This window comes from Lycium ferocissimum, chromosome 4 (genome assembly GCF_029784015.1).
Source record: "Lycium ferocissimum isolate CSIRO_LF1 chromosome 4, AGI_CSIRO_Lferr_CH_V1, whole genome shotgun sequence".
NCBI classification, from domain to species: Eukaryota; Viridiplantae; Streptophyta; class Magnoliopsida; order Solanales; family Solanaceae; genus Lycium; species Lycium ferocissimum.
In genome coordinates, this window is record NC_081345.1 from 43,588,896 (window position 1) to 43,650,630 (window position 61,735).

Sequence of the window (61,735 nt, forward strand, 5' to 3'; positions counted from 1 at the left end):
ATGAACAAAGTTACCTTATACATGTGTTGAGTGGCAGGTAGCATATACACAATAAAGTAATTAAGTAGCGTAGGTGGAGCTATGGTCACAAGGAGGTTCAACAAAATTTATTTCTTAAAGTTACACTGTATATACAAGATTAAAATTATTATATATAATAGATGTTAAGTTCGTTTAACTTATTCGTGCGTCTAATATTTATATTTTGAACACCTTGATAAAACGTTTGTCTCCATCACTATACGTTAAGTTGACTGGACTTCACCTTTATAAAAGTACATTAAATTATTTTGGATCTTCGAGGATTGAGGAAATGATCTCTTATGGTCACTTATAAATTAAATACAAGAAAATGGTCTCTTATGTGTAAAAGTGAAGATCTTTTATGTGTAAACAATGAAAATCTCTTTGAAAAGGACGTAGAACTAAAAACAAATTTATAAAGATTACAAACTCACTTCTCTAAGGACTAAGGTATCAATTTTACATTTTACAAAGGAATGAGTTGTCAAGATAAGTTGGGAGGGGAGTGACAGAGACACTTGAATGTACCAAATGAATGCGGTGAGCCTTAAATTTAGATTCACCCTCACCTATTATAGTAACAGTTTGCTGGTAATAGTGACGTTTCAACAAGTTCTTTCTGTCCTCCCTTCCCTTATTATGGCGAATATAGTGCCCATGACTTGAACATGACATGACACTACCAAGATATAGGAGCCCCCCATTCCCCACAACTTAATGCACCCAAATTTTGTCCTTACTATTGTCTCTTTTTGCTTGCCTGATTATTGGGTAATTTACACGAATGGTCTTGAAAATGGCTGGTATTAAACTTTTGACCTCATTTGCCACAAGACTTGATCAATAAGTTTTGACTTGTTTGACCTTGAAGGTTTGCCTATTGGTCTAGTAGGAGCCAAAAGTTCAAGAACACTCATTTCCAAGGTCATTGGGTGTAATTCCTGCCGATTTTCCTTAACACCTACCAGGACCAATAATGGACATACTCATGAACAAGTAAAAATTTTACGGAATACTTTATTTGAACACCGTTATTTAATTTGCATCCATTTCTTAATTTTCTTCTACACATTATAATTACCTACTTTGGAATAACATCATAGTGTGAGAGGTTGGCTATGGACGGTTTCAGGAGAGGTATAGGTAGGCCAAAGAAGTATTGGGGAGAGGTGGTTAGACGGAGATGACACAGACATTTCACCATGCAGGACATGACCTTAGATAGGATGTTGTGAAGGACTCAAATTAGGATAGAAGGATAGGAGGTAGTCTCGCTTACTTCTTTCGTCCTAGTAGTTGTAGTTTGCTCATTCATTTATCGCCATCTGATTATATTGTTGGTGCTTCGTACTTGAAAGTATCTTATTTATTTAGTAACTCGTTTATCATGACTCTCTCGCTTTTTGTTGCTTCTCGTTTTCATATTGTTTTGTTACGCTTGTCCTTATCCGACCTTGTCTTGTTCTCTCGAGCCGAGGGTCTTTTGGAAATAGCCTCCTCACTCGAAAGGTCTCGTACACTCTACCTCCTTCCGCACCCCACATTATGTGAATTTACTGGGTATGTTGTTGTTGTTGGAATAACATCATACATGCAATGCGGGTCATTTGCACGATTAACCTTCAAAGACACTGGTCTTTAAGTTTTTCCCCTCAAATTGTTGGTCTTTAATTTTTGTCCTTCGCGTAATATCATGAGGTTTGGGGTTCCAATCCCGACTTAGTAAAAAAAAAAAATGCAAGAAAGAGTTATGTAGCAAAGTTAGGCCTATTCGGGCCTAAGTTAGGCCTCAGGCGGAATTTTGAATGCAAAACTCTGCTTGCCGGCAGAGTTTTGCATGTAAGATAGAGTTTTGCATGCCTTGCGAATTCAAACCTCTGCCTAACGAAATTCCTTTTTTTTTTTTTTTTTTTTTACTGAGCTGGGGTTCGAACCCAGAACCTTGGGGTATTAGGCGAAGGACAAAAATTAAAGACCACCAATTTGAGGGCCAAAAATTAAAGACCATTGCTATTGAACGGCAATCCGCACAAAAAAATGTAACGGAAATGATGGCCTCAAAATCGAATATCATTGCACTTCGGCCCATCAACAGACAACAACATTCGGCCCGGGCAATCGAATGGGCTTAATTCTACTTTCTATGCCGCTTTAGGAACAAAATGGCCCATATTTGCGATTGGGCCACAGCCCACGTGACCCAATGGATGCGTTTGGAGCGCTCTTAAAGTGGTGATGTGAAAATGGCATTAATAATCTCACACCATTAGCTTCATACCCAGTGTTAATACTAAATTACATCGATTTCTTGTTATAGTTAAGTAATTAAAAAAAAAAAAAAGTTTTGCATAGCATATTCTTAACTATGTAAACATTGAATGTTACTTTACTTGTTTGAGCTTGCTCACATTGTTTGTATCCAACTCGAATAAACAAAATATGACTGCAAGCGCAATAAGTTGACAGTGAATTAAAACTAACCAATTCATGATGAATCCTCATATTACGAATATCGACCTGAAATGAATTTTATTGGAAAAATATAGTTATCGAGAATTTGTATAATTAACTCAAACTTGTTTGGAATTGAGACACAATTATAAGTGAACATGGAATGCTTATAATTCTCCACCCCCACCCCCACAAACAATGCATACTTTAGAAATTTACATTGCTATCATCATTTTACACACGTTTTTCATGTAACAAAAATTGTGTATATCCACAAAGTTGTCCACCTAACTATGTTAGTGGAACTCCATATCGATGGACCCAATAAAATGATATACTAATCAAGTTCCTTTAAGCTTATCTTCAACATAATTATTGGCATCAGATTTTAATAAGAGAAATGAACTTTATAAATGACAAAGAAACCATGATTTATAATTATGTCAAAATAGGAGGAGCCACTTTAATTAGCACTATCTTCATTTAATAGAAGCAAAAAATAGGTATATCTAGCTTAGAATTAAGAACATGGTAGCTTACTACTAGAGTTATTGTTTTGCATAATATAAAAATATGAAACATAATTAGAGTATTTGACTTTTTGTCATCAACAAATGCACTTTAATTATAACGATAAAGTGGAGGTGTTGACCAAATACATAACATATGATCGATATGTGAATATTACCTCAATATGGAACATTTTAAGTATCTAGATTCTAGAACATGATTGATAATAACATGAAAATTCGTTATTGAATAATCAAGAATAATAATGGTACTAAAGTCAAAAAAATCAAGATCATATAAGAACATGACAAATTGACAATAGCTTATTCAATTAAGGCAAGATATTCTAGTAAGAGACAATTATCAAATTTGCCACGTACTATTCAAAATTGAATAATTTTGAATTGACAATAGCTTATTCAATTAAGGCAAGATACTCTAGTACGAGAAACTTATCAAATTTGCCACGTACTATTCAAAATTGAATAATTTTCTCATCTATTTAACTTTTAGTATAATATTCGCTCCGTCATCAAGAGATAATTTCGATTTTTGATTTCTCGCGAAGCTCCAATTTAATGATAATTATAAATTATATTAAGAAATCGAGAGATAAGTTTTAACTTTTATATTGAAAAAATTGAAAACGTAAAGATAATTTGTTTCACGCTGGAGGGCAAATATAAACCTATTTGCTATCAACCACAAATGTATAGTGTAATCAAAGTTCACTAATTTGGCCAGTGACGGAACCGGAAATTTCACTAAGGAGTTTCAAAATATGATGCAATAAATACATGAAGAAGCGAAAAATATTCAACATCCACAATATATACATAAAGAATAATTTTAATGATATGTATATATAGAGTAATTTTTTGCCGAAAGAGATTCGGATAGTTCCAGCTAGCTCCGCCCCGAGTTCGGCAAACTTAAATTTGCACAATTTAAGACTCACTTAAGAGAAAAACACTCCAAAATTTATACTTCTTCATTTTCAGAACTCGAACACAAAATGCGAATACGTGGTGGGTGATGCGCAAATCTTGAAAATTATGGATCTTCCACTCAAATCCCACCCACATAACACCTACAAATTTTGTACTTTAAAAAAAAAAACAGCTGAAAAAATTCTAACTGTACCCCACGTGTACCCTCACCCCCAAACCACCCTCCAAATAAAAGTTCCTTTCTGTCCCTCCACTTCCATTAATTTTCATATTTTTCCTCAAAGATCAGTTTTTTTTTTGTTGATCTTAAAAAAAGTTTCCATTTTTGTATTATAATCAGCACAAATATTTTGTGCTTTGTCCCTTTTGATTTGTTTGTCTTGTTTCAGCTTAAGAAGAAGAGAGAAACTTTTGTCTTTTTGGTTAGCAGAATCTAAGGTTAGTATCTCTTACTTTCCTTTTTTGGTTTTCTTGGTATTTACATCATGTCTTATTTGCAAAGATTGAATCTTTTTGAGATTTTGGATATTTATAGGTATGACTAGATGTTCATTTTTAGCTTTTTTTCATTGTTAGTGTTGATGAAACATAGGAAAAAAGATAGAGAATTTGGAATCTGTCAACTTTTACCCTCAAAGAAATAGAAAAAAAGATGAAAATAGAAATAGGAGTGTTTTTTTTTTTTTTTTTTTTTTTTTTTTTTGCTTTTGCATCAATGATTAACTAATGAAAGAGAAATCTTGATATGGGGTTGTTTCAAGATTCAATTTTTATTCAGCTTCATCAGATGAAAAAGGAATATATAATATGAACTGAACCTTGGAACTTATACATTACAACATAGCTTAGTTACCTTTTTTTTCATGTCATTAACCATCAATGTTTCACTATTTTGCATTTGTCATGATGCTTATGGACAGCTTATCTCTAATTTGATTTTTTATTTTTTATTTAGCGAGATTTTATTCCAAAGATATGATCTTGGAGCTCGCTTACACTAAATATATCATCAGTGGGAATCAGTGGCGTAGCCACAACAATCGAAAAATTATGTTGTGTATGTAGAGAAGTATACTATGTATATATATAGGTCGAAAATTACTTTATATATAAATCTTGAACATCCTACGCAATTCTGGTGGGAGTTTGATTGTTTTGTATGAATTGAGAAAGTAATATGCAATTCCCTGGTTTAACTTATCAAGATTTCTGCATAAAACGGTTTTGGTTATTTGTATCGGTTGCTCAACAGTTACGTGTTGGCATACCATCTTTGCTGAAATGTATATATCGATTGATCAATCATTCATGTCTCAACCCAAAGTAATTTGGATTAGCTATATAAGTAAAGTGTTTATATGATTTTCTGCTTGTAGGCTTAATGCTACTCGTATCTTTTTTCCTTATTTCTTTGATTCTTACATGTAGTAAAACATCTTTAAACCTTAATTGCTTTATAGATTGGAGCAAATTGGAGTAGAAGTTCAGCTCTCCCACTTTTCTACTTATAATGGGAGGTGTATTGGGTAAGAATGAATCTCCCCCGAGTCCGAGGGTTTCTGTCCCAGAGACAAAGCTCGAGGCCAAAATATCCGAAGCGATGAAACGGAGAGAAACTGAAGGAAGTTCCATAAAATCATTTGATAGCATAGTCCTAAAATTTCCCAAAATTGACGAGAACCTGCGAAAATGCAAGGTTATATTCCATGAATTTGGTAGGTTGGCTCTGCATATCCTTTGTCCAATTTTTATTCATATCATTTTGGTACTTCCTCTGTCCCGATTTATGTGATGGTATTTGACTGGCCACAGAGCTTAAGAATGAAACGAAGACTTTTGAAATTGGTGGTTTAAAACAAGCCATATATATTTGTGTGAATTTTTAGCTAAAATTGTCCCTTTTTTATGGGAGTAGGTCTATTTTGGTCCTTCAAATAGAACCGTCAACATCTTTAGTCCCTTAAGTTTGCTAGAGTGGAGAACGTTTGTCCAACTAATAGCATGGACTTAAAAATTAATGGTGATTACCAAAAAGAACTACTAAAAGTCGGTTTGTTTCTTTCAGTCGATTTTTGCCGTGTTTTTTGGTATTCACCATTAGTTTTTAAGTCCATTCTGTTAGTTGGACCAAAGGTGCTCCACTTATCTTGATAAAAAAATAAGGGACAATTTTAGCTAAACTGGGAAGTTTAGAGTTAAATTGTTACTAAATATAGAAAGTTATCATTCTTTTGGGACTGACTAAACATGAAAGAGTGTAGATAAATTGGGACGGAGGGAGTAGCATTTATTGTAAAAGCATATTCAAGGCTGAAGTCTGGTTTCTTCATAAAAGGGCGTTTATATTTACAATTTTCTTTCTTGTCTAAAGGAAAAAGAATGAATAACCTTAAGAACCTGAGAAAAATTCTGTTTTTGTTTGTAGATGAAGACAGTAATGGAGCAATAGACCCACAGGAGTTGAAACACGCCTTCAATAAGCTTGAGATTAATTTTACTGATGAAGAAATCAGTGATCTATTTGAAGCGTGTGATATTAATGAAGATATGGGAATAGAGTTCAGCGAATTCGTCGTCCTTCTTTGTCTTGTCTATCTTTTGAAGGACGATCCTTCTGCTCTGCATGCCGTATCCAGCTCAAACTTTTTCTTGTTAATTTATTTTATTCTCCCTTATCAACTATCCCTTGATAATATGAATTTATTATCAATGTTATGATGTTTGCAAAATTTGAAGTGTTTGGTAGTTCACCTTGCTTTGAAAAGATTATATATGTCTCTTACTTTTATATAGTTGCATGAAAGTTCATAATTTAATTAATGCTTTTCAAGAAAGGTCAGGAAAAATTCAATATTTTTTATCCAGATGGATGATTACTTTCAAGTGACAAGGTGCTTTTCAAAGATTAAGGGCCCGTGGACATTATTTTTTCTCCTTTTTAAAAAAAAAAAAAAAAATCAAACCTTGTTTCCCTATGCATTTGAATGATTTTTTGGTTGGACTTCTTTTCATGTAAAATGCTTGTCCAAACACAAGTTCAACTTTCAGATACCATTTCTCAATTTCAACTCCAGATGCTACTTTTGTTTGTTCAAATATCGATCGATTTATGTCCAAACGTCTACTCATTATCCGCTTACATGTTCTCCTGGGGATGCATACCATGTTCTTAGCATTCTGTAGCCCTTCACGAGGAACTACGTTTTTGTATCGGTCAGACCCCACCCCCACCACTGCACCCGCAAAGTTGTTTATTCCTTGACCAGATACAGAAATCACGTATGGGACTACCGAATCTGGAGTTAACATTTGAAACACTTGTTGATGCTTTTGTGTTTTTGGACAAGAACAAGGACGGTTATGTAAGCCGGAATGAGATGGTTCAAGCAATTAATGAAACTACATCAGGAGAAAGGTCTTCTGGTCGAATAGCAATGAGAAGATTTGGTAAGTTCTCTCTCTCTCTCTCTCTCTCTATATATATATATATTGTTGAAGTGTGTGACCATCTCATCTAAAAGTTGAAGCTGTTAGAGAGAGCGCACTGTAATTTACTTAATTATATTTCAAACACGCCCCCCATGTACAGGCTTGATTCTTTTTTATGAGCCAAGTATCTAGAAATTCTTTTTTAAATTAGGTGGCGATGAGATTGAACGCAGGACCTCTGTCTATCCTGGTACCATATTGAAGTGTGAGCTTTTAGATGAAATGGTCACACACTTCAACATATGTGAGTGTATTTCTCTCATATACATTGGTAGAAACTCGCATTTTTAAATAAGTGGTGGTCTCATGTATAAATTTGATCACAAGTGACATGAAAGTAAAGCTTGAGAATGCAGTTTCGAAGAAACTACAGTCATTGATGCATGCTGAACTAATGTTTTTTCTTTTCTCTAAATACTTTTTCTGCCGAGGACTTGGTTTTCAAAGAGTTCTTGCTGCTATGTACTACTTGTTTAATTACTAGAAAATGCAGTCTCTGCTTTATCTTCTGTACAATATGTCATAATAGGAAGATGTACTGAGTGCTCTGAAATTATAAGTGAGGTAGTCTTTATGGTAGGAAAGACAAGTCACTTTTGCTTGTTGTAGCAAGTTATTTGTCTTATTTTCAAGATTACAAATCCCACATTTTAAGGAGGCTTACCTGTAGATATACTTTGGGTGACCCGATAGTATAAATAATTTCTTAAACTAACGGTGTATATAACTTAAACTCCTTAATTTCTAGTGGGCTGATTACTAAGCTTGTGATCAAACACTATTTGTCACAATGAAATGCTCGGAATGTAGAACCAAACCATATTTTCTTGTGCCTTGCTTGCAATGTGATTAGTCAATCTATGAACGTAGAAATACGATATTTGAGCTTCGAGGAACTTGATGAGAAAAATACCAATCTATATAGTCTGTAAGACTCAATTACTTGTTTATCCGAGCTATACTAGGTAGTTACTAACAGACTTAAGTATTTGTTTGTCTGAATTTCTTGTGCCGTGCATGCAGTTTATTTAATCAATATATGGATATTGAAACACGATATTTGGCTCGGAGGAACTTGATGAGAAAACTACCAATCAATAGTCTACAAGACTCAATCACTTATTTGTTCTATGCATTTACTCACTTATTTATTTCTGTCTGTAAAGCTCCGTCTCTCTGTTTTGCAGAAGAAATGGACTGGGACAAAAATGGAATGGTGAACTTCAAAGAGTTTCTTTTTGCCTTTACTCATTGGGTGGGAATTGAGGATAACGAGGATGAAGAGGGAGAAGAGTAAGAATTTCCACAAAACTTATATATACGACGAGCAAGAATGAAGCTTCTCAATGACCACGAACCCAAAGTTCCCTTGCCTTTTTCCAATAAACAAGTTGTAGCAGCCGGGCGTGTTGATACTTCTTACGATGATCACTCGTGTAAATGAAGTCTCTACTACCTAGTTCTAGTTTGCGAATAGTGCTAGATATGTGTTGCAGTGAAGCAGCTTTAAATTCCATTTAACCTTTTTGTATCATTAAGTTTTTTGATTGAAGGTGACAGAATGCATGATATTGTAGAATTTTGAGTTATGCTTTCAGGCATTTGTGTACGTCATGCCTCGTTTGATCGTTTGTTTGTGATAAAACATTCCAATTTTGATGTCCATATATCTGATGAAGTCTAAGAAAAAAAATACCGTCGCCATCTGTTTCATTTTATGTGGCAGGTGTGTTTGACAAGAGACGCTAAAATATAAAAAAAGTCTCAAGAAAAAAAAGATTTGTTACGCACCGAAAGGTAGTACCCTTAGTGCTAAATATAAAAAATATGTCGATGTCATTCATTTCAAGACAGACTCAAGAGGAAGCGTGTCATATCAAATGCAACAACGCGTAATAGAGTAGTAAAATATTGGGTTGATCTTTGTTACAACCATTCAAGAATGACATTCATTTAAGATTCTCTCTTTATTACTTCATTTTTTTTTTATTCACTTGATGATAACAATGACATTCTTGCCTTCTAGCTAGCCTACTAACTCAACACACTATTACAATAACTTTTTTATAATAACGGTGGTGTCTAGGCCAGCTTGCGCGGACCTTGACTAATTCCACGGAACACCTGCTACCTCCAACTAGCACAAATATGAATAGCTTTGTCCACCCTATTACACTATTGATTCTTCAAACCATTGGATTCATCAGATCATCTGATGAAATGTCCCACAGAACACAATCAGAATTGAACATACTTGTTGTTGATCCATTTCTTGTTACTACTATTTCTTTTCCACTATCCTCACAATTCTCATTGCTAATTTTCTTGTTTATTTGTTGTAATTCTCCCCCTGCAGTGCATGTACTTCCACTACACAAACTCTGGTTCCATGGTGAACCTTCTTCATCATTAAGCAAATTAGCAAAATTATAGTTATTAAATCCTCCATTATCATGAAAATGACTTGAATTTGCTCCTCCATTAGTGTCCCACTTCTTATCACTTTCCTTAATAGCCCTTGATAATCCATACTTAATTTTCTCAATTGTGTCATCTTTGTAATGAATATTCTCCTCATGCTTCACATGACTTGTACTTGGTGCATTACTTGGAGTACTTTCCATATTTGCAAATTGTTGATGAAACTGAAAACCAATTCTTTTTTTGGTCAAAAGATGAAGCATTTCATCTTTGAAACAACCAAGTGCTGCTTCAGCTAAATGAGGGACTTGTGGTGGAGATAATGTTGTGGCTATTTCACTAATTAAGTGAGAAAAGGGCTTGTGAGTTACTGGATCAATTCCCATACCAGATAGTTTCTTTTTTAGCTTTGTGTTCCAATGGTTCTTGACATCATTGTCTGTTCTGCCAGGCAGTTGAGCAGCAATCACAGACCATCTGTTAAGAAATTTACACACACAACAATATTGAGTGACCAATTAATTTTAGGTTTTGACAAATATGTAGGATTCAGTTGTACTACTCATATTGGAAGGCACAAAGCTAAAATTAAAAGAAATTTGGAGACAATGGGTAATTGGAAATATAGGTCCTTGATGTATAATCAAGCAAATATCAATCAATATGATCAGTGGCGGAGGTAGAAATTCTGACAAGAAAATTCAAAATGATGTAACAGTGTTGCAACTAGTGAAGATGGGGCCTAAAGCAATTTGGAAGCTATATTTGCCACTACAATTCAAGACTTTTGTTGTCGGGGGACTCAAATTTTTTTATGTAAGACTGTTTTTTTTACTCAATTTGCACAGTCTGATCTTTAGACGGGGATCCAATTGGGGCCCCTCAATCAAACTTAGCTCCGGCATTGATTACACCTCACTATGATTGAAAGAAGGGTACTAATCTTGGAGCGACAATAGTTTCTCCGTGTGACCAGGAGGCCACAAGATCAAGTTGCGAAAACAATTTCTTACAGAAATGCGAGGCAAAGTTGTACACAATAGACCTAATATGGCTATGTCCTTCACAAAACACTGCACATAGCAAGAGCTTAATACACCATGCTGTAGAAAGAACTTGTTTTCTAATATGAGGCAAAAGTAATGGATTTTTAAGTTTTACCTATTGCCAAGAACAGAGTGAAGTGTGACAATGGTCTGCTCTTCTGCCTCTGAAAACTGGCCATGTTTGAGATCTGGCCTAAGGTAATTTGTCCATCTCAATCTGCAACTCTTTCCACATCTCTGTAGACCTGTAAATATAAGAGAAATAAAAATTTAAGCCTTATATATGTGTGTAATTTGCAGTATACATATATTCTTCTAAGAATTATGAGCCACCAACGATTAAGTAGTAAGTATTTTTTCAATCTTAATAAGAAAATTCCGTGTGCACAATAACGTAGCTACATATAGAGTGAAAGGTGATCGATTGACCACCCTTCATATCGATCGATTGACCACCCTTCATATCAAAATTGTATTGTGTATATAGAAAATCATACTGTGTATGTAGATCAAAAATCATTTTTGTATGGATATATTAAATCTTGGCGAATTCATGATTTCGTCACTAGGTGTGAGCCTTTGTAGGGAGCGTTTTAATCCCTAATTGGGACTTCTCCGCCGTATCTCAAAACAAATACCAAGCACTATGTGAGAAAACGAAAAAAGTATTAATGAGAAAAACATAAGTATAAACCATGTATATATATGCAATTGTACTATTAAAGGTTGTCACGAAAGATAGAGTGATAAGTACTCATACATCCTTCACTAGAGGTTGGGGTGTGAGCCCCTGGGAGTGCCATCGTTTTTGGAAAGGAACATTTTACTTCCCAAAGTGAATCTTCCTGACCCGAATCCGGATTAATCTAGTCCTAAACAGATACCGGACACCGGACGAAAAAAATTAAAAAAAAAAAAAAAGGATTAATGAGACAAACCAGCATGTTTAGGAATGAGACGCCAATTACGAGTTCCATGTTGAGCAATGTAAGATGAAAGCTTGTGATCTTCCTCTGGAGTCCATTGCCCCCTCTTCACATTATCCTTTTCACAACATGGAATTCTTCCCATCTCTCACAAAAAAAGTTGTAAAAATTTGCAAGTAAAAAATTTCTGTTAAAATGGTAAAAAGATGAATAGTTTGTTTTACTTTCTTTAGTGATTTTTATAAAAAATAGAAGAAATGTATATATAGAGTTTTAATGTTATGTCAATAAAGCATCAAAGGTGCATGACATGATTAAATAATTCAACGCTGTTGAGCGTGTGAGACATTGGCCGGTAGCTCACCCACAATACGCCCGGTCAACTCTCTCTCACTATGTCTTTGTGTGCATGCATGGGGTTGACTACTTGTAGTGACGGAATAAGAATTTTCAATATGAAAAATCAAAATATAAAAAAAGTAAATTATTAAAGAAGTCAGGGAGATTCAACATATAGTGTATATATGCATATTTTATGCTTTAGTTTTCTTGTTATCCAGCTGATTGTTCCCACTTCACTTGAGCCGAGGGTCTATCGGAAACAGCCCCTCTACCCTACTAAGGTAGAGGTAAGGTCTGTGTATTTACCCAGACCCTACTTGTGGGATTACACTGGATATGTTGTTGTTGTTATATACATATTGTCTTTTTACTTATCTATACAAGATAATTTCCTAGTTAAAGACAGTTAATTGGACAAGGGTGACCTCATCACTGATTGTTCGGGTCAATCAACAACGGAATCAGAAATTCTATTAATATTTTTTCTTTTTTCAAAATGTAAAAACACCATAAGTAAGATTCAAATATATATGATCTAAAGTAATTCTTGAACCATTTTTGTCACTGCACTTAACATGAGCAGAGCTAAGCAGAGAGAAGGGGTTCATCAATTGAATCCACTTTGTTGGAAAATTATATTCTCCAAATAGAATAAAAATGATTTTCTTTTGGTCATATATAAACTATGAAATGAAGACTCTTGTGTAGTGATAAAAGGGTAGAAAACTTTTTTGGGTCATGAGTTCAGATACCAAATGTAATATATGTTCCAGTAGTAGTATTTTTGAATTCCTTTATATAAATTTCTAGTTTTGACACTGACACTTAAAGCTTCCGCTATGTCGATATGGAAATTCAAAAGTTGATATATATATATATATATATATATATATATATATATATATATATATATATTTTTTTTTTTTTTTTTACACGTCCCTGAAAAAATATTAACTAAAAGGGTAATATGACTAAATTATCTTTATTTATTCTTTGATTTCAATTTAATATTATTCTATTTTCACCATATTAATCTCTCTCCGCATTTATTGAGTAAGGGTAAAGGTGGAAACTAATACTTAATTATATCTTAATTTTTAACATGGATCATCTATTTTAGTGAGAACTACAAGTAAAATGAATCGGAGGGAGTAATAATTTAGGTTATTAGAGTTGGGCTAGTGTTTCGGAAGTTATAAGGTTTTTGCACGAGTGGGTGCATGGTTTCTATCTCATGATGTTTTACATGCATTCTTTACTAAGAAGTGCATTTTTCATTTGCATTAGAATATTTCTCAAGAGTGTCTGGTTGATATTTTCTTTGTCACAAAGGGCCACTCTCTTTTGCAGGAACCGTACAATTAAAAATAAAAAATAAAATATATGTCTCTATACATTTAATTTGTTTGGAATAATTAACATAATAAAAACAAGTAGACTTTAGAATATAAAGCACCAAAATTGATCACACGCAGTAATATAGTTCGCTGATTAAGACATTACCAAAATGAACATCGACATAACTAACAACTCTTTTCCAATATTATTATATTCTTCTTAATGCATACAAAAGTTTACAATTTCAATTTTTTTATATCATTCTACGCTACCGTACATGTTTGGGGTACCTAGGGTAGGCTACGTGAGCCATGTCCGCGAGAAGTAGTTGGTACAAGGAATGTGGCGGACGATGTAGTATTACTAGGTCTTCTTGCTGCATTCTTCCCATTTTCGACAGGTGATCCGCGCAATTATTTCCCTGCCTCAGAGTGTGCATTATGGAGATCCCAAGCTTGGTTAGGAGACGTCGACACTCCTCTATGATGATGCGATCGGGGTGGTTGTCGACAACATCTCCCACAGTCAGCAATATCAAGGCATTGCTCGAGTCGGTCTCAATGATGACATTCTTCAAGTTGTAGTTTTTCGCCAGGGTCAAGCCGCCGTGTATGGCCCACAATTCTGCCGTAAGGCTTGACGTCGCTACCATACCAAGTCGACCGAAGAACCCACCTACCCACCTTCCCCTATCGTCCCGTGCTACACCCCCGAATCCTGCTAACCCTGAGTTCGGCATGAAACTCCCGTCTGTGTTTATCTTAATGAATCCTAAAGGGGGGAACGACCAACAGATATAGACAGGCGCATCACTTTGTCGGGATGCTGACTGAACATGACAAACCTTATCTGCGTTTTCAATAACCGGAAAATTACCAATAGTCTGAACATGACCAATAATCGGAAAATGACCATTCTGGCAATTAGCAAAAGGTACATAAAGTAGTGCCATGGATTTGACTAATACTTAAAACTGCAATGAGAATGCTAGAGAATGAAAACGAAAGATACTTAGAATAAGCTCGGGGAAGAACTTATTTATAGGTTATGTTTTGTAAGCATAATCCTATTCTAACTAGGATTAATTTCCTAATTGTAATAGGTTTCTAAAATGTGAAAAAAGAAGTTACTAATAAGTCATACTTTTTAAACCTAAACTTAGTTGGACTAGGATTTCATATTTCCTAAAAGTTATAATTATAGGTTTCTCAAATGTAAAAAAAAAAAAAAAAAAAAAAAAAAAAATGTTACTAATATAGCCATTGTATTTTTTAAACATAAACCTAGTTAGACATATCCTATTTCCTAAAATTAATAGGTTTCTAAATAATTCTAAAATGTAAAGAAAGAATAAAAGTTTCTATAATATAATAACAAATTCAAAATCCCACTAATTCAGTCTACCAGATCGGTACTTAAAAGGGTATGACAAGGAATGACAATTCACTACTTATTACGGATCGTTTGATTTCAAGGATAAAAGATAATAATTTTAGAATAAAATGAAGAGTTATTTTATCTTGTGTTTTATTGAATTTTCCAATTTCAATATAAGCAATCTCATGACTATTTATACCACGATTGTGGTAATTAAGTATTATTTTAAAATATCATATCTATATGGGATAACTATTTTGAGAATCTCTAATCTCGGGATAAAACAAAAAAAATGACATATTTGCCCCTTTCCAAACTATTCTACCAAAGTTCTTATAGAAGTCAATGTTAAAATTGAAAACAAAAATTTACGTAGTGCAAAACAAACATATGTTCTATACATTGGGCATAGCATAGCTAGAGTATAGTTTACGGGTTCGGCTGAATCCTGTAGTTTTGGAGCAAGTTTGTATTTGACTTAAATAATCTATTGAATATGTACAAATTAAATTATTAATTTAGAACTCATTAACTCAAACAAACTAGAATCCCCAACACATAAGTTTGAAATCCTTACTCTACCTCTAGTTCTATATCATACTCGATATGTCTCATTTTTAGTCCGATAAGTCAAACATCTATTAATAAAATTATATCCATTAAATAATCCATTATTATTTAATTTTCGTATTATAAACTTTGCATTGTGATTTCAGTTGAATTTGTTCATTAATCAGAATTATAAAAAAATATTGCAAATTGAAACATAGCGGGGATAGCTCAGTTGGGAGAGCGTCAGACTGAAGATCTGAAGGTCACGTGTTCGATCCACGTTCACCGCATTTATTTATTTATTTTATTTACTTTCTCTTCTGATGTAGCAAACATATACATTTGAGTTTATATATGATGTAAATTATCTTTAAATAATAAAGAGTACAGCAGTAATGACAGTCTTTTTTTTTTCTTTTCTTGAACGAAGCATTTTAGGTAATTATTAAGAGTATAAACCGCAAAGTTAAGCATAATGTAAGAAAGTGAAATGGCAGAGTGTTTTCCTCTGACAATAGTATTTTAATTGGGGAATTTGACACATAATTTGTGTAAGAACTCTTAGGTAAACCCCGAGCATGGACTTTAGACGTGTTTAGGACGTACAGTCGGGCACTTAGGGGGTAAGCCTCACAAGCGCCGAGGCGTTTTGCCTGTGCCCCACCCCGGGGCAGTCCCATAACTGCCTTTTAAAACACTTGGATCAATGAAACGTAGCTGTCTTTAAATAATTTTATATCTAATATAGCATATTCTTTAATACAATAATATCCATATATAAAATAATAAATACATATAGCCCTGCATAACTTAATTCAAATACTATTAATACGGTCAACAAAATGCGGCATAAAATTATGCATGAAATATATAAAAGAAACAAGAACACCAGAGACATCAGGAGTTGTAATTGAACCAAGATGTTAATCTGACAAGGCCATGAGAGAAACCTTTAACCTCCCACTTGAAATTGCAGCAAAAATAACAATGTACAAAGGACAAAAATTCGTATACACAATAGTTCCACCCCAAAAAAGACTAATACTCAACAAACTTGAAAATCCAACCGGCCAGACTACAATTTTTACCTTAATGAAACAAATAAGAGAAGAAAACAGCATAAAAAGGCAGGTGAAGGCTTCAGCTCTATAACACCTTTTGCATGGTGAAGGCTTCAACTCTATAGTACCTTTTGCCTATCCATGAATAATTTGTACAAACTTCAGTATTCCACCAGGTATAATCCTGTTATTCTTGAAAAATCATTTACAGGTCATTAGCATGGAATTGATAACATGCATAATCAGGCGAATGCTTGAAAGTTCAGCAGGGGTCGTGGTAGGAAGATTCCGATGATGGTTTAGTATCTGATATACTTGCTCAAAGATAGGCCCCACGTGCACCGCAATCATCGGGTCAGTTGGATTTATGGCCGACAGCACGTCCCTCATCCAGGATAATTTTCGGGCTGTCTCCTTGGTAACATCACAGGCCACCTGCTGAAGAAGTGAAAGAAGTACTCCTTGACTCAACGGGAGAGGACTCGTTGATAAGATACCCGGTAGATCAACCTGGTAGAAGGCACAGGGAAACCATTAAGATGCATTGACGACAAAAATATCTTCAAAAATGCACCCAAAAAAGGTGGTGGCTTAGTGGCCAATGAAGCGGGAAAAGACTTGGGAGACTTGGGTTTAAATCCTGGTAGTGACAAAAGTTATGTTGCTCGAACTCTTGAGCGTGTCGGATCCTCCAAAAGTAGTGCATTTTGGTAGGATCTGACACAGGTGCGGCAGCACTTTTGGAGAGTCCGAGCAACAGAGGACAAAACACACTAGATGATTTCTTCAAGGATGGCTTGGTAGCAGATACCAACTTGTATGTATAGCTAAGATGTCAAATGCAATAAACTAGGGAATCAAGACTGTCACCAAAATTTGAAATGATCCATTTCGATATAAGAACCTTTTAATTGAATAAGGTTAGTTACGAGTCAATTTCATTTTCCAACTTTATCATTTGGATGATCTGAAAATCCGTCACTCTACCAGCTTAAAGGATAAGAGGTGAAACATTTGCCCAGTACAAGGAATAGCATCCCATACAGCAGTCCTAAAGTACCCGATATTTTAACCCCGTCCATAAACAAGTGATGAGAGCAAACAGTATACCTGCAAACATAACCACGTTACAATAGATACATCGCTTCTTTGCAAGGCTGCAGTGAATGCCTCCTCGTACTTGCGCTCTGATAACAATCGAGATAACTCTTTGGTTGGGTCAACAGGAGCCTCAAGCTATTATAGAAGGTAAAAGTTAGAATCAGAATGATAAGAAAGGACACAATGAAAGCAGAATACGAGTAGCTAATAAATATTCTATATAGTAAAAAGTGATTTAAGGGAATAGAAAGAACCTTCTCATGCAGCAATGGTCCGTTACTCATGTGGCTAACCAGTGGATTCGACGACTTGGAATTTCCTCCAGAAACTGCAAGAGTAAGCAACTTCTTTTGACCATCAGCTAGCTCTCCACTCAATGTTTGAGTCATCGATGATGCGGAATTAATGGCATCCTGAAAATTAACTCAAGTATGAATATGCAATTACAAAGAGAGTATAAACCCAACCATTACTGCTGATAACAAGTATATCCAAGAAAATTTTAGCCTCTGACACTCGTTGCAACGACTCTTCATCTACACAACGAATTATCCATTTAGTTATATCACCAGCACTATGTTAAAGAGTTATCATTCACCCAGTAAAACCTCCATAAACATATAACAAAAGTGAAATCTCTAAATCTTGTCTATTAGCGAACAACAAAAGTAAAATCTCTTTTCCGAGTAACTACATCTTTTATTTCTAAAATTGGAAGTAACAACCAAAAGAACAACACCCCATACACAATCTCATGACATGTCTACTAAAAGAGTTTGTCACTCACTATTCTTGGTGGCTGCACCACTAAATCTCTTGACAAATGAGATCAACATGCATCACTCAATAACTGAGTAACCTTGAAAGCAAGAGCACAAATTCCAACCCAACACGTGCCTAAGTCCGTCTAATAAATAGTGAATTGATTGCCACCCACAAGTATGCCCTAGGAGACGGTGGGGAATGTTCATTGTGGTGCTAAGTTCAGGTATTCAATAGAGCATATGCAAACAGCCCCTTATATAGAGATTAGAGAATACAAATATTCACCTCTGCTTTCCAATTAAACATTTAATTACAAGGCTAAAGTATACATTGACGTTCACTATCTATTTAAATAGTGAAGTGGAAGCATGAATATCAACCTACTTAATCAAAAAAGCATGAAGAACCTGAAGCTTCAGGCAGATTCCATTTTTGACTTCTTTCATTAGAAAACTGTAACTCCCTCTATTCCACTTTGTTTGACGTCGTTTGATTCGGCACGAAGTTTAACAAAGAAAGGAAGACTTTTAAAAGTTGTGGTCTTGAACATGCCATAACATTTGTGTAGCTTTAAGACTTTTGTGGTCTCAAACATGCCATGACATTTGTGTGGCTATAAAAGTTTTTTTTTTTTTTTTTTTAAATAAAGTAATAAATTTCATTAAAGAAAGGGGCAAAAGTGTGCCCATATACAAGAACTACTGGATATATAAGCTTCGCATTAAGGAAATATAGAAATATGTCATTCTTTTTGGAACATACTATCAAGGAAAAAGTGCCAAACAAAATGGAACATAGGGAGTATAAAGGACGATCTGATAGAAAGGAATACAATCCGTAGGTTGAAAATACAACAAAATAATTGATAATAAGGGTAGAAAGAAAAAAGGGAAGGAACTGCCCAACTCGAAATTAGCAAGAAACAGAAGGGAAATCATATTAAAACCAATGCTCATAAGACATACCCTTAAAGCATGTACTAATGGCGAATGCATGGATTCAAATTGCTGTAGGGCAGAAGCAGTGTGTTCAGCAAATCCTTTCTGAAACGTTAAATCTACTTGCTCAAACATTGCCTTGCATGACATCTCAAAGGCAGGGATCACCGAAACTTCCAGTGTAGATTTCAAAGTTTCCTGCAGGACAGTTAGAATGTCATTGAGCATCCAACATTAATTTCAAAAACGAAGCATCCAGCAAAAGGAGCACAATGCAGACAGCGGGAAAGAAAAAGAGCAGGTTGAGATGTTCAGGAAGTAAATTCTAAGAGATACTATACTTGTGAAAAGGACATCTAGAAAATATCTTGTACCCAAATTGAGTGGCATTTTTTTTTTTTTGAGATGGGAAAATTGAGTGGCATTTACTAAATAAAGAATTGTATGCTCATGCTCACCTGAAGCGCTTGCTTGCCAGAGGTTTGGAATTGCGCTTGGATTTGCCTAGCAACGGAAGCTTCCAGTCTGGAGCTAACTGTTTTCTCCAGTTGGTTCACTGCCTTGTCACTAACTCCTTTCTGCACCATACACATTCCGTCTCTGAAAAACAAATTCAAGTTTTTTAAAAAATGGCCAGATTTTCATTATATTAACCTGGAAGGCTTCTGAAATAGCAGTTGATACAGATTTCTCAATGGTAGGGGCAATACTGCGTGTGACAGCTTGTCCAACAGCTGCCAGTTCTTTCTTCATTATCTTTTCAATTAGCCCTGGCATGTCCTTGTTAAAGCAGTTAGATATCAAATTGGTTATTTGTTGAGTACGATCACGAAGTAATTTCTCTTGTTTTGCACTCTCTTCTTGGAAACGAGCCAATAAAGCATCAGAATTGGCCTTGACAGCCTTCTCCATGCTCCGTCCCAAAGCAGCCTCAAGTCTTCTTCCTTCTTTGGTAACTGGAACAGCAACCATCATACTCATCTGCTTTTGCGTTTCTTTTTGCATATTAAGAACCTAAGAAGACACGGCATTGAGAAAAAAAAAATGGAAACAAGTCAGAATATCATATAAGCTAAACGAAAAGATAATGTAACTAAGATGATAAAACTACAGGAAGCGCTAAATTTCCAGCATGCTTTAATGTTTCATCAATACAAGACAAAAAACGGTTGGGAAAATAAACAGAGAGTCCTCCCATATAATAAATATATGTATTCTATCACTTAAGAAGTTTGAATGTTCCAAGCAGAGAATTCTCTGAAAGTAGTTTCATGAATGATTAGACATGAAAGAGACCGAGATGACGGAATTTGACTGAAAATAGTGCAATAAATTTCAGGAGGGATTTTTTTGATAACCGACAAATTACCAAGGGCCAATGGCGCACAGGTTGAAACTCGGTGAATAATGCACACCCCCCCCCCCCCCCCCCCCGCCCCCACACCCACCTTCTCCACTTAAATATCAGGGTTTGAAATTGTGACATGAAAAGCCCTAGGGGCAAATTTCAGGAGGGAAATTGATCAGGACAAGGACCAATTAACAGATCAAAAAATTCTCAATGGGCTGCAGGAAAAAGCAGCTGCAAGTGGCATGTCAAGGGAAAATAGATCACCATTTGTAATGAGAAAAGTAGTAGTGAAACTTCAAAGTAGAATGACTACAAACAACTTAAATTAAAATAAATAACAAGAATATTAACACCATTTACGTTTTACATATTTATGCACAGAGTCCCTGGAGTCAAAGCAGGCACCTGATTTAGAGCCTCATGCATGGACAAAATTTGTGAGAATGCAGCATCCACTGAAGCGTTACTTGACCTGACACCACCATCGTTGGATTCAGATGAGTTGAAAGCACCAGGCGAGGGTGAAGATGGTCCAAATCCTTGAGTGTTCTTTCCCTTTTGCTTTTTCCCTTTGGCACTAGGAGCTGGAGGTTGATGAGCAGAAACTTGCACATTAGAGTCTATATTATTTCCAGAGATCTCCTTTGCAGAGTCACAATCTTCTTCAGGGGCAGTTGACGTATGGGTCAGCTGCACAGTTCCAGAAGCCCCAGCAAACTGCCTAGATTCCTCGACAATATAGGTTTCAGGCGATAAGGCACGACATTCTCGAGCCATTTCTATTCCAAGATCAGATGCCTGAGAGCAAAAGAGTTTCTCCTTGTTTTCTGACACAAAAGTGTGTAGTTCTTCTTGAGAGCCAATGTCAGTTTTTGGACTGAATTTAGTTTCACCAACAACCTTAACCTCCACCTCCACATTGCGGGCTTCCTTGTTGATTACAACTTCCTGGATACTCGATTCTCCCTCACTTTTCTGCTCATTAACATGGTTTACCTCAGAGGATGAGTTAGCCATCAATATCTCTGAAGGAGTCACCAGATGAGTAGGGTGCTTGAACTTAATTGGATTACTAATAGCCGAAGAACCATCATCACGTGACACTTCATCTTCATTATTCATTGGGTCACCATCCGACGAAGCAATGCCAGTCAAGTTTGGATGAATGGCATCCATTTGCCTGTCACCTGAATAGTCAACGGCTTTAGGATCCCCAAAACGGTCATTGATAGAGGGACCAAGCTCAGAGCTATTTGAAGTGCTTCTGAAACCAGAAAGTTTTCTAGCCAACTCAGGACTCAAAGGAGGTGGTGGTGCAAAGGGAGCAGCATCAGTATCAGTAGTTATACTGGGCAAACTAGCTGATTTAGATTCCGGTATGGAAGAAGCAAATTCCACAGAGGTGGCCAACCCAGTTCGTGCATCAGTAATAGGAGGTCTAGCTGTAGCTACAATCTCTGCGACACTCTCATTCACTAATGATTTGGGTGCAGAACTAGTTAAAGGAAACTCCATTTGTTTACTACCAGGAGGATCAACAGGAGCATATCCTTCAATACTAGCAGCATCACGTGAACCACTAGATTCCGTCCTTTCGAAGCCCACGGCATTCTCCATGGGAGGTGGCAAGCATTGGGATGAGTCCAAAGCATACTGCTGAATAGCCTGCGTCTGTACACAGTACACCTGAACAATCTGTTCACCATGAGGCAGTAAATCACTTGTTCCAGTGAAACTCAAAATTGGCATTGTAACTGTAAATTCAGCTATGTAATCCATTTGTGTTGCCGTTGGGTTCAGGCCATACTCTAGATGAACAGCATATATGGCATTCTTTTTTGCATTCGCTAGTAAGAGCAGACCTGCTTGAGACAAGGCTACAGCTTGGTTAAAAAATGCCTCTTCAGCACGAGCTGCAGCAGAACTCTTCAACTCCAATGTTTGTGTACAGTGCCATGATTCAGCATCACTAGGAAGCAACCAGCCCTCTTCACTTGCTGATACCCATATCTTCATTTCCCGATTAAGTAAACCCTGTATACCTTTGACTGGTTACATGTGAAGAACTAAATGCTAGAAACAACCAAAATGTAAACTCATAGAAAAAAAAAAAAATCATGATCAACTTCTAAATGCGTATTCTCCTAAAGCATGATCCCTTTAGTAAAACACAGCTAATTCCTCAAAGCAGACATTTGATTCTATCAGAAGATGCTTGCTACAAACTATATTAGAACATACCCCAGTGATGAGTATGATGTGGTCTGGGCGGTCTGGAGCAGCCAGGAAGGTGACTGAATTAACAGGATTACCATCATGAGGCCTGAGAATTGCAATTGGTTGTGGCTTCCGGTCTTCCCAAATCTTTATCTGTAAAACAAGATACAAACCACATGCACTAGTCATGAGCAACCAACTTTAGTTATCAAAGTAGAAGATAAATCTATAGTTCCATCATCAGATCACTTTTTCCCTTTCACAGGATACAAACCACATCCTTTTACCCTTTTTGTTTTGTTTTTCTCCAGAACTTTACACATTAACAAAATTCAAGGGTGAAGAATGCATAAACGTAAAAATGTGCAAGTATTAAAGAAGAAACCATTGGTTACAGTATGACATTGCCCACTTCCTCATAACTAGCAAAGGACTGCACAGTTGCTGTTGATTCTTATTGTTTTTTTTTTTACAATAACATGTTCATTGCTAGCTCTATGTTTTACATGATATTCTTACCAAATGTTCCCGTGTCAATTGTTAGTTAATTGTTTTAAAATGTATGTGGTGCCATCTCATGAAAAGCAATGATTTGTAGCATGAAAAATCAGTGGATAAAAAGTTTTGGTTGGAGTTGGACTTGTTGCTGAATCATCATTTTACAACGAATTTTTTTTGAATGGTATGGCTGATATATAGAGCAAAGACAGCAAATATAAATGCAAACATTTTAATGGACAATAAGCAAAACTCTCACGAACCGTGCCATCCACTGACGCAGATACCAATCGAGTGGTCATCCACTGGCACATTGACAAATCAGTCACTTCTCCATCATGAGTACCAACAAGTTGTACCCCATCAACCAACCTGTCAACAGGACACCTGAGAGGTTCATCCGCTGAAAAAACTTCAGCTTTTCCAAGTTTTGTCGTATCAATTTTTAAAACATGTTTTCCGATCCCAACCACAAGAATTTCCTGTTGAAGAGGGGATAATAATAGTTAAGAAGAGATCTAGTAGAATTACTACGCTACAAAAGAGTTCCACAAAAGAAAAAGGAGAGAAGGATTTATGGTACTTGTTTGTGAGAGTGCCAACAAACTCGAGGATGAACAGATTCCCCTTCACCAACAATTTGAATAGCAGCGACAATCCTCCCTGTAATTTGGGGCTTATCTTCCTCATCTGGTCCTTCGGTAATTCTCCATATATAAACACGACCATCAACACTTGCACTGAAACATCAGAACAGTTAGATAGATAGAGCACTCACAGAATACCTGCTATGAATAGAAGAGAATAGCACTACCTAGCCAAAAGGTGCACATCCTCAGCAAAGAAAGCCATGTCTGTAACCCTCTGAAAGAAAATTCGTAACTCAGATGAATACAATATGCCGTACTCCAAAATAATGGTTAAAGCATCTTATAAACTTCCAATTACTTTAGTTCTTATAAATACAGTTATTTTTTTGCATTACTAAACCAAACAAGAAAACTTTTGTTGAATTTTATTCTACAGAATAAAACCTAATATGTAATGGATTTATACATTATTCAATCAGAAAAATTGTACTCGGTTCAGCAATCTAAAATAAGCTAATGCCGGGAAGCCAAAGCCAGCAAGTAATAGCAGCTCCAAACGTTATGATATGGTCCCTTTTCTTAAATCAACGACATGAGGATGATGGTCTTTACTTGAAAGTGCAATGAAGTTCATCTTAGAGCCATGTCTAGAGCACCAATCATACGTGCATACTGCTGCATTATATGTGACAGCAGAGAATGACGACAAAGTTTGAGATCAAATGCCACACATAAAAAATAAGCTATATTTTCCAATGTCCCATGAAACAACCATGCACGTCAATCTCACGCACAGCTAGGCTATTAGCGAAAAAGTGAATATCATGACTTCACTAAACAGTACTCCAAAAATTAGAGCTTCTTCATAAAATCCAATCTATATTGAGAAAATACACAAAGCTTAATGAATTTTCACCACCCCCCCACCCCCACCCCACCCTCTTCCCTCCACCCCTTATCCACTAGCACCAGATGTATGCACTAAAGCGGCAAGTGCATCAAACGTGTCTTTTATATAAAGTTTATCACTTAACAATGGATAACTAATATGACTTGACAGAAAAAGGTTAATTAATATATATTCTTACATCAATTTATGGCTTAACCACGGTAACATGGTTGGCTCATGGCAAGTGATTTCCCTACTACAACTAGCATTTTACGCAGGGGCGAATTTAGGTAGGAAATTTGGGACACGTGAACCTATGGTCTCTCCGTAAAACTAGATATTTTATGTATATATTTTCTAAAATTGGTATAATATTACCTGCTGGAACCCATGCTACAAGAAGGCCAAATGGTGCAAGAAGGCCAAACGGTGCACTTGGTTGAAGGTTGAGTTATTTACCTAGAGGACTAGGGATCAATTCCCATTTAACACATTTTTTCATTCTTTTGTTTAGTGGAGAACCCATGTTCTAAAAATCCTAGATTTGATCATAAACCAGCACAAGTATTTATAATGTTCATAAACAGTTCACATAACAAAAGAGTATGAAATTCACATATAATAAAGCTAGGTACATCAATGAAATAAATCCAATAGATTAACAGAACCATTATGCCAACCTGTGCAAGACCTTTAAGCAATGATCTCAACGCGGTGTTAATATTAAGCACACGAATAGCTCCCAATTTAAGTCCATAACATATATAACTCTTATTAACCGCGATTTGCCTTCCTAAAACAAGGCCAGGATCCGAACCATATTTCGTTATCGGAGTAACCTCAAGTTGAGGTTGCACTTCACCAGGCAACCTAGCATCTATGTCATAAACAACATGATCCCCATTTAAATGCCTCCCTTTAGGTAACTTAGTACTGCTAGCCATTCGCTTCATCGGACTAGCAGTACCGGAATTTGCAATGATAGCCACATTTAGTTACACTAGCATTTTATGCATATTAACCAGCACAAGCCCTTATAATGTTCACAAACAGTTCACATAACAAAAGAGTATGAAATTCACATACAATATAGCTAGGTACATCAATGAAATGGATCTAATACATTAACAAAACCATTATAACGAAAAATGCAAGCGTGCGAAAAAGGCCAACCTGTGCAAGACCTTTAAGCAATGATCTCAACGCGGTGTTAATATTAAGCACACGAATAGCTCCCAACTTAAGTCCATAACATATGTAACTCTTATTAACCGCGATTTGCCTTCCTAAAACAAGGCCAGGATCCGAACCATATTTCGTTATCGGAGTAACCTCTAACTGAGGTTGAACTTCACCAGGCAACCTAACATCTATATCATAAACAACATGATTCCCATTCAAATGTCTCCCTTTAGGCACCTTAGTACTACTCAACATTCGTATCATCGGGCTAGCAGTACCCGAATTTGCAATAATAGCCACATTTGGTGATGGGGTAAAATCCGAAAGCTCGGAACCCGAATTTGTAGGCTGTAAATGTGGAATTTGTATAGTAGGTTGTTGAGGTGGCCCACTTAACATAGCCATTAACTGAACACCCGGATTAGGGTTAGGGTTTTGCAAATTGGATTGCTGATGTGGCATATGGTAATTGAATTGCTGAGGTGGCATATGGTAGTAGATTCCACCGGCGGCGGCGGCGGGCGGTGGATAAGAAGAAATTAAATTCGGGTTAATCGGGTTGGAAATCGGGTCAAGGGAATTAGGGTTTGTTGAATTGGGTTTGAAGAATTTATGCATATCAAAAGGTATTCCACCGGGTTGATTTGGATTTCCGGTGGAAGCCATTAAAATGCAAGAAAAGTAGAATTATTTTGAGTGTTAATTTTGAGGGGTAAATATGAAGATTGAAGAGAAAATTAGGGATTAAAAGTGGGATTTTTTGGGGACAGAGATCGGATTAAGTGGAAGATTTGAGTAGTGTGACTGTGTTAGAGAGTGTGATTGATAAAGTGATGAATAGATTGAGACTTTTTGGGGGGATTAATGTTATTATGGGAAGAAAATGGGTGAGAAATTATTATTTTATGAAATATTGGGGATCAAGTGGGGTTTCATGTTTATAATAATGCTACTTGAATCGTATAGGCTATAGATAGATTTTTTTAGTTACTAATAAACCAGAGAAAATCATCGACTTTCGGAAAAGAGTAGAAGAATGGAGCCTATTATGGGATATAGAATATATTATCATTACGCTTCAATCGGTTTATTTATTCCACCTCTTAAAAGGAAAAAAAGTTAAATAATAATACTCAAAATTCAACTTTAGGAATTTTTTAAGACACTTGGTGTTCTCGTAGTAATCTAATCAATTCAAAGGTATAATGGTGTTAGTGATCAAAATGGTCTTTAATGTATGAATTTTGGTTCCATTTGATTCTTAATATAGAAACATGATAAAAAGGAATTTACTGTATTCTAAAACTTAACCAATTTGATATTAAGTCGTATAAAAAATAATGAATAGGTTAAAACATATCTAAACTATCACACTTTCGCGAATTTCATACCTTAATTATCCAGTGTTCCCATTACATAGTTGAATAGGTTAAAACATATTTAAACTATCACACTTCCGCGAGTTTCATACCTCAATTATCCAGTGTACCCGTTAATTACTCTAATCTCAATATATGTTAAAAACTTTAAATCAAATCATCTAAAACACGGATTGAATTGGAAATTTTGTGTTAGAAATGGTTTACCCAAAGCTTGAACAAGCTAATACTAGAAAATCACTCCAAAGACATCATGAACACCTCGAGACCCGAGCTAACGACTCGACAAAGTCATAAAGGACATTCTGGATCTAACGGAATTGTCGAAACTTTGAAAAATGATTAAAAAAAAAAAAAAAGCCCCCGATGTTGACTTTGGTCTAACTCTTTTCATTTCTTCAACTTAGAACTCTCTAAAATCATCAAAAGCAAATCAAAGCCCGCCCAGTTGCCTCAGGAACCGCGCCACGCATCCCCGCACATCATAAACTCTGAATGAAACTACGGGAAGGATAATTTGGGGAAGAAAAAGTAAAATGCATAAAATGACCAAACGGATCGTTGTATAGGCATAGATGGGTTGATCGTTGAAACTGACTCATTGGTTATGAAGCACATTTTAAAGAGGATATGGCATATACCATGGCAAATCATCACAATTGTATAAGATACCTGGAAGCTAATGCTATATTGTAAAGTGAAAATCATGCATATATACAGAGAAGGTAATGCCATTGCGGATTACATGGCTAATCAGGCATTGGATGGTGATGGAGTGGCAATGTTTAGATCCCTTTCAGAACTCCCAACTCAAGGAATGAAACTAATAAATGCCCAACTTTGAGGTTTAGAACAACATATCTCCATTATACGTTCATGCAGAGCTAATTAACGATGGGAAAGCAAAAGAGCAGTCTCAAACATACAAAATACATCAAAATTAGAACAGGTGATATCACACGACAACATATCTTGACACAACACACCATCAACTACAACAAAGCTGTGAGAGGAAAAGAAGACATACATATTAATGTACCAGAACATCTGGCATTATGTTATCGATCCCTAATTTGAAATGAATAGCAACAACATTGGTGACGCTATGAAAGATGAGAAACGAAGATTTCATTACCAGACCAGACAAGAAAGGAGAAGAAACCCACCTGTTCTTCGTCGATCGTCGATGTTGAAGAGGAGGGTGAGGTTACGGAGGTCTCTAGAAAAGGTAAGTGCAAATGAGAAGACTCGACACAATTTTACTTTTATGCTTTCTCTATTTTTGCTTTATTTTCAAACCTTTTGTTTTATGTTTTGAAGTTTTGAACTTTCTTTCTTGAGTAATTAACAAAATGGCCAGGCTGACTAAGTTTAATAACATATATATATATATATATATATTTTTCATTACCCAATATCCAAAATACCTTTTTATTCATGTTGCTAACAAGATGAACAAACAAACACACACCGAAAAAAAAAAAATTGGTTGCTTTGATTGGGCTGAGTAATCAAGCTTTTTGCTACAACATCTCATCTGAGTCTTGCGGCTCTTCCTTTTCTCGGTCATTGTTTGCTTTCAAACAAATGCACCAAGAACTCTTTTGAGTTTTGGGGTAGTAATTCTCTTATTTGTTATTTAAAACTGGAAGAAAGTATTATTAGTATAATGAGTTTCTTTGGAAAGATGTAAGATAAAGTTAGCATATTGGCAATGCTTGAGATATGAACTACACTAGTTTATGTCAAGATAGAGAAACAGTAGAACCTTCTTCATTGAAGAAGAGGACGGAAAAGCAAGAGAAAATCATCGAGACAGGGGATTAGGGGACTGGGGGCTTTTGTGGAAAAGACAAATAAATGTAAGGGTATTTTGGGTAAAGAGAAAATAGATATACTGCTAACATACTACACTCGTGTTTTTATTGAACTCCTGAACTCGTCCTCAAGTGTGTTACATCAGACACAATCTGACTTACATAGTATTCTATTTTTATTGTCGCAATATGCTAATATACATTTTAATTTAATTATGCCATCTTTTAGCTAAGATTAGCAGCAATTGAGAGAGAAAAAAGAGTGAACTCTTAATTAAGCTAGCAGTGGAACAGCAAAAACCGACACATCCATGACCTAAAAAATAGCTTACCCCACGTCTAAAATATTACTTCACCTTCATTATAACAATTTTATTTTTGCTTTTAATAAAAATCAGATTTAGAGGGTTTGATAGACACACTTAAGAATGAGTTCAAGGGTTCAATAGAAACAATAATTAGTTGGGGTGTCAAAATGAAAAAAAATGACAAGTTTAGAGAGCTGCGTATGGATTAAGATATAGACATATATTGTTTTAAATCATAAATTCAAAAAGTCTTTTTTTTTTTTTTTTGAATTCGTGCTCAATCAAACGTATAAAGTGAGGGAGTACAATTTTGAGGTGCATCAAGAACGTAGAAGTCAATGTGGGGCAAACTGTTCTTTCTTGACTCTTTCTCCAAGCTTGACTAAAGAGACTTCCACAGTTTCCATTAAAGAGATAAAACTCTTCCTCCAGCATCTCCCCTCACAACTATCCATTTTCCATTTTCTTGTAAACATATTTAGCCTCAAAAAAAAAAAAAAAAAATCCAACAAAATATTCAAATCAACTATGGAGATTGACTCAGCCAGTAGTACTATATCAAATTCTTCTGTTAAAGATAGCCTCCTAGTGAAGCAGGATCAAACATCTCGACCAAGAAAGAAGTTAAAATTCATCATCAGTTTAATCATCATTTTCACTCTCATAATCGGAACCATAATCATGGTTTTCACCATAATGAAGAGAAACTTTGATTTGAAGTCACCAGCCAAGAATCCAGCCATGGCAATCAAATCCATCTGCTCAATGACTCGGTATCCATCTACATGTTTCAAATCCTTATCTCCTCTTTACAGAAACAAACCATCAATATACAAAGTCAACGCATCTCAAATTATGTTTTTTTCCCTTCACACAGTTATAGACGAACTCAGTAAACTCTCTACACGTTTATCAGAGTCAAATGATAAACACTGCGAACATATGTTCAACAACTCTGTTCATTACTTGAATGGTTCGTTAACGACTTTGGATGTTGATTTAGGTAATGAACAAAGCTTCGTTATATCGAAAAGCTTGAGAGAATTAAAGGGTTGGCTATACAGAGAAAGTCCAAAACTTGAGGTGTGTCTGAATAAGTTGGTATTCGTGTATGAATTAAGTTCTAAAAAAACAAGAAACAGCTTAAGGATTCTGATCAATATAGAGAGTGTTTATGGGATGTATTACCCAGTAATTGGAAGCCAAAGTATGGTGGCTTCTTTTCTGTCAGATGTTATGTTTGTGGATACCATATGTATCTTTGGGGTACAGTACATTCTCTTACTACTTTTGTTTTGTCTACTTTTACGCCTATTCAGGTAAAATGGGTACTCTTAATTGATTCGAATCACTACAGAAAAATAGGTAATTTGCGAGGTTGAAAGTTGCAATTCGCGGAGGTTTTAGCCTTTTCTAACAACTAGTGGAGACTAAAACCTTCGTGTGAATTGCAACTTTCAACTTCCGCAAATTACTTATTTTTTGTATGATTAATGTTGCTCTTGAGTTTTTAATCTTCTGCAGCACTTCAGTTTTAATCTTCTACAATTACGGTTGATGCAGCTTCTATATGGTAACGGATGTAACAATAAGACGGGTGATACTTTTTGGTGTGATTATATATATCCTTTTACCTAAATGTTGTAGTGTGGAATTTGGACCTACAATAAATCCAAGGGCTTACTTCGATCTTGTAGAATTGTGTAATGAGCTTCAGTTGCAACACTTCAGTACTCCTTCCGTTTTAATTTGTTTGTCTTAGTTTGATTGGACACGAAATTTAAGAAAGTAAAGCAGACTTTTGAATCTTGTGCTCTTAAACAAAAAATATGTATAATGCCTTTTAATTAAACATATCACGTGAGATGTTAAATTAAAGACTGCCAAATTAGGAAAGAGATATTTATTTTGAAATAGCCTAAAAAAGAAAGTAAGACAAACAAATTGAAACGGGGAGTGCTTAACTACATGGCTACGAGGTTAAGTGTCTTGTGCTTGATGTTGGTTGTTGCCTCCTTGTATGATTTAGGCATTCTCCAAATTAAAGACGCTAATTTGAGATGAATAATGCTGATACCATTGAATCTTCGATAGATCATCGCCAAATTTTTATCCACTTTGTCCAATATTTTAAGGTTGTTTTAGAAGTTAAAGAATTATGCCATTATCCCAACCAGAAGGAGGGGAAAATAGAAGAAAAGATTTAGTATGTGCAGAACAATGAAATGAGTTGGTCACTTTTTTCTTTTCTTTTTTGGGCCTTTCATATAATCCAGCTCTGTAATTCCCACACTATTTTTTTGGGAGCCAGAATTTTCTCATATGTGTCATCAACTAAAAATGATTCACTGGCATTCTATCAATATTGACTCTGTTTTGGAGTTAGTGAGCTCGTTCATTGAAGAGTAGAGAAAAAGCATAAATACTCCATCCGTAAATTTTTACTTGTATTGTATTGACTTGACACATAGAAGTCATAAATAGAATTATAATTTTACTATATCACCCTAATTGTTATTAAGTATTGAAATCAATCAAACACACTTTAAAAGTTGTGCAATCACTAACAATTCCTTGAAGTTTCCAATACAATAATTAATAATAAGGGTAAAATATGAACAAATGGTAAAATTATGTCTTGATTTTTTAAACTGGACAAGTAAAAAATAGACAACTATAGTAAAAATGAATGGAGGGAGTATTTGTGAAGGGTTAATTCTGTGTCTGTTTGACCAAAATGGTGGAGGGTCATCTGCATAGTAAAAGAAGGTGATGGAGTTGATGCATGAAGGTGGATTGTCAGCGAGGTTAGGAACCAACAGATGGATTGAATTGCGTCAAATGGATTATTGGAGAGTGATTTTAACTCGTATTTATGTTTGAGTAGTGCGACAAGTGCTCCTAATAGTGATTTTAACTATTAGGAGAGTGAAGAGTGTTGCAACAATATTGGGGATCAAGGGGGGTTTCATGTTTATAATAATGCTACTTGACTCTTATAAGTTATAGGCTATAGATAGATTTGGTTAATTAATAAACCAGGAAAATCATAGACTTCCGGAAAAGAGTAGAAGAATGGAACTTATTATGGGATATAAAATGTATAATCATTTCGCTTCAATCGGTTTATTCCATTCCATCTCTTAAAAAGAAAAGAACTTAACTAAAAAAACTCAAAATTCAACTTTAGAAATTTCTGAAGACACTTGGTGTTCTCGTAGAAATTTAATTCATCCAAATGTATAATGGTGTTAAATTGTTAATGATCAAAATGGTCTTTAATGTATGAATTTTGGTTCCATTTGATTCTTAATATATAAACATGATAAAAAGGTATTTACTGTATGATAAAACTTGACCAATTTGTTATTAAGTCATATAAAAAACAATGAATAGATATATAACTAAACTATCACACTTTCGCGAGTTTCACACCTCAATTATCCAGTGTTCCCATTACATATTTGAGTAGGTTAAAATATATTTAAAACTATCACACTTTCACGTTCATACCTCAATTATCCAATGTTCCCGTTACATATCTAAACTACCGCGCCTTGTATATTAAGACACACCTCGTTGGTTGTGTCCGATGCATGCTCCATTTTAACTAAAAATGTCCTACTCCATGTGGCTTTTTATTTCCACATAATCAGAAACTAGATTAACTGATTGATTAAAATTTAAGGGGGATAACGACTTCATTGTTGTAATTTTGAAGCATCGATTTGATCTAGGTAGTTCCTATTTGAGGTGTGGATGTTGGATACGAAATATAAATATTGTTTAAGAGTTATTGTTGAGCTTATATCTGAAATTTTAGCTACATATTGGAGAGTTTTGGGTGGATGAAGAGTCAAGCCACCATTTTCGGGTCTATCAGAATTTGAATTTTTTGCTTGAGAAATGGGAGTTGTCTAAATCTGCAGGAAACTAAATTATGAGTCTAAAATTGAAATGTGAATTTGTTTACAACTGATTTGAATTGGCTTGTCAAAACATTTTCAAAGACGATTTCTTGAAGATCGGACTACGTGAGTTTCAGACTTTTGTGAAAATCTATTCATGTTCCTCTTATGGGTTTCGTTTTTGTGACTTAGAGAGCATTCATTCACCTTCATTGTTAAGAAGGTTTTGATGGAGAAATGATAAAAAGGAAAGTGGGGGAAAATATAAGAAATGAAGAAGACGAAAGCGAAAGATGACAAAGATTTAAAAGAAAATATCTGTGTATATTCTACTATCTTCAGACTCCACTTGTGAGATTATGTTGTTGTTATATAAGAGAAATAGGAAAAAAAATTAAAAATAGTCAGCTTAATTAGCCCTAATAAACATCAAGTGCGCCCAATTTTATTATTGGGTTGGGGGTGGGGGGGATTGGGAGAAGGTTTAAGCCTCACACGACTATTGTCGAGTAATTTCAAATAGGTAGCCAACTCAATAAGGGGGCGTGAAATATTGGATAGTTAAGGTATAGAACTCACAAAATTGTGATCGTTTAGGTGTTTTAACCTATTCACTATTAGTAAAGACAATAGTTACTTCTGTCGTTAAAGTAGATGGAGGTCATCAACATCTTCCTCCATACACAACGTATTTAGTTCAATTGAAGACGTTCTCAGCTTCCTTTAATACTCCACTGTATATATTCAATATAAAATTGTAATTTTCTTCAAAGTCATTTTTTCACTACTTTTTCCAAAGTTAATACTTTTAATGTCGATTCTGAAATTAGATTGCACGATATAAAACACCTTTGTAATTTGATAGTTAAGATGCAGTGCATATATCGAAAGTCTTGTTTATTTTAACGATAAAAAGTAGTACTCCTTCCGTCCCTATTTAAGTGTTTTAGGCTTCATTTGTCTCCATTAAGATTAAGACGTCTGAATCTGAATGATTAAGATGTTATCTTTAGACCTAAACACCGAATGATTAAGAATGTGCATAGTGTATTTATTTAAACATAATAAGTATACAATTCAAATAAAAAAGTAACTAAATATTAGAAAATAATATTTATTTAGTGGTACTAGGTGGCGGAGGGCTGGTGTGGGATAATGGTGAGGGGGGCGGGGGAGGAGGGGGGTGGGATGGGGTGGTGGGATGCAGATTAGGTGGTGGGGTGGAGAGGTGGGTGGTAGGCTGGGGAGGGTGGTGGAGAGGTGGGGGTTTAAAGTTTGGTGGTGATAGTGGTTGACAATGGTGGTGGTTGCGATGACAGAGATGGTTAGTGGTGGTGGTGGGTTGTGGTGGGATGGAGAGTAGGTGGTGGGGTTGAGAGGTGGGTAGAGGGGTAGGAGTGGTGGTGGTTGTGATGGCAGGGGTGATTAGTGGTGGTTGTAGGCTGGGGTGGGTAGTGGAGAGGTAGGGGTTTAAAAGGGGTGGTGATGCTAGTTGATAGTGGTGATGGTGGTTGACAATGGTGGTGGTGGTGGTGGAGTGGGGGTGGGGGTTGTGGTGGGATGGGGTGGGGTGGTGGGATGGAGAGTTGGTGGTGGGGTGAAGAGGTGGGTGGAAGGGTGGGGTGGTGGGATGGAGAGTTGGTGGTGGGGTGAAGAGGTGGGTTGAAGGGTGGGGTGGTGGCGATGGCAGTGGGGATGGTAGTTGTGATATCAGGGGTGGTAAGTGGTAGTGGTAGGCTGGGGTGGGTAACGGAGAGGTGGGGGTTTAAGGGGGGTGGTGATGGTGGTTGACAGTGGTGGTGGTGGTAGTTGTTATGACAGAGATGGTTAGTGGTGGTGAAGGTGAGGGTGCGCGGTGAGGTGGGTGGGGTGGGTGTGGAGTTGGTGGTTTTGGACGAAGTGATAGTAAAAATTATTCATATAAAAATATTTCTTAATGATATTAAGACTTTGTTCAAGATCTTAATGATTAAGACCTATTCATTCAGATCCAATAAGTGTCAGATCTTAATATAAATAAATGCACTTAATGGTCTAAGGTCTGAACCATTCAGATTACCTCCATTTAGAGCCTGTTTGGAAAGCCACCTGGTAATTAGAATTGGTGTAATTACTACCCTAGTAATTACACAGCCTAGTAATTACACAGTATTGTAATTAGTACGACCTGTTTGTTTGTTATAATGTAATTACAGTGTAATTACAAGTGTGCTGTTTGGTTGCACAAGTATAATTACACAGTTAATTTAATTTAAAAATAAAATTTAAAATTAATATTTAAAAAATATGTGCCTTTATATGATATTAAATTAGTTATTTAATAATACATTGTTTCTTGAAAATATGTTAATTAATAATCATATATTTGTAACTAATATTGTAAAAAATAATTGATATATAATTTTAAAATTAATAATATTTTAATTTTAATTGATTATAAAACTTAAAAGCATACCTTTTTTTGTGAGAACATCATGGGATTGGATGTTTGACAAAAAAAGAATATTTATAAATATAATGTCATAACACTATTCAAATGTTTGACAATAATTCTATTAGCTGTAAGTGAAAAATAAACAACATACAATGTGAAAATAAAAAACCAATAGTACTAATGCAAATATTGTTAAAATTAAAAATATAACCTAAATTCAAAATCCAAAAGAATTTTTTTTAACATAATACTTTTAAGTCAAATTGCAACATTACATAAGTAAGTTTCAATGTAACATAAGTAAATACTCCTTTAATTCAAAAGAAAGGGAAAATATAAGTCTAATATAACCTCATTCAGAACTAAATTCTACTTTAATAAAGACACTTATTATATGCCAAATTTATTAATGACTCATTTTTTCTAATATTAAGAGATGTAGTTTAAAAAATTAGAATATTAACACGGTTAATGAATAAAATAAAAACTAAAAAAAATATGACTAATTACGTGGAAGTACAAAGTAAAGGTTGGGAATGAGAAGAAAGGAAATGAAATATAAATTCTATAAAAAGAAAATATATTTTAAAAATACAAATAATTAAAAAGTAAAAATAAAAAAGAAATTAAATAATAGAAATAAAAAATAAATTAGAAAAGAAAAGAAATTAAATAATAGAAATAAAAAATAAATTAAAAAAGAAAAGAAATTAAAATAAAATTAAAAAGAAATAGGCTAAAAAATAACCCTGTAATTACAGGGTGTAATTACACTCAATTCTCAGCCCTCCCTTGAGAATTGGAGAGTGTAATTACACCATCTCAATTACACCCAATTCCCACCTAAGCGTAATTACCAATGGGTCAAACAAAGCCAAGCTTGTGTAATTACACTCTATTACACCCAATTCCAATTATCTGGGTGGCTTTCCAAACAGGCCCTTAAGTGCAAACAAATGAAATCTTAGTTTGATTGGATATGGAGTTTAGAAAATTAAAGATGTGTGTACTCATTTAAATTTTGTGGTCTTAAACTTGCCTCGTACAATTTTGGATTTAAAAAACTTACTAAATATAGAAATAGACACTTTTTTTCAGGACAAACTAAAAAAAGAAAGTAAGACACTAAATTGAGACGGAGAGAGTACTATAATTATCTTTATATGTATAACAAGTAATGATTTAGGATTAAATTGGTCTTTTCTTAAAATATAATTAAAAGTACTCTCATCATAATTTATACACTAGGGACGCCCAAATGAAACTGAAGTCCATAATTAAAGACTATTTCGATCATTTTCTCAATTAGTAATATATAGTAGCTAGGTCAGAAACAGATTGACGTCTCCATCTTCCGCCACCTTTAAACCACCATTGTTGCAACACTCTCTGGTTGGTGGTCCTGTTTATATATTCATCTAAAGAGATTGATTTTGAAGAAATATGCACCAATCATATTACTAAGAAATTCGGAGCAAACTTTCTTCAGCCACAAACGCTTCCACAGAACTCTATCGTGTTTTAATTCAAACTCTACTTTTTTAGGTCAAGAGAGTGCATATCAACTGTTTGATAATATGCTGCTAAGAAATTTCAAGCTGAAAAGCCACTATAGCTTCTCCAGAGCAACTACTTTACCTGACCAAATCACTTCACAATTCCACAAAAGATGCTGCCACACAACTCTGTCCAGTTCTCCTTCAAGCTGCAATAAGATAATTGGATTGCCATCAAGTAATTCTACAAAAAATGGATCAAAACATGTCCAATGCGTGTCTCTACCAAATCCTTCCCTTTTTCAGAAAAATAACGCTAAATTCTGCACTTTATTAGGTCAAGAGAGTGCACACGAACTGTTTGATAATATGTTACTAAGAAATTTCAAGCCGAAAATCCACTATAGCTTCGGTATCCTCTCCAGAGTAACTACTTTACCGAACCAAATCACTTCACAATTCCACAAAAGCTTCAGTAGAACTCTCTTTGGATTTTCATCAAGTAATTCTACAAATATTGGATCAAAACATGGCCAATGTGTGTCTCTCTCATATCCTTCATTCGTTCAAAACGTTGCCAAATATTGCACTTTGTTAGGTCAAGAGAAGCCAAATGAACTGATAAATAATGTTAATGCTGCTACTACTAATAGTGATAAACATTGCAATGGAGACAGGCCAGATGAACAGTTAGATAATCCGAGCACTTTGTTAGGTCAAGAGAGATCAGATGAACTGTTAGATAAAGTTAATGCTGCTACCAATAGTGTTAGAGGCAATGGAGAGATGGTTGATTTTACAAATATTCATATTAACAAGCTCCCAACGGTTCTAATAATGGGACGACCTAACGTAGGGAAATCAGCATTGTTTAATCGTTTGATACGAAGGAGGGAGGCACTTGTATACAACACTCCTACTGATCATGTTACTCGAGATATACGAGAAGGTGTTGCTAAATTGGGAAATTTGAGGTTTAAGGTATTGGATTCTGCTGGTATAGAAGCAGAAGCTTCTTCGGGTTCTGTTCTTAGTAGAACTGCGGAAATGACGGGAAATGTGCTGTCAAAAACTCAATTTGCACTCTTGTTGGTTGATGCAAGGTATATGAAAATACAAAATTATGGTTTCTTCAATATATTCTCAGTTGATTATCAGATAGTCAATTGTGGGCTCTTTTTTCTGATTAATTCCGTATAAAGAAGAAAAAAAAGATAAAATTTTGGAAGCATAGGAGAAAAAGATGTAAGTAGGTGTTTGGCCATAGATTCCAAATTTTTTCACTTTATTTGGAATTTATGGAGTTGGAGTTGAAGATAGAGTTGTGTTTGGTTATACTTTCTGCAAAGAATATTTGGAATAAAGTTCATGTTTGAATGTATTTAAATACAACTTCATAAGTGAAAAGTGAGTTGGAAAACTGGTTATAAGCTGTTTTCCAAATTTGAAATGCAACTTCAAGTAGAATTTGGAATTTTCATGGCCAAACACTGATTTTCAAATAAAGTGAAAAATTACGGAAAAAAGTGAATAATTTTTTTATGGCCAAACGGGTCCTTATCACATAATCACATGCCTCAAAACTGCTAGCTTATGAAACTCTTATACTCTGCATACTGTATTACTAAATTTTCACTGAACATAATAGTTAACTATCCTTTTGTGTTGTGTCTAGAGATGGAGTGCAGCCTATGGATTTGGATGTTGGAAAATGGTTGAGGAAGAATGCACCGGGAATGAAGACTATTGTGGTGATGAATAAAGCTGAATCGCTCGATGACTGTGATGGTACTCTTGCAGCTGCTGCTGGTGAGGCTTATAATTTAGGATTTGGCGATCCCATTGCTTTATCTGCTGAGACTGGATTCGGTATGGCTGAACTTCATGAAACTCTTAGACCATTACTTGAAGAATATGTGCTCCAAAACAACTTATGTGATGATGAGATCCAGGAGAATGATGAGAATGACTCCTCTGAGGATATGGAGTGTAAATTGCCATTGCAGTTGGCAATTGTTGGGCGGCCCAATGTTGGAAAGTCAACCTTGTTGAACACAATCTTGCAAGAAGATCGTGTTTTGGTTGGCCCTGAGGCTGGTTTGACTAGAGATTCCATCCGCGCTGAATTTGAGTACGAAGGAAGAACTGTTTATTTGGTTGACACAGCAGGGTGGTTGGAGAGGACAAAACAGCAAGAGAAGGGACCTGCGTCTTTAAGTATTATGCAATCAAGGAAACACCTTATGAGAGCACATGTAATTGTTTTGGTCCTCGATGCAGAAGAGATTGCAAAAGATAGGCGAAGCATGAAGCATGTTGAAGTAGTTATAGCAAGGCGAGCGGTAGAGGAAGGACGTGGTCTGGTTGTGATTGTAAATAAGATGGATCTTCTAAGAGGGAAAGAAAATTCCAAATATTACAAGAGCGTAATTGAAGCTGTGCCTCAAGAAATTCAGACAGTTATTCCCCAGGTCACAGGGATACCTGTTGTATTTGTTTCAGCTCTAGAAGGAAAGAGTCAGATAGCTGTCATGAATCAGGTCGTCGAAACATATGAAAAGTGGTGTTTGAGATTGTCAACAGCTCGTCTTAACCGTTGGCTACTCAAGGTCATGAGCAGACATTCTTGGAAAGACCAGGCAGCTCAACCGAAGATCAAGTATTTCACTCAGGTGAAAGCTAGACCTCCAACTTTTATTGCATTTATGAGCGGAAAAACCAAGCTCTCAGATACAGATCTGAGGTTCCTAACTAGATCTTTGAAGGAAGACTTTGACTTGGGTGGGATACCAGTCCGGATATTGCAACGAACTGTTGAAAAAAATGATAGAACTAAAACCAGCAGCAAGAACAAGCAATCAGCTAATAGAACGATCGAAAGGGCTGTTTCTGACAAAAGAACAATCCATGCTGGAGACCTAAGTTGCTCGGACTCCAGTGGAGACCAGCTGGACGAATTTGGGGTCTCTAATTAAACATATGTGGAGTGCAATGGGTTATGCCTTATAGTATAAGAGATCTATTAGAAAGCTGCCAAAGTCAGAAAGTGGGCAAAAGAAAGAAGAAACTCTGGAAAATGATCCCCGTTTGCATTATGTGGACCATTTGGTTGGAAAGGAATAGAAGATGCTTTGAAGGCAAAAGTTCTCATATTTCTGTTGTGAAGAATAGATGTCTGCCCAAATTTACATCTTTGGGTGTAAGGAAAGTATAGTAAGAAACTTAGTAAGAAACTTATTTCAGTATCTGGAGATTTTGGATATGCTGAGTTGATTGTAACAGCTATCCCAGATTTCTTAGCTTGTACTTTATGTACCTTCTTGGTACATTTTTCAATAAAATTAACCTGTCTTATCAAAAAAAAACAGCAGCACCACTTGAATTATCCACTTTGGGTTGGGTGCCCTTGTAAATTCCCTCCGCCATTGTCTCAATTCTTTTCTCCATTTTATCCTATCTTAGACTATAATCGTCTTTATTTTATGCTTAGGTGAATATGTCAAGGAAGTTAAGTTTCCCTTTTTATTTGAAAAAGGTTTTTCCAGTGGCCAACCGAAGGTTTTGTGCCACACTTTTATAACGACTTTAATGTTAAGCATCGTGGTCCAGAACTAAGATTAACTCTTTTGGCCAGGAACTAAGGCTTAGAATGAGCATAACTTTCGGCAAATTCTGAAAGAGATGAAAGAAATAAGCTAACCTGCTTATAACTGGTTGTTGTATGACCGCAAAGAATCACTTTGGAGTTGGGCAAGGCATAAATTTGACGAACATGTAAAAAGTGATGATGCTACAAATAACATGACTGAGTCTTTCAGTGCTTTTGTGGTAAAAGTTAGAGAGAAACCAGTTCTAACTTTATTGGAATGGTTTAGAAGAAAAACTATGACTAGATTTCAACAAAGATATGAAAAAGCTTTTGCTTTGGACACTCTGATTCCACCAAAAGAGAGAAAGAGTTACTCAAAATCAGGAGGGAAGAAAGTTGATTTGTTTCAGGACTAATGAATACTTGTTTGAAGTGCAATTCTTGAAAAATTATGTGGTGGATTTGAAGAAAGTGTCATATCAATGCAGAGAATGGCAAATAATTGGAGTGTCGTGCCGACATGCTATATGCTGCATGACTCATATTACATAGGATCCTACCAAATTTGTTCATCTTCTACTCACTAAAGAATTCTATGTGAAGACTTATTCTAGAAAAATCAATCCAGTACCGGACGAGCAAATGGCCAGTTGTAAATCTAAAATCACCTTGCTATGCACCCTAAATGAGGAAATGGAGAAGAGGAGAGTTAGAAAACCAATTAAAAGGAGATGAGAATTAGATAACCTATATGATTTTGCTACTATTAAGCAGTCATGTGCTAAGCTCTGCTTGTGCATGAAGAGCTACTGGTCTTTTTCTACTTGTGCTCAATGGAAACTCGGTGCTTCATAAAGTTCTGAGGGTTTAAGAACACAATAATGTTGATTCAAATGTACTCATTAATGTGATGTAAAGTAGTACTAATTAGGAAGTGTTCTGTAGATACAATTTAATTTTCTAGAGGTGAAAATTGGCTTTTCAAGATTCATTTGTTAGGCTACGCGGTCTGCATCAATGCAGAAGGCGCTTTTGCATGCATCGGTGTAAAATTTATCTTTTTGTTAATCTAGAATACTAAAATCTTGTTTCAGGGGCCAGATGGGATCTGAAGACGAACAGAAAGCATCCCAAGAACATAGGCTCAGCGTTAATGGTGAAACAGATATGGCAGGAGGCACCAAAAGCTGAAATGATGTCGGTACTAGCACATGTGGATCCCAATAAGAGGGTACTGGCTGTTGCTGGGTAAATGGAATTATCTCATGCTGTCAGAACACTCAACTACCAGTCAATGCAGATAATTTCAATCTCCACCAACAGAACACAGAGTTCACATCTGAAAAGAAGAGCTTCAGTAGACAAATTTCTCGAAGTAATAGTGGAAAAAAGGCTCGCTAGCGCAAGGTGTGCTCAATGCCTACATGGTACGAGAGCTGGAAGCGTGAAGATACATAATGCAGTTCTTGCTGTTATTGGTGCTGTCGTATCAGTTGCCTACGCCTACAACTGTTACAGGCAGCCGAAGTAATATTCATAAAGAAAACTCACATTTGTCGTGCAAATTTCATTGTTGGTAAAAAACATCTCTGTGCTTTCTCTGATGTAAATTGAGGTTATTGCATGTGTAAGTCACTGCAAGGAAGTCTGAAATTTGAATGACTTGGGATGAGATTTGTGCCAGAGTGGTGTAATGAAAGACAATTGGTGCTGTAAATTAAGGAGTCTTCTTTTGTATTCATGTGCTTCCTGGACCCTGGTGTCTAAATTTGCTTATTAGGTATATGAATGTGCCGGCTGTCATTATTTGAAGTACATGTTTCTTGTTCCATTTTTAATTTGACGTTTTGATCGAAGCTCAAGCCACATGTGCATTTAAGATCACAAGTTTCAAAAATCAATCGTTCATTATTTAACTTAGGCCGAACCCATCGACAAACACCTATGGTCGTCCACTTCTTTCACTTGAGCACCTAAAGTGGCCCTTGTTCCATTTAGACACTTCAGGTGGGCCATTCCTATTCCACTTAGACACTTTTTGCACCGTTATCGGAGCAAAACCAACACTAGTCGTCTCCTACGTGGATTAAGTGGCCAATTAAATTGTGACAGCTCATTTAAATTGTGTCAACTCAATTAAATTGTGCCAACTCATTTTAATTGTAAATTCACTAATTTGTAAATTCGTGGAGTTTTGATCATTAAAAATTGGGGCTTTTGGCTGATTGGATGTGCAATGAGGTGGCGCCCCCTTTGGTGTTGGTTTTGCTCCGATAACGATGCAAAAAGTGTCTAAGTGGAATAAGAATGACCCACCTGAAGTGTTTAAATGGAATAAGGGTCAGTTTAGGTGCTCAAGTGAAAGAAGTGGACGACCACAGGTGTCTGTCGATGGGTTTGGCCTTTAACTTATTTGTCGAGTTAATCTATGTCACATAAATTGAATGGAGGGAGTTTTTTTTTTTTTTTTTTTTTTACCAACATTCTTGATATTTTGCTTGGACAAGATAACGATATTAGATGAACAAAACAGACAGAAAGAGACATGAAAGGTTCCTTCGTCCTTTTTTATTTATCATAACTTCACCCTTTTCCCCTTTCCTTTACAATTTTTCAACCAGAAGAAAGTTTATTCTGTCTTGAGAAGATTCAGTTCACGTAAAATTCGACCATCCATATGATAGTCCACTCCAAGGTAATGTAATGCCATGTTACGACTTAGCTTCTATCTAAATCCTGTATCGAGATGATGCAAGCCATATTAGTAATACAACGCTTACTTAAATCCTCCCCTCATGTAAAAGCCGGATTCAGAATAAGCAGTAACCAAGACTACAGTGAAAGTGCAGATTCATTTCCGTTTTGCTTCAATCGCCATTGATCTTTATTTCATGAAATGTTTGACAAATTCCATTTTTCTCACCATTCCCCTGAAATACAGATTCTATTATTTCTGCAATCTTGGCATCATCTCGATCTGGCTCAGGTAGGGTCACATGGACCGATCCTTCTTTGGTTGGTGCAACAGCCTCCGATGCTAAAGCTTGCTGCTTAATATACTCGTCGAGTTGCTGATGAAAGGGATGGTCCAATGAGAAACAATTATCATTTGTGGTACAATATCAATCCCTTTTTGTTTGTTTTTTCAGTCAAAAGTCCCTTTTTTCAATCTGAATTGCTTTTGTGTGTATACATGTATAGCCAATGCACATAGTTTACGCATTACCCATTCCCTGCCACTAATTATTTCCATCTAAACAGCCATTAGGGACCCAAATGGATATGGAGTGCTATATTCACTAGCCTGTGCTTCTCATTTCTTGCTACCAGTGATTTGCAAAAGCCGCAGGATCTCTACTTGCTAGAGTAGCCGCTTTGAGAGCCACGTATTTCACAGTTGGAGTTCCAAAGGATGCATCTTATTCAATTTGAAAGCTCATGCCGTTAGTCGTCCTTCCTTACTGTGAATAAGCAAACAGTACTCGGATAGTACTGCGAGTTCTAACTTGCTGTCTCACTCTTTCTGTTTTGTCAGGCATATTGTATGTAGATAATTTGCAGGCAGAGTAGGACACCAGTGTCAAAATTATCATCTAGAGAAGTCGAATTGGCATACAAACTTTTGATGTGTTACTTTTATTGTCATCTGAAATATGAGTTTCTGATTATTAGAGTGCCTCATGTCTGGAGGTGTAAAATTGTGAATGATTTTGTTTAGAGAAACTGTGTCTGAATTCTTTTTGGTGCTATTTACTCCCAGAAGTACAAAGTTGCAAGTCTCTTCCAAGGCAGAACATTATTGTTAGAGTAAGTGTGTCAGGTACTTAAACATTGTCAAAACCGACTTTCTCTCATATTTGTGCATAGCTTATAAGAGAATGCATATTGCATATTATCCTACTATTTTGGTATTGGCATATTTTGAACTCATAATTTTAAGGTACTCTTGATATTTTAGTAGAATCATTTTGGATTAATTTGAAACTCCCTAGTTGTTATCACTGCCGTTGTCAGGCTATGGAGCAGAACATCCTACCAAAAAAGGAAACAAAGGGTAAAAACAGATCTAGAATTTGAAGTTTATAGATTTTTAGAACTATCTCAAGTTAATATACAATAATAATTGGATTTACAGTTAAATATTTAAGAAATTCTTTAGTTTAATATATCTATACAATATAAACAAAAGTTATTAGGTTCCCACAATATAACCCACATATCATAATGTGATTCACCCCTGACAAAAGTCAGTATTAACAGATGAAACAATAATTTCATTAAATGGAATAAGGCAGCATTAATGGAGGAAATATTAATACTCACATTTTAAGATCACTCATGTAGTCCAATGGATTACCATTATGATCAAACCATATATATATATATATATATATATTTTTTTTTTTTTGGTCTGATGCTATATAGAGTTAACAAAAATCTGCATGGGAGCTCGTTGAGCTTGGTTACACATTACAAGTGGATTTAAGTCCACTACAGAAACGGAAGAAGGAGGGTCTGAAGTAGTATAGCTAATATATTACTTTGCAACAGATGCTGTTGCTGTGCTGAAAGGGTCAGCAGTGTGCTGCTCCAAGGTAGAAGAAACCATATGTATGGAAGTAGTTCCAGCATCACAGATGGTGCTTCCCAAAAGAATTGATCATGTCTTCCGTCTTCTGGCTACCTAGATTAGCTAAACTATCTACCAGCATGTTTTACTCCCTGTGAAATGCAAGACCTCCGGATCATTCAGCTGGTGGAGTACATACCTGCAATCATCCAAAAGAGACATGTAGAGTAAGTTTGAGGCTGTCAGAAGTTGAACCACTTCCTTTGCGTCTATAATTATTTGTGGAGGTAGTAGATCACACTGCTTGGCAATTTGCAATCCCTGTAACAAAGCAAGCAATTCTGTATATATAACGTTGGATGTGTTAACAGGAGCAGCAAAACCAACAACCCAATTCCTTGATTGGTGAGAGTGAAGCAGCCATATGTGTTTTAAGTTTTAACATGTATGTATTAACATCAGGTGGCTGCCATTTAAGATAAACAGGATAAACATTTCGTATCAGAAGGTTAGTACCAGCTAGACACTTCTGATGAGAGCTGATAGATGTTGGAGTAGGAGATGTGAGATGGTACATTTTCAAAGATATATTCGTTATGATCCTTCCAAATATGCCATGGTGCAAAACCAAAGAATATGAAAAGGGGAATGTCATCCACTACAGTGGATGATTTTGTAGTCAGTAGATGTTTGAGCCAAATAAAATGTAAAGGTGATCTGATTGTTTAAAAATTTCACCATCTGTAAAAACCAATAAGGGCTCGTTTTTGGATTTAAGTTATAGACATTAATAGGGTAAAACAAAATTACAATATCAGTGAATTTTAACTTGCAATAATAAGTTATCTACCATTTTTATTATATTATAAATTAATGTTCATTAATTATTTTACCTGTTATGTAATAAATGACATTGCCAATACATAAAACTTAACCACTTTTTATAATCGAGAAATATCTGAGGGTCGATACAATCAGAAACAACTAATGGATAATAGGTTATAGGTCCATCCTTCTACCTTTCTTTAACCATAGACTCTTTTTCTCCCTTCCGTAGACTTATAACTGTTCCTCTTATTTCTCAACTATATATATTCCCACTTTTTTTCCCATAATCAAATCAATAACGCCTTTGGCATAATAGCCAGGCAGCATATCTTGGTCCATCGAACAACAGAAAGAAAAACAATTCTTTTTGTGCAAAACATATATATATATTTTTTAATATAAAAAAAGAGGATCCAGATGTGTCTGATTTGCCCTGGTAAGGTTTGCATGTTATGCACATGCTTAATTCTATTGGTCATTGCAATTGGCATATTGTTTGGATTTGGAATTTACAAAGATGGATTTCACAAATTGAAACATACAGTTCATGTTGATGAAGGAAGGCCCTTCTTGGGTTACCATTCTCTTCCATCCTATTATTAGCAACATTTTCTTTCTTTGTTTCTGAACAAATTAAGATTAATTGACCTACAATGTTTTCTTCAATGTAAGAATTATGTTGTTAATTGCTATAATATAATAGGTGTTATATACTTTTTGGAAAGTTCTGTGGTTTACAATTTCAATATTTGGTTGATTAATTTGGCATGCTAGAGATACTACACAAAGTACCATTAAAAGGGGGTGAATGTTAGCTTTCAAGTTTGATTTCTGGAATGCTTTATAATTATTTTATCTATCAAAGTTGATACAGAAATAATTCAAAAACCCATCAAACAATCTATATATGTAAAAAGTGTTTGCGGAGCAACAATAACCCGATCTAAAATTTATCTAACATTGCGGGAGAAATGATTTTTTAGTCCTTTACAAACCTTTTTTTAGTCTCATGACCTTTTTACAAGAGATTTTCATTTTTTACACATACGAGATCTAACAAAAACATATAACAAATCTGAAAATGTCATTTTCTTCAACTTGTAAAGGCCAACAGATTTCATTTCCTCTAACACATTGACTTAACCAACTATGTTATAAATGGTGTCACCATAAGCGGCTACTTGATGTCATTCATAGCTCAAAAAGCCAATCCAAATCTAGAGTGAAACATCCAAAAATAGTCATGCATTATTGAATTGGGATAAGGTGCACATTTATCAATGTATGATCCAGAAATGCTCAATTTTGTTCTCCGTTAAACTTCAAATCGTCTAGTACTTACCCTTGCCATTAATAAAATTTCACCATGAACAAGTGTGCTCCATGTATCTAAATTCTTTGAGAAAAGCTCCATTAGTAGTTTAAAATTACTCTCAGATTGGAGCTTCGTTAAGAGTCGAAGACGAATATTTGACGTTTTCCTAGTAACGACGTAAGATTAATCCAAAAGACTAACAAAAAGCAAAGTTACTGAATTTCAAATAACAACGGTGGTTCAATCATTCAATGTACTTTATACGAGCTATTGAAGATCCAACTCTTCAAGCAAAACAAGGAAAAAATAAGTTCTTCCATAGATCAGCCAAACGAAGATGAAGGGAAAAAGAGACATTTTTTAGAATAACTCAACAATGTTTCATTAGATGTACAATTTCCGTAGGCAGCCAATAGAAACTGTCAAAGATATAAATTATGCTAAGAAAACACTCGAACAAAATTTTGTTAGATGTACATTTGTGTATAGTAACCCCCAGAAAATAAAGCGCTTAAAGACTGGATAAAAAGGGGGAAGAATTGCCTAAACAAATCCATTTGGTCTCTCCCCACCTTTAGCAGATCTCTTCTGTACATCTGCATCGTAATGGGCAAAGGCAGCATCTAAAGCCTGCGCAAAAACGTATTTTTCCATGAGATCCAGTTAAGCCGACATGCAAATCGCTATGCAGTACATGATTCAAAAAGAACTCCTCCATAGTATTTAATTAAAAGAATATTAAGGCATCCATGGGGGGGAATGCCAAAAAGCTAGAAGTCGCGACAAAATAACATTATCGTCTCGAATATCTCAAAGGGGGACTCGAGAAAGAAACAGGACACCTTACAGAACATAAAACGTCTGCATGACATGATTTGAGAATTAAAATTAAGCAAGACTAATATTCATGTATTTTTGCTGCAATGACAGTACTCTCAAACTCTATTATTAATATAGGCAGAAGTTAACCTGAAGCATTGGCTGTACAAGAAGGGAAACTTGATGTCTGATATCCGACTGCACAGATTCCTTGATCTCCTGAAAATCAATCGAAAATTTGAAAACTTAACATCACACAAGAAACAACACCTCAAGTTTAATATGCCTAAAGGTAGTAAGAAATAAAACATTATCAAACTGCACCACCACTTTTTGGGCTTTTCCCCATATCAGTATTGGTAATTCGTTTTCCATGAATTAGTAACTGCTTCCAATCACTTAACTTTTCCTGTTATTACTTGTTACTACATGAAACTTTTTCAAAATATATAGACAATGGGATCATTTATATGTAGATGAAATGATTTCTTAAGAACTTCAAAAGAAAAAAAGTCATATTTGAAAAGATTAATGAAGCATTTAACTAATCTCAAAACCACAACCATCTCAAAACTGTAGACGTTTTCTTATTGCTACAAATGACATTGTTCTATGATGAACTATTTCGTTTCTCAAATTAACCTAAACACCAACCCAAGCTAGCCTAGATAGCACTATTGATTATCTTCTGCTCCACATTATTCACAGAATTTGTACCCAAAGATGAAATAGAATAAATTCACACAACATATTTTCAACACATGCCAAGCTTTGTTTGGTGCATAAGAGATTTATAAAAAAAATATGAAAAAGAAAAAACAAAAACATAAAGAAAAACTGCAAAAGGGAAAAAGGTCCAGAAGTGATATTTATCATTTATAATAGATCATTACCTGCAACTTGGGATATATCTGAGACATTGCATCCTTTAACCTAGACACCTATCAAATGACGCGGATTAAAAAGGCTTAAGGTTGATAAAAGAGGTAGACTAATATAATGTTGATATCTAAAATGTGAAAATTCAATATATTACCTTGGTGTAGAAATATTTTGTCGTTATTGGATAAGATGACCAGAAGTGCTTCAATAATTCCTGAATTGATGTCCAATGCTAGAAGTAACATAAAAATTCTCATTTGTAATGGTTAACAAAATTTAAGAGCTGAAATAATAAAATCTGGACAAGAGATTTCAGATTCAGAGTAAATTAAATCACCCTGTAAGACAACTCACAAGTAATAGTTCATTTTTAGTTGCACTAGGCAACTGATCTAAAACACTCTCATGGGGATTTTTTCCCAGATGATACTTTGTACTTGAGATATTCTGACTAAGCCCGTTGAAAACCTGTTAACAATGATTTATAGTTCAACTTCTCCATTACAATATGATATAATTCGATGATAATTTCCTAAAGTCAAAAAAGTGAAAATACCTTGAGAGCTACTTCTGGACTAATTATAGGTTCAATCAATCCTTGGGAATTTATCTCGGAGATGGAGTCCTTCAAGTAGCAAAAGGCATCTTCTTTGGTCACACTAAATTTCAGCTGTCTTATTCCTGTATCAGCATCTCCCAGAGCCTTTATAGCATTTACTTGCTGAGAATCAAAGTAGTCTCGAGGATCCTGATTTAGGAAACAATCATAAATAAGATAATCCAATGAAATCATGGTTGATGGGAGTACAACTAAACAAAACTGATGAACGCCGAACCTTGATACTTAGCAATGCAACTGGTGGTTCTCGAGGTCCCTGAAGATCCTCAATCTCAGCCACTCGAGAAACTTTGTTCATGCGTTCTCTATATGCATTCTCATCAGACACTTCAGTAGCTAGTTCAGCTGTTCCACCAATGAAATGACTTGTCTAAGCCTTTTTTTTGGGTTTGGAACTAGAATGAGATAAATGGACAACTGTATGAGTAGTAAATGCATTTTACCCTGATTTGTCCTGGTGAATGCTTCAGCAACAGATCTCGTGTCACCCAGCTCAACATCTTCCCAGATTGGTGAGACAATAAGAAGGAAAAATATCAAGTCAAATATCAAATAATAGCAACTTAAAACAAGGCAGCCAGAACCACTAATACATTATGTAAGGTTCTCCTACCCCTTTCCCTCTCCCAACGCTAAGCAGCAACTATCAAGGACATCCACATGGAAGACACATCAATGATGCATAACAAAGAACCAGAAGTGTACATATAAAATCTTATTCATTTTGCACTAAAGTGCCATCATAACAACTTCAGTCTGCTTCACAACTTGTCTCAGACGCAAAAGGGATTTAAGGAACTTACTCAGTTACAGTGGAATGGTGTTATTGATAGAACTTGTTAAAAGAAGCTTACCTATAACTCTTCCTCGAAGAACCACTGCTGCATGCTGATTGAGGTATTGTGAGAAAGATCTTTTGAATGGCTCATACTGTGGTTCTAGAAACTCCTTAATTTCACCCTGAGGTAGCCCATGATCCTATTTTTAACATGGCATATGAAAGATAGGTTAGCCCCAATTCTCTTATAAGGGGTTAGATCAAAGCATGTACAAGAACAGCAGGTCCTATCCACCATTTTATTGCTGTAATTATCTCTGATTTTCTATCCATGGACACATTGATCAACACTTTCTCACCATTCAAGAACCTTCGGGCTTTTTTTAAAAAAGAAAATTATGCTACTTCATTCGACGTAATGGGGAAAAACATGGACAGCAAATCCTTTCTAACAGAGATGATTAAGTTGCATTGCAGAATAAAGTTTTATCGATGTACCAGGAGATGCATGTAATCATCACCTTCATCTGCTTCCATGTCCAGAGTTGGATCCACTCTTCTGATCTGAAAAGAATAAAAATGATGTAAAGACTTCTGGAAGTTCTCCATCCATCCACTCTCAAGGGAAGAGAGAGAGAGAGAGCAAACAGGGAAACAAGAAGACTCAGTGGAAGTCCTTTTAGGATGGATGTCGTTAGAAAACAATGAAAACAGTAAGTATCTGGTGCAAACACCTTCTTCCGAGCTTCAGATGCTAACATATCATCTTGCTTCAAGAAAACTGCAAGCTCCTCATCTTCAGCAGCCTCGGCAGCAGCTGCAACAATGTTTTTTGTACTGTGGAGGTATTCAGCTCTTGAATATTTAGTCCAGAATTCTTTTTCTGACATCTGAGATAGAGAGTAGAAGCAGAATATGCAACATGCAACTAACAAAATTCAGAATTCAAAAGTTCGATTTGACTGATAAAAGTGCAGAATGATTAATTATCACATAACATCATTGCCGTAATAGGTGGCGTTGGGAGTTTGTCAGTATGTTACCACTTCGTAAAGCAGTTAAGATGGAAACCGGAAGATAAATTACAAAAAGAAGCAAAAAAACCTGTCCCACTCCTATATTCAATTGTAATTGAAAAGGGTTTACTTAAAGCTCCAGTAAAAGATGCTTCAATGATCTTAAATTATCCCGACTTTTGTGACAAGCTAAGCATGCATATCTATGTCACCATGCTTGTGTGCATGAAAAGCTCACAAGATAAACAGTTTGAGATCCAAAGAATTGCCTATACTGCTTGCTGACTATCTTTTTACCTTGCCAGGAACAAAGTTCAAATATGCTTGGCGGACAGCTGGTTTCTCCGCAAAAATCTGAAACAGAATTCACCACATGATTAGACGAGATTTACAAATAAAGCAATGCTACATATAAAAGTTACCAATACTTCCTCATTATACAGAACCTTGAAAAAGCTCAGTTGTCAGATCCTGTCATTTAAATTTCATAAACTAGCCTAGAATTACAATCTAACGAACTGGGGGAAGAACATCAGAACTAGAAGAATTAGAAATCCAGCAACTTACAGACGAGAAATAGTAATAGTTTCTTTTTCGCCCAACTTTCTTGTGTGTTAGATTTTGATTACTGAACAGAGTCCAACTACATTCTAGAGCCAATAAGTTCTGGGGGTAGTGGCCTCTGTAGAACAGAACGAGCTGCACATATCGTTCTAGCCGGTAAAAAGAGATTCAAAAAAACTTAGCACTAAAGAAACCAAAGAATGTTAATTTAAGTTTTTGTAGGTAAACGCATAGAACATTTCTGATGTAAATGTCAGAAAATATTTTATTTCCGATAACTGAGAAATCTGCAAAGAGCAGTGGCATGTTTTGAAACTCAGTGGGTAATGGGGCTGACCCTCTACCTTCTCCACTTAAATACCAGGATTCGAACTCATGACGTGTACCTCGCGATAAACACATTATGTGTGTGATCTTACAACTAGACCAAACGCCAAATTTCAAAAGAATTTTTTTAAGGCAGATCAAATTCTTGGAGCTTGTTCAACTTTCCACATGCAAGCCCTGGAAACTGACTTACTGTATTATTAAGTTTCTTTCTCTAATTTTCTGGCTCATAGCATGTACTCAAATTTTGGAACCTCAGATTCTTTCCCTTCTTATAGTGGTCAAGTTATGGCTTTCAATAGTTAGTGTCAAGGAACAGCCTAGAATGCTAGCTCCTCAATGGTTTTGCAATCCTGTTCGGAATGAAAAACAAGTTATGGAAACTCTAACTACAGTAATGCTTTGGAAATTCCATCAGTAGAGCAATTTTAGTAATTGTGATTAAGCCTGAATCGTCCAATGCAATTCTAACCCCAATAGGTAATGCCTGGAAGTTCTCTTTTTTTTAACTCTTCATTTTTTTATTTATGCGACTTTGCCTCTTCAAATTTACAATTCAACTGCTTCTGAAATGGTACTCCGTACTTGGCTCCTAAATGTTTTTGGAAAACATTTCCAAAATCTTAGCAAACTTAATTGGTTAAAAAACTATACCAGTTTTTTGTGAAAACTTTGTTTTGGTCCAACAACAGAAAAGCAACTCAACATCGGCGGCATTTAGATTTGGCTTTAGTGTTTAGTTTTTGAAGGGTTGGTTTTGGAAATGAGCTTGGGAGCATTTCTTGATTATTTCTGAAGCTAAATTATTTTCGAGTCCAAAAAGTATTCTAATTTAACTATTTGTGTTTAAAAATGACATAATCCAAACAAAATCCTAACACGGAATTGTTGCCCAAACACATTCCTAGAATCATATCTTCCCAAAATTAAACCAAAACCAAAACATGGGAAAGCATCATCCTACCTCCACTCTCTGTTGTCATGTACAGTTAGCAGCACCCAGCTCAGTATTGCTATTTTGAATTTTGATGCTCTTGTCTGAGGCTTCTAACCCGATAGTTCCCTCATTTCTCACTATTATATCTCCTCCTAATAAGACATAGTAGCCATTTTTCATAATGAACTAAAAAGAGGAATCATCCCATCCTTGGCCTACGTCATCTATACTGTTAACAAGAACAACATGCATTGCCGGTGACCTTGTTTGAGCTAAATTTCAGCTTCATACTGTTCCATAAGAATAAATGTAACCACTTCATAAAACAGATAATGTTACCTGATGAATAACCTCTGGTGTCAAGTTAAATGTAACTCTGTTCGTCTGAAAAAACAATTGAAAAAAAGCAGATTGTCAAGCTCCAAGGTTAATGGGCACAGAGGTCACCAATTGGAAGGGGAGAAGGAGGGACGAGACTGCAGACCACATTTTTGCCAATACAAGGTTTAAAGCCAAAATTATCTGCATTTTCATCTGCTTCTAGTAATTTATTGGTAAAAGGAGTCACAAGTTTATCTTTAAATTTAAAGAGGTAATTCCATTACTTGATCTGAAAAGGAATCAGAAGTTTATCGCAATACTAAGCACCTTCAAGATGAAGAGAAAAAGAATCTAATTAGAATTCAAGAAAATCACTTTTGCTTAGATATATCTTGGAAAAGTAAACACAGCAGCGTATCAGAAGAAAAGGTAAGCCATGTGTTCGCGCAAGTATGGTGACAACCAGACCAAGGAGAGAAGATTTCCCTCTTACCTGACCATCAGATAATGGTTTTACGCTCCACATGTCATTTTTTAAAGCTACCCGCTGTTTTGGCTTCTTGTTTTCACTCTGCTCCAGCAGCTTCTGCAATTCATTTGCAAGATAAAATACTGTTATGACAACGGTAAGCAGCCGCCAGAAGCTGCTTCGGAAGGATTCCAGGTACAGCTCAAAACTTTTAGCTAGCATAGTGATTTACCAGGTTTATGAAAAATAATTGATTTAACAGGGTCTTTCTCTACCTACTAACCTTCCTAGCAGCCCAAAATTCGGCCTCTGATAGAATACCTTCAATGACCAATTGCCTGTGGAGTTTCTGCAACTCACTGCCATTTACACTTTTTAGTGATATCAACAAGCCGAGAAATAAAAAGGTCAAGATGAAATGCCACTTTTTGGAAAGAATACGAGCAACAATAAATGCAGATTTCAAGTAAAATCATACCAGTTACAGGACAACTTTACAACATTAGCTAGCATCACAGAAAGAGGTTTAGAAAAGGGCCGGCCTTCTGCAAAATTTAACCCAAAAAAAAAAAATTCTATTTACCTATTCTCCTGCAGTAACTTAATCCGACGCCCCATTTCTGTTGCACTGAGCTGTTCATCATGAGGAACAACAGGTTTTTCAGAAGCAGCTTTCCCAGCTTCCATACAAGCCGCAATTGCTGAGGCTGTTCAAGGGCAAAAGATTTGTAAGAACAAAACCCATATGTTAAAAATACCAACTTGGAACGTCCAGTGCAGGGTATCATATAGTAATTGCGTACTCTTTAATAAACTAGCTGGTGGTGAACTAGTAATACAAAAAAACAGTATAAAAATCTTTAAGCCTTTTAAGAGGCCATTCTCTGATTTCGCTATCTTAACCTATAGGCAGCAATGCAAGTTAGGCAACAAAGAATCGCTAAACAGAAAACCAAGACTCTCGTAAAATTTCCGAAAAATCCAACTAGATTTGAAATAACTAATGCCAATTATATACACGTGGAATGGAGCATTTAGGCCGCAATTTATTGTATTCTTCCCTCCTCTGATGAAAGGCTCAAGTTCAGCACCAAGCGAATTCTGCACTTGCACGCAGGAGCAAGGGAAGCACGGAGGAAAGGGTTGCTCAACACCACGAGAAGGCTGGTTTCAGCCTTTCCCTGCCATTTTATATATTGTCTTGCCTCCTCCTTTAAACCAAAAATATACTAAACGACCAATGACCTCATTGAGTTCCAATCAAATCTTTCTGGGCCCAAAAGGAAAGGACTGGATCTTTTAAGGTGTAAGAAACATTATGCTAAAAAGAAAAGCCATCAGTAAGAAAAGGTAAAGAAACAAACTCAAAATCTTACTTCCACGATTGTCAACATGTTGATTGTTGTTATTACTGACTAACCAATCAGACTATTCAAGAACTACAGCTAGTACATGAAAACAAAGAGCCAACGGATTTGATCACACCCCACAAGAAGGAATCAACAACAAGACACCTAAATGTAATGAAGTCCAGTATATTTCAGGTTTTCACATATTTGAAGCAGAATGGTCCACTTGTAGCTGGGTGATGAAACTGATGGATGAGTCAATGAATGTCATGAAGACTAACCAACAAAGTCCCGACACTGGTCACGGTCAGGGAAGCTATCAAACTCAAAAATATATCCACCCTGAAAATGATAGAAATGAACACGGTTAGTTGCAGTACTCAGATCAGTTAGCTGTTTCTAGACTTCACCAGACACAGAAAGAAAACAGTCACACTCTCATGAGAAGGGCTCACAAATAGAATGTTTTTTTGACAATTATAATCCGAACCTGATCTTGTGTAAGATTAAGCAGAGCCTGCTTACTTGAACCCTCCTTGGAAAACTTGTGGCCTGAAAAGAGAGGAGAGAGAGGGGGGGCAGGAGAGATAAGTCAAGTGCTGTGAAGGTAAAAAAAGAAGGACAAAAGCACCTTTAATCACACCTTTAATCAACTTGAACTCCACATTAAGCTTTGCCGCTGATGTTGGGTCATTCGGCATAAAGACAAACCGTTCCTTGGTCTACACACAATAAAAAAGACAAACTAGAAAATCAACAGTTGGTTGCATCAACAACTGTAGTAGAATCTACCATAAAGATCAGATAGAATTTGAAATTCGTAGTTCATACCATCTTAAACATGAATTCTTTATTCCTAAATCCATAACCCCATTAGAAATTGTGTTTTTGTTTCTTTTTTCGGATTAAAACCCCGCCCACCCCCAAAACCCCAAACCAGGAGTAGAACAGTGCCATTTCCCACTTTTGCTCCATCGGTCTCGTACCGGCAAACTAGTCGGGGTCGACTATATGAATGCTTAATATCCATTCTACTCCTTGTTTAATCAGTAAAGAAGAATATGTTAATTCATACAATGAAAAAGACCAACTGTTCTAAGCAATAGTCTGCTGCTGGGTAGAATAAATAGATACCTTGCAATTTTTAGTCACTTGTCCTAGATATTGCTATAAACAAGTTCACCAGTCAATTACCAGACTAGTTACTGTTCTCTCTTTTTTCACCTCTTTCTACAAGCTCAGCATATCAGTAGCACTACTGTTATTGTTATTTGTTCAATCAATCAACTATATCTCAATCCCAAACCAGTTGATGTCAGTCATATGAATCCTCTATACCAGTTCAGCTCTATTTGGGATTAATGTTATTGTTATCCCAAACCAGTTTATGTCAGTCATATGATGCCATACCACTAGGCTATCCCTCTCTCGTAGAAATTGCATTTTTTAATGCAAACACAAACAACAATAATGCCTCAGCCGCACACTAGTTGGGGTCGACTATATGAATGTTTAATATCCATCCTACTCCATTTTCTTATCAGCAAATGAGATTATGTTAATACATACAATGAGGGAGGACCAACTGTTCTAAGCAGTAATCGACTGCTGGGTATAATAAATAGATACCCTTCGCAATTTGTAGTCACTATCATACCACCTATTGGTATAAACATGTTTACCAGTCAATTAACAGACCATTTACTTTTCTCTCCTTTTCCACCTCTTCCTACCAATATCAGTTGCATTACTGTTATTGTTATTTGTTCAATCAATCATCGATGTCTCAATCACAAACCAGTTGATGTCAGTCATATGAATCCTCTATATCAGTTCGGTGAATAGATACCTCTTGCAATTTTTAGTCAATTATCATCCCACATATTGCTATAAACATGTTTACCAGTCAATTACCAAATCATTTACTGTTCTCTCTTTTTCCACCTCTTTCTACCACCCAAGCATATCAGTTGTATTACTGTTATTGTTATTTGTTCAATCAATCGGTCTCGATCCCACACCAGTTTATGTCAGTTATATGAATCATCTATATCAGTTCCGCTCTACTTGGGACTAATGTTATTGTTATTGCCGTTTTTCTTTTTACTTTTTATTCTTATGCTTTGATGAGTATTACTCCGCCCGGTCCAAAATAATTGAGGATTTAGACTCTAAAAGCTAGTCCAAAAAAATTGAGTTAGTCTATCAAGAAGGTATTTTATTCTTTTTCCAAACTTACCCTTGATACATTCTTAATTCAATGGACAAATAAATGCTTGTTATAGTTTAAGACCCCTCTTAATTAAGGGTGTTTTAGTTAATAGTCCTCTTAATTTTTAGGAGTAAGTGAATTCCTTAATCTATGTGCCCAAGCCTAAAACCTCAATTATTTTGGACTGGAGGGAGTACTATAAGTCTATAAGTTGCCGCATTATTTTATATCTTGCTGTTTTGATGTCTCCTTTCTTATAATGCTGAGTTAGTTACACTTCTTTTGAGCCGAGGGGCTTTTAGAAACCGCCTCTCTACCCCCAAAGGTAGGGGTAAGATGTGCGTACATTCTACACTCCCCATACCCCACTTGTGGGATTACACCGAGTATGTTGTTGTTTTGTTGTTTGGCGTAGGAAATAATCATACAGCTCAATCAATCAACTAGGTCTCAATCCCAAATCGGTTTACGTCAAGTCATATGAATCCTCTATATCACTTCGGCTCTACTTAGGTATTAATGTAATAATTCTTTTTCAAATTTGGGAATATGAAAAACGATCATACAAGTCAATCATTAATATCTTGCTATTTTGATGTCCCCTTTCTTATAATGTTGTGTCAATTACTCTTTCTTTCTTTTTTTCTTGATGACAAGGTAACCCGCAGCCGCTACCCGTTGGGTGCACACAGGATAAACCCCGCTCCTGTGTAATAGCCCGCAAACCACACAGGAGAGATAACCCGCACTAGGCAAGCCATGTGAGACGAGCTCGACCCAGAAGGCAAATCCCCTACTGTCGTAGGCAGGGGGTTTCGAACCTGAGACCTCCATTATGGAAGCCCCATGCTCAACCAATTCAGCCACCCTTGCAGGTAGTTACTCTTCTTTTGACCCAAGGGTCTATCAGAAAACAGCCTCTCTACCCCACAAAGGTAGGGTTAAGGTGTGCGTACATTCTACCCTCCCCAGACCCCACTTGTGGGATTACACTGGGTATGTTGTTGTTGTTGTTTGGGCGTATAAAACCATCATACAGCTCAATCAATCAACTAGGTCTCAATCCCAAACCAGTTTATGTCAGTCATATAAATCATCTATATCAGTTCTACTCTAATTTGGATTAATGTTATTGTTTTTGCTTCTTCTTCTTTTTTTCTTTTTTTTGTTTTGGTCAGCACAATCATACAACTCAACATAAGGTACAATTGAATCATCAAAGGAAAGAAAAGTACCAATTTCAAAACGCCAGGTACACCAGGGCCCTTAACTGAAGATTTGTACTTAGCACGCTTAACCACCTTCCCATCGGCCATAATCAAAAGTATTTATCACTAATACATCAATTAACAATACAATTTGGGTAATTACGGATTCTATTGGGATCTAATCGAATAATTTGAATTTTAAAATGAATATTTACCAAAAACTAGGGCTAAATTTTGGATTGAGATACACTGATTTATAAATGGGGAAAATCTAGGGTTCCGATTGATGGAATTTGAATGTATGCATTTTGCTTGTATATATAGAGAGAGAGATTCCTCAATAAGTTTGTTTCAGTCTATAAAAGTACTAAATAAATTTATAACTCCAATTTAGCAATTAAAATCCTTTCCGTCAAACACTGTTTAGATGGTTGTTTAGTATGGTATCGTATTGTATTATATTAATAAACACAATGTTTGGATAGATGTATTATTTATTATGGTTTAATAACATTTTTATGATTTGGTTGATCAGTACAGATCTGATAATAAAGATGTAAGTTTACTAAAATATCCTTAACACTTAATTATATATTTGTCATATATATTAATAAAACTCAGATAAAGGATAAAATAGGAACTTTAAAAAATAAGTAGGCGTGGGTGGAGGTGGTCAATGGGTGGGTGGTAGGGGTGGTGTGACGTGGGTGGTTATGGGATGAGGTGGGGGTGAGTTAGGGGTGGGCATGGTACGGTATATATCGATTACCATAGCAAAATCGATATTTTTTATACCGTGATATGATATTTAGTACGGTCTTTGGTATCTATTTCTAAAAAGTTTAGTATTCGGTGCGGTATACGGTATTTATAAAAAATATATTGAAATACCGAATACCATACCGAAGTATATAGCTACATATACAATTCATCTATATTAGTATTAAAATACTAACAACTATATAATCTAGGGAAAATTTCATAAATATACAATTTGTCACTTACATTGTAAAAAAATAGCTCAAAACTTACATTGTAAAGCTTTAACCCATATACACTCATATACGCCCATATACAATATTATAACTCATATACCCATATACACCTATATATAATATTATAACCCACATACCCATATACATAAACACCATATACACCCATATACACTATTATACACCCACTACCCCTACACCTCCCCCACCCACCCCCCGATTTCTCCATCGCCAACCTCAACCACCTCCGATGACCCCATCGCCATCACCTGTGCTCCACCACTGGCTACTCCACCACCGCCGTAAATATTTATCGGAGATGGGGCAAAACCAGCAAACATGTATAAATATATAAAAACAAAAGGGCACTCGCCGGCATTCGTGGAGGTCGCCAGAAAAACGTGAATCTGGTCAAATATGTAACAATACAATTAACATTTAAACAAAAACAAAAACAAAAAGTCACCTGTGACGGCGTTAAAAAGAGAATCCAGTCAGATCTGTAACAATACACGGCAAATCCGCTCAAATCATTGGGCGTTGTTTGGCCGGAAATGGCTTGCTTCGCCGGAGTTAGACCTGAAACACAAAGAGTAGAGAAGAAATGTGACCGCGAAAATGGGGAAGAGAGAAGAGGAGCGAAGCAATAAGGGAGGGGTCATAGTAGAGCAGTGACGGCGATGGGGGTGGGAGTGAGTGCAGAGAGAGAGGGAGTGGGTCATTTTTTGAAAGATTTAGCAAAATGGGTCAATTTTGGTAGCATTGCTACCCTAATTGCCAATTGCCATAAGGTGTAATTTTCTCTATAATCTAGCATCAGTACAATATTAATTATTTAGATGTTGGAATTTTGACTAATTAAACTTGATTGAAATGCCCTTTTTGGCTAATTGATATATGAAGGGATTGCTTATGTTTTCTTTTGAATATTTTTACATGTGTAAGGTGTTAATACGATATTATTGAGACATTTCTTGAATAGTCGAAGTCATAATTATCTATTATATGAGTATATATAAGTCGAAGACGAAGGAACTATGGTTACCGATTTACCGTATCGTAAAATACCGAAACCGAACTTCAAAATACCGAACCATACCGAATTAATTTGGTACGGTAATGGTATAGTATTTTTAAAAACCGAAAACCAAAATTACTGATCCGAAGTTTCTAATACCGTGCCATATCGTACCATGCCCACCCCTAGGGTGAGTGATTGTGGTGAGGGGTAGTGGGTGGTAGCAGGGGGTGGGTGGCAGAAGGTGGGGTAGTTGGGGGTGGGGGTGGAAGGTGAGACGTTGGGTGGGGATGGGGTGAGTTTAGGGGTGACGGAGGTGGGTGGCTGGCTGAGGGTATAGTAGGGAAATGAAATACGTAGCCACACAAAAACCACCAAATCCGTGGTTATGAAAATTGAACTTTTTCATCGTTATATAACTACGGAATTACAAAGGGTTTACAACACCATACAATATAATTTTAAGAACAATGAATACAAATACAGTTTCATAGAAAACCATACATTAATGAACTACGGGAAACAACCGTCCAAACATGGGGTAAAGTAATTGGTGTTTTAG

General features: G+C 35.8%; 6 protein-coding genes and 1 non-coding gene across 8 annotated transcripts; 4 read left to right on the forward strand and 3 right to left on the reverse strand.

Moving 5' to 3' along the window:
- The first annotated feature begins 4,197 nt into the window (after positions 1-4,197).
- On the forward strand, positions 4,198-9,033 carry LOC132053148 (probable calcium-binding protein CML21). Its single transcript, XM_059445028.1, has 5 exons — positions 4,198-4,373; positions 5,396-5,650; positions 6,361-6,563; positions 7,208-7,382; positions 8,612-9,033. Exons 2-5 carry the CDS (start codon positions 5,446-5,448, stop codon positions 8,719-8,721), a joined length of 693 nt encoding a protein of 230 aa, XP_059301011.1. The 5' UTR covers positions 4,198-4,373; positions 5,396-5,445; the 3' UTR covers positions 8,722-9,033.
- A 156-nt stretch (positions 9,034-9,189) lies between these two features.
- LOC132053147 (transcription factor MYB80) lies at positions 9,190-12,028 on the reverse strand. Its single transcript, XM_059445027.1, has 3 exons — positions 11,830-12,028; positions 11,007-11,136; positions 9,190-10,322 (listed from the first exon to the last, which is right to left on the reverse strand). The coding sequence occupies exons 1-3, from the start codon at positions 11,960-11,962 to the stop codon at positions 9,611-9,613; spliced, it is 975 nt and encodes a 324-aa protein (XP_059301010.1). The 5' UTR covers positions 11,963-12,028; the 3' UTR covers positions 9,190-9,610.
- Positions 12,029-15,643: 3,615 nt separating this feature from the next.
- TRNAF-GAA (transfer RNA phenylalanine (anticodon GAA)) lies at positions 15,644-15,716 on the forward strand. The gene has a single exon. It is a non-coding gene; the product is annotated as a tRNA-Phe (tRNA).
- Positions 15,717-16,310: 594 nt separating this feature from the next.
- LOC132053149 (enhancer of mRNA-decapping protein 4-like) lies at positions 16,311-26,899 on the reverse strand. Of its 2 annotated transcripts, none has more exons than XM_059445030.1 (12): positions 26,010-26,899; positions 24,172-24,221; positions 23,941-24,097; positions 23,621-23,839; positions 22,884-23,012; positions 21,048-22,676; positions 19,946-20,305; positions 19,750-19,869; positions 19,319-19,489; positions 17,843-18,001; positions 17,598-17,723; positions 16,311-16,997 (listed from the first exon to the last, which is right to left on the reverse strand). In XM_059445030.1, exons 1-12 carry the CDS (start codon positions 26,682-26,684, stop codon positions 16,689-16,691), a joined length of 4,104 nt encoding a protein of 1,367 aa, XP_059301013.1. In that variant the 5' UTR covers positions 26,685-26,899; the 3' UTR covers positions 16,311-16,688. The 2 variants fall into 2 exon arrangements, with proteins under 2 accessions (XP_059301013.1, XP_059301012.1); XM_059445029.1 differs by lacking the exon at positions 26,010-26,899 and adding an exon at positions 25,517-25,819.
- Positions 26,900-29,853: 2,954 nt separating this feature from the next.
- On the forward strand, positions 29,854-30,923 carry LOC132054755 (putative pectinesterase/pectinesterase inhibitor 26). The gene has a single exon (XM_059446721.1). It carries the CDS (start codon positions 30,051-30,053, stop codon positions 30,843-30,845), a length of 795 nt encoding a protein of 264 aa, XP_059302704.1. The 5' UTR covers positions 29,854-30,050; the 3' UTR covers positions 30,846-30,923.
- Positions 30,924-34,934: 4,011 nt separating this feature from the next.
- On the forward strand, positions 34,935-41,588 carry LOC132054078 (uncharacterized). Its single transcript, XM_059446147.1, has 4 exons — positions 34,935-35,067; positions 37,410-37,598; positions 37,698-38,463; positions 39,036-41,588. Exons 1-4 carry the CDS (start codon positions 34,935-34,937, stop codon positions 40,333-40,335), a joined length of 2,388 nt encoding a protein of 795 aa, XP_059302130.1. The 3' UTR covers positions 40,336-41,588.
- Positions 41,589-48,009: 6,421 nt separating this feature from the next.
- LOC132053151 (general transcription and DNA repair factor IIH subunit TFB1-1-like) lies at positions 48,010-59,508 on the reverse strand. Its single transcript, XM_059445031.1, has 20 exons — positions 59,191-59,508; positions 56,387-56,465; positions 56,234-56,295; positions 56,025-56,085; positions 54,978-55,101; positions 54,678-54,753; positions 54,419-54,511; positions 53,944-53,988; positions 52,074-52,130; positions 51,495-51,650; positions 51,259-51,324; positions 50,837-50,960; positions 50,426-50,482; positions 50,200-50,327; positions 49,920-50,111; positions 49,718-49,831; positions 49,518-49,595; positions 49,375-49,422; positions 48,632-48,700; positions 48,010-48,292 (listed from the first exon to the last, which is right to left on the reverse strand). Exons 1-20 carry the CDS (start codon positions 59,269-59,271, stop codon positions 48,206-48,208), a joined length of 1,797 nt encoding a protein of 598 aa, XP_059301014.1. The 5' UTR covers positions 59,272-59,508; the 3' UTR covers positions 48,010-48,205.
- Positions 59,509-61,735: the final 2,227 nt, after the last annotated feature.

Coding starts and splice junctions, on each gene's coding strand:
- LOC132053148 (XM_059445028.1), top strand. CDS start 5,446: ATGGGAGGTGTATTGGGTAAGAATGAATCTCCCCCGAGTCCGAGGGTT. Junction 6,564..7,207: donor ATCCTTCTGCTCTGCATGCC/GTATCCAGCTCA, acceptor GACCAGATACAG/AAATCACGTATGGGACTACC. Junction 7,383..8,611: donor AATAGCAATGAGAAGATTTG/GTAAGTTCTCTC, acceptor TCTGTTTTGCAG/AAGAAATGGACTGGGACAAA.
- LOC132053147 (XM_059445027.1), bottom strand. CDS start 11,962: ATGGGAAGAATTCCATGTTGTGAAAAGGATAATGTGAAGAGGGGGCAA. Junction 11,137..11,829: donor TCTCATTCCTAAACATGCTG/GTTTGTCTCATT, acceptor TTATATTTACAG/GTCTACAGAGATGTGGAAAG. Junction 10,323..11,006: donor CACTCTGTTCTTGGCAATAG/GTAAAACTTAAA, acceptor ATTTCTTAACAG/ATGGTCTGTGATTGCTGCTC.
- LOC132053149 (XM_059445030.1), bottom strand. CDS start 26,684: ATGGCTTCCACCGGAAATCCAAATCAACCCGGTGGAATACCTTTTGAT. Junction 23,013..23,620: donor CTGCGTCAGTGGATGGCACG/GTTCGTGAGAGT, acceptor CTTGTTTTACAG/ATAAAGATTTGGGAAGACCG. Junction 19,490..19,749: donor CTGGCAAGCAAGCGCTTCAG/GTGAGCATGAGC, acceptor ACTGTCCTGCAG/GAAACTTTGAAATCTACACT.
- LOC132054755 (XM_059446721.1), top strand. CDS start 30,051: ATGGAGATTGACTCAGCCAGTAGTACTATATCAAATTCTTCTGTTAAA.
- LOC132054078 (XM_059446147.1), top strand. CDS start 34,935: ATGGTGGTTGACAATGGTGGTGGTGGTGGTGGAGTGGGGGTGGGGGTT. Junction 35,068..37,409: donor GTGGGGTGGTGGGATGGAGA/GTTGGTGGTGGG, acceptor CTACTTTTTTAG/GTCAAGAGAGTGCATATCAA. Junction 38,464..39,035: donor CTCTTGTTGGTTGATGCAAG/GTATATGAAAAT, acceptor TGTTGTGTCTAG/AGATGGAGTGCAGCCTATGG.
- LOC132053151 (XM_059445031.1), bottom strand. CDS start 59,271: ATGGCCGATGGGAAGGTGGTTAAGCGTGCTAAGTACAAATCTTCAGTT. Junction 50,328..50,425: donor ATTCACCAGGACAAATCAGG/GTAAAATGCATT, acceptor TTGGTGGAACAG/CTGAACTAGCTACTGAAGTG. Junction 49,596..49,717: donor CTAAAAATGAACTATTACTT/GTGAGTTGTCTT, acceptor TGTTACTTCTAG/CATTGGACATCAATTCAGGA.